The sequence below is a fragment of the Rhinopithecus roxellana genome, chromosome 11 (genome assembly GCF_007565055.1).
Source record: "Rhinopithecus roxellana isolate Shanxi Qingling chromosome 11, ASM756505v1, whole genome shotgun sequence".
Taxonomy (NCBI): Eukaryota; Metazoa; Chordata; class Mammalia; order Primates; family Cercopithecidae; genus Rhinopithecus; species Rhinopithecus roxellana.
The window spans coordinates 107,907,109-107,979,197 of NC_044559.1; the positions used below are offsets into that span (position 1 = coordinate 107,907,109).

At 40.1% G+C, this 72,089-nt stretch overlaps 1 pseudogene; it reads left to right on the top strand.

Moving 5' to 3' along the window:
* Positions 1-17,642: 17,642 nt before the first annotated feature.
* On the top strand, positions 17,643-49,070 carry LOC115900320 (annotated as a pseudogene).
* The last annotated feature ends 23,019 nt before the right edge of the window (positions 49,071-72,089 follow it).

Consider the following 72,089-nt stretch of genomic DNA (forward strand, 5'->3'; position numbering starts at 1 on the left):
CTCCTTGGCTTGCAGATGACTGTCTTCTCGCTGTGTCCTCACATGGCCTTTCCTCTGCACACGCACAAGCCTGGTGTCTCTCCCTCTTCTCTCCCTCTTAAAAGGACACCGGTCGTACTGGATTAGGGCCCAAGCTAAAGGCCTCATTTGAGCATAATGACCTCTTTAAACACCCTCTCTCCAAATACAGTCACATTCTGCCGTTCTGGAGATTAGGACTTCCAGATAAGCATTTTAAAGGGAGAAGAATCCATCCCATAATACTTTCCTACTTATGTTAGGCCATTCTCATATTGCTATAAAGACATACCTGAGGCTGGGTAATCTATAAAGAAAAGAGTTTTAATGGTCTTGTGGTTCTGCAGGCTGTACAGGAAGCAGCATCAGCTTCTGGAGAGGTCTCAGGGAACTTACAATCATGGCGGAAGGTAAAGAAGGAGAGAAGTGTCAAAAATGGCGGGAGCAGGAGAAAGACAAAGGGGCCGGGGGAGATGCTACACACTGTTAAACAACCAGATCTCACGAGAACACCTTCACTATTGCCACGACAGTACCAAGGGGGACGATGTTAAACTACTCAGGAGAAACCACCCCCATGATCCAATCACCTCCCACCAGGCCCCACCTCCAACATTAGGGATTATAATTCGACCTGAGATTTGGTGGGGACACAGATCCAGTCTAGATCACTACTTAAAGAAGATGTTTAAAATAACATCAACAAGTAAGGGAAGGAATGCTCGTGAAAAATGCCCCGGAATGAAGAAAGGAAAGACTGGACACATAAAAAGAAGTCATACGCTTAACCCTTTCATTCCTGGGGCTTTAACTGCATACTTTCATGGAGACACACAAAGAAGGGGGGCACAGAGGCCAATGGCTAAGAGTGACCAGAAGGGGGGATCCTGTGGCTCAACCTCAGCACCTCCAAATCCAATAAATATGTATTCATATTTCTTTCTGACTTTTGTTATAAGTTTTATGCCTTAAGGTACTTGCTTTCCTGAGCCTCTGTAATACCATTCTCTTATGGCACCAGCACTATTTCTTACCACCCACCTCACAAGCTCTTTTTCTGGCAATCTTCAGTCCATTCACAGCACAAGGCTCCATCCTTTACTATCTGTCCTTGTCATTCTAGGTACTTTCCCTGGGTCTCCCAATGTTATATGGCTTCAACTGCAACTTTGATGCAAATGGTTCCTAGCGCTGTCCTTAGCATTGATGTACTCATGACACATCACCCACTTGGATGAAACATGGGACCTTCACACTCAGCACTTCCAAAGTCAGATTCATCACCTGCCTCCCCTAACCCGCTCCCTGTTCTCTATTCTATGTTATCAACATCAGTACCAGCCAGAAAGCCTAGAGCCAAAGTGCGCGTCTCCTTCTCACTGAGTCCCACCCTTAGACATTCACCAACACATATTGATTCTCTTTTTGTTATCATTTATGTTTCATCCTTCCCTCTCCACATCCGTGCTTTTGTTTCTGATTTTGTTGTCCAGACAACTGCACTTTCTTCTTGCCTCCTTTCTGCTCTCCTTCTCTCTATTCATTTTTTTCTTAATATTTAAAAAACAGTGGCCAGGCACAGTGGCTCATCTCTGTAATCCCAGCACTTTGGGAGGCCAAGGCAGGAGAGTCTGGTGAGTCCAGGAGTTTGAGACCAGCCTCATCAACATAGCAGGATACCATGTATATAAAAAAAAAAAAAAAAAGAAAAACATTAAATATACAAGAATTCACAATTTTGTTGGTCACATTTGATTTAATTCTTATTAAATAAAACATAAATTAAACTTTTTGAAGTGAACAACTAATTTGTCTTGCCAAAGTTATTCCATTATCTTTTGAAGCAACTACTATATTGTAAGCTTTAAATTAATGTTACATGTCTGTATTTTTTGTATCCAGAACAAGCAACACATACTATTGTTTTCAATGTATATAAATGGTATTATGTATATATTCAATGTCGTTTTAAATTTTATCATTTTAAGATTTACCCTTGTCCATGTATATGTATATACAAAGTATATATATGATGTGTCTGTGTGTATGTATGTTACATATTTATATGTCTGTCTATCCATCTATCTAGAATACTGGTTCACTCTACTTCTAAACTGTAGCCTGACACATACATATATCACAATTAATTATTGATTTCTCTGCTGAATATTTACATTTTTTCCAATGAACATCATTGTACTCGTTTCCTTGTACACATATGTGAACTTTTTCTTTGGTTGTATACTTGGAAGTATATTTTCTGGGTCATTTTATGACTTAGAAAAATGTGTGTGAGTGTGTGTGTGTGTGTGAGACAGAGAGAGAGAGAGAGAGAGAGAGAGAGAGAGAGATGATACTTGGGGACTGAAGCTGGCGTTAAAAGGTGTAGGGACCACACCAGGTCCTCCTCCCTTCCATGTCTACCCTGGGCCCAGGACCTCCCTGGTGGCATCCCTGATTCTCTCTGTATGGCCTCTCCATTCCCTTCTGTCTTCCTCCTGGCTCTGTTCGCTGTTGCATTTCTGTTTCATCACTACGGTAGCTCTTCAGAGTCATGGCTCACTACTGCCCAGCCTCTATCTCATAGCACTTCTGAGCTTCTGACCCCTCCCTTGACTCAATCTCTCTCTGTTGATTTATTTAAACTCTTTGGAACCACCATACAGTAGTCTTGTTTGTTTTCTGAGCCAGGCTTTAGTGATGGTTGCTCAATCTCTCTCTGCTGATTTATTTAAACTCTTTGGAACCACTACGCAGTCGGCTTGTCTATTTTCAGAACAAGGCTTTAGTGATGGGTGCTATCCTCCTGTGGCTGCTATGAATTGGAGATGGGCTGGGGGCTTGGGTGCTGCAATGCAATCTTCATGCCAGCAGGGCCATGGGTGAGAGGAAGCTTGCCTTAGAGGGAGGGGTGACAATGGCCAGAATTCTGAGTCTGGTCTGTCCACTACACTCCTATTTTCCCCCAGAACTTAGCCAGAGCATCTCTTTAGGACACGTTCCTGACCTCCCCGTCTGATTTAGATGATCACTTTTATTTCACGACCCCACATATAACTCTATGATCATGTAAACTACTGTGATCTGTTCTTTCTGATAGATGTCAGTCAGCTTGATAGCAGGAACCACATCTCACCTGGCTTTGCCCAGGCCCCAACACAGCATCTGAAACACGTTAGATGATTAATAAATGAAAGAGGTCGAGTGGATAAAAAATGTCCCAGATACTAGAATAGTCAGGGAATGCTTTATTGTTGAATTGGATCTTGCACAGGTCCCTATGTTTAATCTGATTACACTGAACCTTTTCAAGCTTATCAGATTGTTTTCCCTTAATTTCAGGCAGGCTGACCTCAATCTCATGGCAAACTGAGCAAATGTTTCTCTGACCCTTTCTGTGAGCTCTTTGCTCTATCTTCACTCTCTCCAATCACTCCCACTTCCCTACCGATCTTTCCACATACACAATTTTAAAACTTTCCCCAGGTTTCTAGATCTATCCAAATTCTACCCAAGGGTTCAGGGCCCTTGAAGCCAAGTGGAAAACAAAAACTCAAAAGAGTGTCAAAGAAGTCTTGAATCTGGGATAGTCAACTAAGAGTGTTGGAACAAAGGAAGAGATGGTGACAGGGTAGAGAGTTTGCAGTTGGGATCATGGAGGGGGTGGTGGCCATAGACACAGGGCAGGGCATGATAGAAGGAGAGGCTGCAGCAGGTGAAGAACTGATTACTGGAGGAGAGGAAGGTAGGGAAGGGAGGCCAGAGGATTGGAGAGGGCATTTGTGGTCACTGACTCACCAAGGAGCCTCATGAGGATAGCACTGAATAGAGTGTGTCAAGGAAGAGGTGCTAACCTTATTGAGACATGAGAGGAGCTCAACTCAGTGATGCATAAAGGGATGTGGCTAGGAGGGGTGGTGGGTGGTAGTCTGAGAAAGTGGGGACTGTAGAGGGGAGAGGAAACATGGTCTTTAGTCACTATGAGGAGCACACCCAAAACCAATGTGGGATGTGGAGAGGAAACAGCTGCCCCTTCGAGGGGCCATAAGAAGCAGTGGCCTCAGAGCAGCAAAACACTAAAGGGACCCATCAGAGGGGTGACTGAGGATACAGGAATTTTACCTGAAACTGGCTGTGATCCCAAAGGGTGTGTTGGCAGCGTTTCGAAAGTCGAGGGTGATGGAAGGTGGGGTCAGGGTGGCAGAGGGGCCTCACATGTTGGGGTGACATGGAGTCTAGGTCTTCCCGTGGCTATGGAGTCACACGGGAGAAAGGGCACAAGGAGATGCCTCTGATGGCCTCAAGATAGTCAGTGCTTGCAAAGCTTCAGGGCTGGGGTCAGGGAACGGGGTTCTTTTCAGAGACGTGCAGAACTTTGAGGTGTCCCGTTCATGCCTAACAGTGGCTGGGTGGAAGCCAAGAGTGTGGGAGTCTGGCCTCCCTGGGTCGATGTCAGCTAGGCTGAGACTGGCGGCCCGTGAGAACCGGGATCTGGCTGGAGGCACCTGCATCATTACGATGGCTGTGCTCACCTTTCCCCCTTTCTCTCTCTTCTCGTAACCCACCCCAGGTGTGACTGGCCCTGCCCTCTGCTCCAACCTGGAAGCTTTCACAGGCCTCCTGGTATTGCCTGGGGATCTGGGGATGGAAAATTCCCAAGGCTTCCAGGTCAGGTCAGCAAGAGGGTTGCTCCCTGTCCTCCAGCACAAGAGAATTCACTGCACACCACTCCACTCTCCTCATGTCCTCGGGCCCTTGTGTCTTCCCCCAGGACTCCCTCATTTAGCACATCCCATCACTAGATTTTACTTTTGGTCAGTGTCAGTACAGTGTCCATTTATTTCACAATTTCACTGAGAATTGCCCACCAACTTTGCCTCTTTTTAGAAAAAAAAAAAAAAAGTCTATATTTATAAAGACATGGAATGAACCCAGGTGCCCGTCAGCCGCAGACTAGATAAAGAAAGTGTGGTTCAAATACACCATGGACTACTACACAGCCATAAAAAAGAACGAAATCATGTCCTTTGCCACAATGTGGATGCAGTGGTGGCCATTATCCTAAGCGAATTAATGCAGGAACAGAAACCCAAATACTGCATGTTCTCACTTTTGAGTGGGAGCTAAACATTGCATACACATGAACATACAGATGGCAACAATAGACACTGGGGACTCCAAAATGGGGTAAGGAAGGAGGGAGGCAAACATTGTAAAACTATTGGCTAGGTGTGGTGGCTCACGCCTGTAATCCCAGAACTTTGGGAGGCTAAGGCGAGTGGATCACCTGAAGTCAGGACTTTGAGGCCAGCCTGGCCAACACGGTGAAACGCTGTCTCTACTAAAAATATGCAAATTAGCTGGGCATGGTGGCAGGCGCCTGTAATCCAAGCTACTTGGGAGGCTTGGCAGGAGACTAGCTTGAACCCAGGAGGTGGAGGTTGCAGTTAGCTGAGATCGTGCCACTGCACTCCAGCCTGGGTGACAAGAGCAAGACTCCATTAAAAAAAAAAAAAAAAAAAAGGTATTGAGTATTATGCTCACTTCCTATGTGACAGGATCACCCACATCCTAAACCTCAGCAACATGCAATATACCCAGATAACAAACCGGCACATGTACTCCCATTATCGAAAATAACAGTTTTTAAGGCTAATTTTGTAACCATTTAAAAATTGAAAACAAAATATAATGGATAAGTTAATGTCGCTATGCTTATTTTACAACCTAATTGTCATAATTAGAATTTAAATTTCCTACAAGTGACTCCAATTCAACTGTTAGCCATGGGAAGTGCCATTTTACAAGGCAGTAAACTCTAGCAGAAAAAAAAAAAAAGCCAGCGTTGAAACAGTTTTTCCTTTTTACATAGGTCCTGGGTCAGATTTTTAACTGCATAAAACCTTAATAATTTCCATCTACATGTGGTCATTCACCCAGTGGTTACAGCTATGCCTTGTTCAGGGACAGGACCATGTCTCTTCCCAAAAGCTGAGCTGTGCTGGTGAGCAAAATGCTGAGGGGATCTGACCTTACTCCACAACCCCCTCAGCCCCCAGAACTCTCTGGAAGTAGGCTGAGATCCAATATGGAGCCACATCGTCCTGCGAGTATTCCCAGGATCTAGTCCAGGATTGCAGTGGAAAGAGTCGAAGGATGTTAAGGCTAAGATCAGACAAGGATGCTCTGGAAGTCAGGTTCTGCATGTTAGCATGGCAAGCCACAAATCTTGCAGCTTTCCTCCCTGAAAACCACAGTGGCCCTTTGCGCTCTCTCCTTAGAAGATAGATCCACACCTGTCAGGCACAATGTGGCTCTGTTGAAGGTTAATGCTGAGAGCCTTAACCCCATCATCCTTCAGAGATAAAGCAGAAGCTGCCTCTGATCATCTGAGCTGGCAGGTGCTTCCTCAAGGAGCCCTGTGGAAAGTCATGATTCCTACACCTGGTCCCATTGCGTCCTGTGGCTCTCGGCAGTAAATGACTTTGTCTAAGATTACATTCAAAAAAGAGCTAAATTCCTGAGTGAGGAAAATTAAAAGCCACCTCAAGTATTGCTCTTGTCAAGAATTTGTATCATGAGCTGAAAGGCCACATTCTGCACCAAGAGATTAAGGGACTCACAGGGACAGGCAGTGCTGGAGGTCCTGCGAGAGGCTAGGGGCCTGAGGGAGTTGGTGCCACTTCACTTACAGGATGTTAGAGCCAATTGTTTGAGAGGAGAACTCACAGCCTGCAAGGACTCCACGCGGTGGGAGGGGCTGGTACAGATGTGTGGAGAACTCAGAGACCATCTGGGCAGTGCAGATGGGCTTAATTCTTCCTTGACCTTCTGCCATTTGTGAGACAACCTGTTGTTCCAAGATTCTTTGTGATGTCTGTACTTGCCCGGTTGGCCATCCTTGCTACTTTGATAGAGGCATCGGTTCTTCTCTCTGCCATCCTCTTAGGATCTTGTTTTTCTCCAAAGTGGTCACAGAAATTTGAACTTCAGTAGCTAACTGTGACTGAACTATTAATATAAGTAAACTTAAAAATGTGACTTTCTCATCACTCTGGGGGATCTTCAAGCTCATCCCTGGAGAAGTCTAAGAAAGGCTACAGAACCATCAGGAGAGAAGGCTAAAAATGTCACATCCATCGGGTTCCAGGTACTACCCATGATGGCATTACCAAAAAGCTTATGCATAACAATCAGAGGTTGTTTTAAAAGGTGAGCCAGTCAGAGAGGGAACTGTCTTTGGTGCCAATGCACACAACCTTGGAGGCAATGGTGCCCCCAATCTACTGCTTCCTTTTGAAGGTCTGTAGGCTGAATTTGACAGTTACTGTCTTTTGTGTCCCCACAAAATCCATGTTGGTTTTCTAGTAACCCCCTGGATGACCTGCACAGTTATCATGGTGTGAGCAGACGTGAGGCGGTCTCCATCATCTATCAAGCTGGACCTGAGCTCCTCAGTTGTTCGTCTGCATTCATTAAAGGCTTGGTTTTCAGCAGCATCTTCACATGGTTTTATTTATTTATTTGCTGCCTTGAAAAACTACACCCAAACCCAATGGCATGAATCATTAGTGATACATCTCTTCTTATGATTTTGTAGGTCCACCACATAGCTCTTCTGTTTCATGTGATGTTAGCTGGAGCACTGGGATGTCTGGAAGTTTCCAAGTGTCCTCACTAGCCTGGATAAATGCTGGTTGGGAGCTCAACTGGGGCTTGACTGATAGGGCCTTTGATTCTCTTCAAGTGGATCTTGCCACGTGACTGATAGGGCTTCCTCTCATCATGGCAGCAAGGAGTGAGAAGCTTAAAGGGCAGGAGGAGTTGACTGTTGCTCAATGTTGTATATGTCTTGACTTCTTTCCATTCCCATTGGGCCTAAACTTTGGAAACTCAAAAGGTAAAAGCTAAAACTAGATTAGCTTACACCTTTTTTTTTTTTTTTTTTTTTTTTTTTTTTTTTTTTTGGTGGTGGTGGTTGGGGAGATGAGGGGGCCCAGAGAAAAAGGAAGTATCCATTTAAAGAAATTAGTTAGTGACATTTCACAAAAGGACATCCCATTATGCTTATTTTAACACTACATAGGTTTTGCTTAATATCTTGTTTCGTTGTTATGCAGATTTTTCACCCTTGGTCTAAGCTTCTTAACTTTCTGTAATTACATCTGCCATTTAACACACACAGCAGGACTGAAGGATGTCTCTGCAATAATTATTTCTGAAATGTGTTGATTTAGGTAAAACTGAATACTTTTTTTAAAATAACAAGAATATTATATTGCATTTTTGTGAAAGCATTTGTTCTACATATCTGGTAGGCAGAATAATGACCTCCCCAAAGATGTCCATATGCTAATCCCCAGAACCTGTGCATATGTTATTTTATGTGGCAAATGGGGCTTGTGGAGGTGATTAAAGTTAAGGACCTTGGGATGGGAAGATGATCCTGGATTACCTATGTAATGGTTACTTATGTAACTCACTGAGGCAGGTACTGTTGTTATCATCCCCTGTTTACAGAAGAAGAACACACAGCATAGAAAGGTACTACATAGATCCTGAAGTAATAAATCACATTGAGTCAAGGCACTTACATAATGGGAAAAAAACCCCACAATTTCCATAGAAGAAAATCATTTCAAGTTATTTATTTATTTATTTATTTTTGAGACAGAGTCTCGCTCTGTCGCCCAGGCTGGAGTGCAGTGGCCGGATCTCAGCTCACTGCAAGCTCCACCTCCTGGGTTCCCACCATTCTCCTGCCTCAGCCTCCCGAGTAGCTGGGACTACAGGCGCCCGCCACCTCGCCCGGCTAGTTTTTTGTATTTTTAGTAGAGACGGGGTTTCACCGTGTTAGCCAGGATGGTCTCGATCTCCTGACCTTGCGATCCGCCCATCTCGGCCTCCCAAAGTGCTGGGATTACAGGCTTGAGCCACCGCGCCCGGCCTCATTTCAAGTTATTTTGGGACCAAGGACAAAAAGGGTTCAGACAGGGGAATTATGGAGAGATGAACATTTAAGCTGGATATTAAAATTTTGTAGGAATTGTAGACTCAGAAATGATGTGTGGAGAACAAAATGGGCTGTGAGGAGCAGGGGGAAGGCATTCCAGGCAGAACGATCCTCAATGTAATCAAAGGAGTCCTCTTAAGTGGGGAACCTTTCCTTGGGTACACTCAGAGAAACAGACCTGTGGAAGTAGATCAGAGAGATGCTCTGATTCCTGGCTTTGGGAAGAGGCTACAACCCAAGGAATAAAGGAGGCTTCTAGAAGCTAGAAAATGCAAGGAAATCCATTTGCTCCTAGAATCTCCAGAAAGGAAGATAGCCCTGAAGACACCTAGATTTTAACCCAAAGAGACCCACATCAGACTTGTGGCCTACAGAACCACAAGGTTATGCATTTGTTTTGTTTTCAGCCACAAACTTTTTGCGATCTTCTATCAGTTTGCTTAATGCTATTGATGATTGTTTCTATGAGGCAGCTTTCTTAAAAAAAAAACTTTCTTTTTTTGTACTTTTGCATTGCTTAGATTCTTCAAAAAAGTGTGCACTCTTTTTTTTTTTTTTTTTCAAAACAATGAGTTTCTGAGGAGAAGAAGAAGAAAGAGAGGCATAAGGAGAGGGAAAAGAAGAAAGCAAGGCAAAGGCAGAGGAGAAGGAAATACAGAAGATACTGGGACACATTTCTGCTCAGATTTTATGTCCCATTGGACACTTGTTGACCAAAACAAAGCCAGCCTCATGCAGAAGAAGCTGAACGTCAGGCAGAGCCAGCTGGTGGCTTCTCTCTGTCCATTCATGTGCTCATGTGTGACTGTCACATGAATCCTGAGGAATCTGCCTCACTCAAAGGGAGGGTTGGCATGGGGGAGTGTTGAGATACATATTTTTGGATTAAAAAAACTACACTGAATTTTGAAAATTGCTTTTGATGTCATGAATTCTCACTCAGTAGCCTCTGATGTGTGTTTCTGAAGCTCATTTCCCGGGGATTGCATGTTCTCTCCTTGATTTATTTCTGATGAGACCAGGATGCCTTGTAGCGTTTGCGTGGCCTTTCCTGAGCACTGGGGCCTTGCCATCAGCTTCTTGGCATTCGTCTGTGCCGTTCTCACCGCAGCCTGGGTGATCCTTTCCAACACGTCTTGTCACAGTTTTCCTTGCTCAGAGCTGCCTGTGGCTTCCCGTCTTGCTCTGAGTAATGCCAAGTCCTTTCTGTCATCTGCAAGGCCCGTCATGAACTGGTCCCTGTACCCTCTCTGACTCACCTCCATTCCTTTCCCTCCTGCTTCTGTCACCACAACCAGGCTGGCCTCCTTGATTTCCATCATCACTTGAAGAAAGTGCTCCCTCAGGACATAATACCTGCTTTACCACTGCCTGCAGGGCTCTGTTCTCAACAGCTCTGGTGTTTGTTCACTGATTCTTTTAAATCTCTGCTCAAACACCTCTTTTCGGAAAGGTCTCCTTGTCACTCTACATAAATGGTCACTCTATCTTCTGTGATTTACTTTTTTTTCTTTAAAGAAATTATCATCACTTGTCATACTTCATATATGGAATATATAATGTCATACTATATTTATATAATGCCTATATATGGACTTATACATGTATATAGACACACATATAGACATGTAAAGTATAATATAATGTATTATATACAAGAAAAATAACTATATATAGTATAAACAACATATATGCTATACATATATACATATTATATATGCTGTATATATACACTCTATAATATATACTGTTATATATGCTATATATAGTATGCATGCAACACATATACTGTATATAGTATACATAGTAGTATATATAATATTACATATAGATAGTATATATAGTATACTACATTATAATATATAGTATTATATTATAATATTCTATATAGTATATATAGTATTCTATACTATATTATATATAACATATGATATTAACATGATATACTATATATCATACTAATGTACTATACTAGTACCTATAATATACTATACATAATATATAAATATACTATATAACATAGTATTATATTTGTTATGTTATAGTATTAATATAGTATATACACTATATGTAATATAGAGTATATATAGCATATACTATATAATATATGTATATATTATCTATATAATATATGTATATGTATATATTGTCTATATAGTATATACTATATAGAATGCCATACTACACATATATAACCTATAGTGTATATGATGTCATATTACATATATAATAAAGAAACATAGACACACATGTATAAGTGGATTTGCATTTGTTTGTTGATGAATTGTTTCTACCCAGTAAGAATTTAAGCTCCATGATGGCAGGGACTTTTTTTTCACTCTGAATCTTTGTTGTACATCCTAAGTGTTCAGTAAATATTTGGTGAATGAAATACGTTGTAATGAATGTATAAATAATAGTAAAACTTAATATTTTTCCAATTAAACAGCATGTATGCATCTGTGTATTCTTATGTGTCCATAAAAAGCAATGTTTTGACATACGAGGACCAGAAGATGCCTGCCTTAGAAAAACCTAAGGATCTTGTTTAAAATGCCTATTTCGGGGCAGAGATACTGAGTCTGAATGCCTGCAGATGGGTTCTAAAATCTGCTTTGATAGCCAAGTCCTCACGTGATGCTCTCACCAAAGCATGAGATCCAGTGGTCCGTGAAGTCCTATGAAAGAATGGATACAAGAGAAATGCAGATTACTATATTCCCTCCAAGACTTTACTTCCTTATATTGGAGAGAGAGCATGTCACCTAGAAAAACGCAGGAAAACATCACCAGAACCAAACGATATCACACAAACAAAACACATCAGTGGTGATGTATTGCGATTATGATCAGCCCTGCTTTACACAAATTTTAAGAGGCTCCAAGTCTCCTGTGTTATAATTGGGCAGCAGGGCTCTTTGTCATTTCCCAGGCTCTGAAAATTAGATAATTTTAAAAACATCCACAGCAGCAGAAACCACAGCGATAAAACTAATGACAATTTTCTTTCCTTCTGAGAAGATTTCCCTTTCTTTGGGTCTTCTGTTTAACCCTAGGTGGGATTTTTTTGGACATTTACTAAGTATCTAGTTCTGTTGCCATTTATGGTGTTAACTCATTTAAACATCACAGCAACTCACTGAGGCAGGTACTGTTGTTATCATCCCCCGTTTACAGAAGAAGAACACACAGCATAGAAAGCTACTACACAGATCCTGAAGTAATAAATCACATTGAGTCAAGGCACTTACATAATGGGGAAAAAAACCCACAATTTCCATAGAAGAAAATCATTTCAAGTTATTTTTGGGACCAAGGACAAAAAGGGTTCAGACAGGGGAATTATGGAGAGATGAACATTTAAGCTGGATATTAAAATTTTATAGGAATTGTAGACTCAGAAATGATGTGTGGAGAACAAAATGGGCTGTGAGGAGCAGGGGGAAGGCATTCCAGGCAGAACGATCCTCAACAGTGTATCCATGCAAAAGTTGGCATCTGGACCCTTGAGTGGGAAGCATTAGTGCCCACCAGGATTTGGGGTTTCAAGGGTGTTAACACTTCGCTGGACTTGAGGCCTTGCCTTGAACTCTTGAGTTTCTCTGTTCACCAATGGGATCCACTGGGCTGGTCCCAATTCCCAAATTAGCCCGGACATTGACCACAAAGCATAGGAACAAGATTTTAGTGAAAGTTTTTAAATGCCATATGTTATACAGCAAATTAACTCAGGAGTGGGGTCTATACTTCCACTCCTGGGCCCTAGAACAGGATTTGAAGCTGTACCTTCTGGGTGATGTCTTCAAATCTCCTGTTACCTGGAGAAAGACAGCAGCAGAGCTCAGAAACCCAGCTCGGCAGGGCTGCAGATCGAAATGCCTCCTCTTCTGACAGTATTTTCATGCACCCTCAAGATTAAGAATCACCCCCACTCTTTTTTTCTAACTGCACTGTTTCTTTTCTCTCTTGGTTTCATTTTCGATCTGAAAAAACAAACATTGGATCTTGTGAGAACCAGCTAAGTTGCTGCTTTGTCCTTGGGTTCAGAAAGCTGGGGAGAAATTAACTAATGACTAATTTAAATAATTTCCCACTTTAGACCCTCACTGAAGAGTATTAGAAACATCTAGATTGAGAAGGATTTGTATCCTTTCATCATAAAGAACAGTTTCTTCACTTTATACTTGTTAGGAAAAAGAATTCTCTGGAATGCAAATAACAGAATCCTACATAGAAAAGGGATTAAAGAGTGAGATAGAGTAGGGTGGGGTGGGCTACAGGGTGGAAATGTTATGTTAGGAGAGAGAAAGGAGGGGGATAAAATATTATCCGTAAAGTTGGGCCCTCCATCTGGGACTGATGGAAGAAGAAATTTGTCTACCTTCATTGTGCAGGATTTTAAGTCCTGGTACCCAAAGGCAAAGCATCTTTGTGGGGTGTGTTCCATATCATTAACCCCGGTCATGCACGGCATTTTTCCTAGGGATAATTTCCTCTCCTAGTCTATCAATGTCAAAAATGAAATATTTAGAGTCTGTAGCTGTTCTACAAGAAAGCTACATGAAACATTGTAGCTTCTTAATTTAAATGACTGATCACCCTCAATTACCTAATTCAGGCCCCACATGGGCCTTTGTTGTAGGATGCCCTGTCACAAGCCTTGTCTCTTATTCATCTCTCCATAATTCCCCTGTCTGAACCCTTTTTGTCCTTGGTCCCAAAATAACTTGAAATGATTTTCTTCTATGGAAATTGTGGGTTTTTTCCCAGCCTTTGTTAAGTAAGTAATTCCTGACTTCCTTTCTTACTACTTTCTTCCTTCTTTATGCAATGTAAGTTATATGTACCTGGGGTAATATTAAGGTTTTACTGGGAGTACAAAATAAGGTATGTGGCATGCAAAAGTCAAGCTCAACCATATATAAACAAAGTCATCCTACGTTATGTTTGATAAAAGGGTGGATATAGACTATGAATGCCCAAGTTCAGAGACCAGGATAAAGCTAAGGAAGGGAATGACCTTTAGGGGGTGCTCAAGATGGGAGGTTGGTTGAGACAGGGCTTGTGACAGGGCATCCTACAACAGTCTGGGGAGGATACATCAAGGGGAACCACATCAAGGTGCATCCCCACAGGGCAGTGCACATCCTGTGGATTCATGCCATTGTGTGCACTTGGTTTTCTAGTATGCTTTCACTTCCAACAGCCAGCACCTACACCTCTTTGAGTCCTGCCCCTGGGCCAGTGCTGACTTCTGTGAAGCTTGCAGAGTCTGCTTTCTGCACACACAGGTGACCTTATCCAATGACTCTGGGTGCTGGAGTATAAGTACTCCAGTTCTCTTCCCCCTAATTGGGACAGTTTGATGTGGGAACTGCTCTACCTCCAGAGCTCTCCTGTGAGGTTGAAGCAAACTCACCTTCCTGGGGACTTTGCCTGGTAACTCAGCCTCGCTTACCTCACTTCCCATTCCTGTTCCACATCCCCACTCACCTACCAGTTTTTCCTGGTAGCACATTCTGAAAAATCACTTTCACATGAATCCTTGTCTCAGAGTCCATGTGCTTCTAGGGAACCCAACCAGAATGCTTGGCAGGCATGTCCCAGTCAAGACAGGTGAGCCAGATTACTACAGCTCAGTGATACTAACCTTTCAGGTCATTTCATCTCCTCCACACCCACACTTTGATTCCATGATCACCAAACAGCTTCCAACTATAAATCCTCTTCTCAGGTAGTTTTTCTACAAAGAGAGAAGGCAGAAAGAACATTTCTAGCTCACTTTGGCAGTTTTATTTCACAGTGTACATTTGGAGTTCTGGATTATAGATTAATCTCTCAAGTGCCATCAATGCAATTCTGGCCCCAAGCGTCAGACCATGCCTGGGAAACTGACAAGTCATATTTTAAAACCTGCAAAAGCTGAGACGTTTTAGAACCACATCAGGTGCCACCTTGAGAGAACTTGTTTGGAAACCACTTGGCTTTCCTTGGTAGTTTCTCTATTGGACTGCTCTGTAGTCACCAGAAGTTGCAGTGTTTGAATCTCCTGGCCAGGCAGAGTTGAAAACATGAGTAGTAAATGTTTCCCTCATCTCCATGAGAGGGGTCCTCTCCCTTATTGCTATCATTTTAATGTTTGTCCCTTCCACAACTCATGTTGAAATTTAATTCTTATTGTAGGAGTATAAAGAGGTAGGACCCTTAAGAGGTGGTTAGGCCATAGGGCTCTACTCTCATGGGTGGAACTGGTGCCTTATAAAAGGGCAAGCTCCACCCCATCTTGCCTTCTTGCCTTCCACCATGTGAGGATGCAGCACAGATGCTTGCACCAGATGCTGGCACCTTGGTCTTGAACTTCCCAGCCTCCAGAACTGTGAGCCAACAAATTTCTCTTTGTAATAAATTACCCAGTCTCAGTATTCTGTTAGAGCAGCATAAAATGAGCTTGGGCACCTATTCTGAGAAGTGGGCAACTTATTCAGTCAGAAATTTTAGAGATAGACCCAAACACTGGGGTCCAGTTTCTTGGCTTGTGTGTTTTTGTTTGTTTGTTTCTTTGCAACCTTTGCCTTCTCAGTTCAAGTGGTCCTGGTGCCTCAGCCTCCTGAGTAGCTGGGATTACAGGCATGCGCCACAACACCTGGCTACTGTTTTGTATTTTCAGTAGAGACAGTGTTTCACCATGTTGGCCAGGCTGGTCTTGAACTTCTGGCCTCAAGTGATCCTCCCGCATCAGCCTCCCAAAGTGCTGGGATTACAGGCATGAGCCGCTGCACCCAGCTCTTTGTTTGCTTTTTGAGACAAGGTCCCGCTCAGTCACCCAGGCTGGAGTGACAGTGGTATGTTCTCTGCTCACTGCAATCTCCACCCACTGGGGTCAAGCAATCCTCCCACCTCAGCCTCCCAGTAGCTGGGAGGTTCCTTGGTTTATCGCGTAATTCATAAAATCCTTTACTTACATTCTGTGAACTTAACAGTTGTGGATTAAGAAGAGAAACAAGTCTATTCTTGCGGATGCATTGAAAGTACGAAGTAAAAACACAAACACAGAAATCTGGAGCATGCTTGACTTTGTCTCTCCACAACAGGCAGAATCCCAATCTAATCTTTTGCTTCTGTGCAAAATTAGTATATAGGAAATGTTTTCTTTTAAGAAGACTTAAATTTTGATTAATAAGTTCCCTCTAAGATCTTTAAAGAGATTGATTATAATGATTAAAAAATGTTTATAAGTCATATTATATCGTATGTTTATATACATATAAACATACATATATGTTTATAAATCATATTACTATATTTTCCCAAATACACTTTGCTTCACAAGAATCTTCATTGAGTGGAAGGTACTGTAAGTTTCATTTGGTTTTTCTATTTCTGTACAGAAGTGCCAAATTCCTGTGCAGCATTTAATTCCCTTACTTTCCTCTTAAACATCCGTTACAAACGGGTGCCCAGGTGAGGTCATTCCCGTGACTGAGAACGTGGGCTCATCAGCTGTCAACTGTCAGTCTAGAGAGACCAGCACTGAAGGAGGAAGCTGTCCTCAGCTATCGTGCTGAGCAAGGTCTCACCCTTTCTGACAAATGTTTGAAGTTTTGCTTTCTCGGCCCCGGTTTTTTGAGCTACACAATTCATGAACAGACAGCCGGCTTCCCCCTGCACTTCTGGGCTGGAACCACTGAGGGATGCTGCTGTACTGAGTTCCACCCTGGAGATACAAAACTGAGAGCTGGGAAAAATCAATGGTGATGAAATCACTCCCCTCTGTGTGTCTTTCCATTTCAGGTGACTGCTTTTCAGTGAAAACTCCAGACACTGACAGCCATCATCTACAACCTGCCTCTTTCAGAGCCAGGTCAGAGGCCAGGGCAGGTGGGAGAAATGCTTTTTATTCTGCGGAGCTGCCTGTGCTGTGGAAAGAGATGCCAGAAATAGACCTGGGAAAAATAGGAGAATGGGGACATAGCAGATGCTTGGAGCCGTTTCTCTTGATAAATATATCTGTCCACTTCCCACTCTTGTCCGTGTCGCGGAAGGCCATTAGCACTGTATTTCTGTCTCTGCGGAGGCTCCAGGCCTGGCCCACCCTACCTCCCCTCCTGGAAGATGATCTCAAGAGGGGCAGGACTCCTGGGATGAAGGTCTGACATCATGAGTTATTTTTATCCCAGTGGATTGCAATATCATAACAGCATATATCTTGTGGCCCCAGTGCTGACAAAGAAGAGACATTATCTCAAAGGTAAACTCCTTGATCTCAAAATGCCTCCCAAGGTATGCTATTTAAAGCCATTGCAAAATAAGTAACAAAAATAGACACATCTTGAGTGTGGCCTGGAGAACAATGTAATATGTTTTCCAGTTTCCAAGTCACCACAAGAAGGCCTTAGGAAAAGACAGTCATATGTCTGGATGAGGTAGGCAGCCACTTGGCTAGATTAGAACTGAGGGCCAAGAAAGGTGTCCTATCACTCCAGATCTATGCAAAGCTATCCTCTCTGCTTTCCTTACTCTAAAAATTTCTCTTACTGTGGATTCCTTTGGGTTCCATTTTGCTCTAAGAGGGGAAGCTAAGTAATGCATGAAGCTGCAGCAACAGCTAAGCATGACCCCTAACTGGAGAGCTGTGGATTTGAATGCAGTAAAAGGAAGAGAGTTAAAGGACAGTGCAAACTATAGGATCCAGCAAGAGGCCACTCAACAACTGGCAGTATTTGGAGAAGGTTCGTGTAAGACCAGAAAATACCTGGAGCACCAAGTGGACACAAAAGACAAACTTCAGGCAGCAGAGCTTCATTAAGCTGAACCTTGTGGAATTCTCAGTTTGGTTGGCCAGAACTGGTCAAAAACCAGCTCTGGAGTCAAGCAATCCTGAAGATAAGTTGGACCTGGCAGTAGTGGTGAGTGGCCGTCCTGCAATCCAGGACTGCCAGCTCTGGAACTCTTAGAATATCGTGCCTGTGTTTATCACCCCTCTCAGGCATCTGGGTGTCATCTCACATCCTTTAAACTCAGTAGGTTTTGGTGTCAATTATTCTTAGCCTTTTTTCTCTTTAACACACCTAACAGATGACACTTCCATGCAAGGCACCTTCATCAGTAATGTGGCCACAGTGTTGGCAGTTACACAACTAAAAGAGGTGAGAATCTAGGCACATTTCCTGAGTTGCTCTAATTCCATCTTTCTTGTCAGATTACTCTGTGGTGTGGAGAGAGAAACCGTTTAAGAACAGCTGGTGTAGAAGATCAGAAATATGAAAGAGTCTTTAGGAACAAGATTTTACTGGGAAAATTTATCAGCCTCTCTATCACAGGTCAGTAAAAACTGACATTAAAATCTAATTGGGTTGGGCTTAATCTGAAGCTCTCTGTGAGACAGAATCATGGGTCTTGTCGTTTGCATGGAGATTCGCTCAAATAGATGATGGTACAAAAGAAACACCCCAGGCCAGGCGCGGTGGTTCGTGCCTGTAATCCCAGCACTTTGGAAGGCCGAAGCAGGCAGATGGTTTGGGCCCAGGAGTTCAAGACCAGCTTGGACAACATAAGGAGACCTCAACTCTACTAAAAATTAAAAAAAAAAAAAAAAAATTAGCTGGGCATGGTAGCGTGTGCCTGTGGTCCCAGCTACTTGGGAATCCCAGCCACGTGGGAACTTGAGCCCAAGAGATTGAGGCTGCAGTGAGCCCTGATCACTGCACTCCAGCCTGGGTGACAGGGTGAGACTCTCTCTCTCAAACAAAAATCAAACAAAAGAAACACTCCAAAAAAAAAGCCAATTCCGGTTTATGACTCTGTACCCTTAGGTTGAATGCCAAGTTCATGGGAATCATCCGAGAAGCCGGGACAAGAGCTGCTGTTGATGGGAGGCTGTGAATTGTGCTTTTAGTGACTCGCTAAACATAGAACACTGACACTCAGGGCACACTGGGTGCTGCAATTTTCAGAAGGGAAAGGAAATAAAAAGTGTTCACCTTCTATGTCTCAATTTTATCTCTTATTAACAGGAACAGCTGGATAGAGTACACAGATATGCTGCTGTGTGAGTCCCTGTGGAAGGGTACCTCCTGGGGATCGCAGGCAGGAAAAGTCCCTCAAACACAGAAGGCTTGGAGGGGACTGATCCGACAGAGTCAAAGGCACTTATGCTGTTTCATGTTAAAACATTAGAGAATTTTTATAAAATCATATAGCAGAATTTAAGAATTTCTTAGAAAATAGATGGGACAGACACCAAACACCAAAATACGATCACATTTAGTATGACTTTTTCATGCTTATTTCTCTCCTCTTTTCACTTACCAGTGAATAGCCACGTAATTATCCTACTAAACCAATCCATAAGCCTTCTTGACATTCAGCCCAGGGTTTTTAGCTCTAGAAAGGCTTCATTTCAATTCTGACAAAGTGGTCATTCCTCTTGGTGTTTTCATCGCTATTCAAATATCCAGTATTGAAAACACAGATTGATATCCTGCCAGCCTCTCATTTGAAGGTGAACAGATTTATGAGCTGTGACTATAAGATAATGAGGAGGCTTTTTATAAACTCTCTCTTAGAGTAATGCCAACAGGGGCACCAACTACATTTCAAATAATAGTCTCATCTTGAGAATAAATGTACAGGCTCCCACAGAGTCTATCTTGAAGGAAAAATTCATTTGTTTGGTTAAGTTGTGGTCTGTATACTCATATGTTAATTTTATTTCTCTAAATTTACAAATTTCTGGACCTTGATAAGCATAGATATCTTTGGGGAAATGAACACTACATATAGGATTTGAAAGACTTTATAAGTTAGAGTTCAACTTCTCTTTGAAGAAAGTTTCTCATGTAATTAAATGCAGTACATGAGGATTTTAGCCCTCTACACTAACTACAGTAGCTAAAACTGGAGTGTTAGAGATAATACTTTTATGAGACTGTTAAATGCAGGTACAACATTCAGAGTTTAGGAGCTGTCTTTGGAGCTGGGCACCCCTAGATTGGAGTGGAGCCATTCATCAGCACTGGCAGGACCAACCAGAGTTTAGGATTGCTTGGCTCCAGAGTTGATGATTTTTACCATTTCCAGCTTCCAAAAATGGCATTTCATATGATTCAACTTAATTTTAAGCTTCACTGCCTTAAGCTTGTTCCTGTAATTATAACCATGAACCAATATTTAATTTTCGTAGGCAGGTGGTTACTGTGGTTAGTGTAGTACTACAGATCAGAAGACATAACCGTGATTTAAAAGTTCAGGAGTACACTGCATGTTTTTGAGTCATTAGTAAATGTCATAAAGTACAAATATCGAAGCTCAGGTCCAAAGTAACCTACATGTTCTGTAAAGGTCTGAGCAATGTGGATACACGATAATTTCCCTACCATAAAAATCTGAAGAGTTATTCGCTCTGACCCCTCCCCCACACAGTGTTGAATTGGAGGCTGATGTTCATTTGACAGTGAGTGTGAAAGTGAAATGATGACTCCCAGATATAATCACAGAGAGTTACACACAATACGGTAAATACCTTTCAAAACCATTTGGTCTGCAGAAATTCTATTTGGCTTACAGCGAGACATCAATCCCATCAATTTTTATCTGTTGTCTATTTATGTCTTCTTTGCCCCACAAATTTTCTTTTGTTGAGTCATCTCCCAAGGCTGAGTGGAAATCAACTACTGCCCAGGGAAATTATACTCAGATATCTCATGAATTTGCTTTGTTATACAAGCATCTTAAGGACAAACAGAAAGGAGAAGTTAGTTGCAACTGGGCTCAGATTGAGTAATTGGTTTTAATTTTATTTTATGCTCCAAGGAAAAAACTTCATTTAAAAAACACGAGATCTTTTAGATTGTGTAGTACACTTTAATTTACTTCTAGTGAGATGATCATTTTTTCTCAAATTAAAAAGACAACATTTTACTTTTGTTATTGATCTCTGTACACACGAATTGACTAGTTAACAAAGAGAATTTTGAATCTTAAAATTTACTCTAATGCTTTCCAAACTTTTATTTATTTATTTGAGACAGGGTCTTGTGCAGTGACATGATCATAGCTGTCTGCAGCCTTGAACTCCTGGGCTCAAGCTATTCTCCCACATAAGCCTCCCAAGTAGCTAAGACCAAAGGCATGCACCACCATTCCTGGCCAGGTTTTTATTTTTATTTTTAACAGAGGTGGGGTCTCTCTATGTTGCCCAGGCTGGTCTTGAACTCCTGGGCTCAAGCAATTCTCCTGTCTCAGCCTCCCAACGTGCTGGATTATAGGCGTGAACCACTGTGCCAGCCACTCTCCAAACTGTCTTAATGCACTACAGAAATTCTTTAACAGATCACAGCATAATGTATACTTGGGATGAAATAATTATCAATGAAACCATTAACATTTCAAACAGTATTCTTGATAAATGCACTTTTGGGGGCCTCTTTTTTGTCAGATTGATTATATGAAGATTGCTTTTATTGAAGATGTGGTTGGCAGAGGGATCGTGCAAAAACCAAGACAGATGGTAATGTCATTTTCTTCTTAACTTTTGTTGAAATTGTTAGCATTGTCATGGATGTATACGCTTTTAGCAAAAATCTTTTCAAGTCAATTGTTTCTTTCGTAATGATCTATAATTAGATAAATATAGTCTATAAATTCATTTCATTCAGCATGAATGCAAATTGCGTGTTAAGTTCACAGAATGTAAGTAAAGGATTTTATGAATTACGCGATAAACCAAGGAACCTCCCAGCTACTGGGAGGCTGAGGTGGGAGGATTGCTTGACCCCAGTGGGTGGAGATTGCAGTGAGCAGAGAACATACCACTGTCACTCCAGCCTGGGTGACTGAGCGGGACCTTGTCTCAAAAAGCAAACAAAGAGCTGGGTGCAGCGGCTCATGCCTGTAATCCCAGCACTTTGGGAGGCTGATGCGGGAGGATCACTTGAGGCCAGAAGTTCAAGACCAGCCTGGCCAACATGGTGAAACACTGTCTCTACTGAAAATACAAAACATTAGCCAGGTGTTGTGGCGCATGCCTGTAATCCCAGCTACTCAGGAGGCTGAGGCACCAGGATCACTTGAACTGAGAAGGCAAAGGTTGCAAAGAAACAAACAAACAAAAACACACAAGCCAAGAAACTGGACCCCAGTGTTTGGGTCTATCTCTAATGGTCGTCACTGGTGCAGGGACGACCGTCAGCTCCTATCTTGTGAGATTCCCTTTCCTACTTTATAGGAAATTCCTGGAGACCCCTATAAGATATCTAAATCATAGACTAATGAAGGCCCCAGCATCAGCTACTATTTTAAGTACTATTAAAATAAATTTTCTATTTTCTGATAAAGAGAGCTAATAGAAGTAGAATACCAACATTTTTTCCTAAACTCAAATGAACGGTCCTATTAGATTACCAGCTCTCAAATGATGATCCATGAGCCACCGGCATCAGAATTATTAGCAATAATTATTTTAAATGTAGATTTCCAGGATCTACTCTGGATGCATTTTTTCAAGTCTTTTAATGAGCAATCCAATGAGTAATTGTCATTTAATGATAATACATATCGATCATATGTTGTTTGACAAACACTTTTCTAAAGCATTATGTATATTAACTATTTTTTTTTCTTTTGTGGAGACAGGGTTGCCCAGGCTGGAGTGCAGTGGCGACATCAGGGCTTACTGTAGCCTCAACCTCCAGGGCTCAAGTAATTCTCCGGCCCCACACTTCTGAGTAGCTGGAACTACAGGCACATACCACCATACCTGGCTAATTTTTGTATTTTTGTTGTTGTTATTGTAGAGATGGGGTTTCACCATGTTGCCCAGGCTGATCTTAAAGTCCTGGGCTCAAGTGATTTGCCTGCCTTGGCCTCCCAAAGTGCTGGGATTACAGGTGTAAGCCACCATGCTCAACCTTGTATTAACTAATTTAATGTTTAGATCAACACTATGAGATATATACTGTTATTATGCCAGTTTCACAAATGGAGAAATCGAGGCAGAGAGGTTAAGTAACTTGTCCAAGGCTACATGCTGAGAACTGGCTGTGAAGTTGATTTTAGTATCAACTTAACCAGGTCATGCAGTGCCCAGATTAAGCCTTATTTCTGGGTGTGTCTGTGGAGGTGCTCCAGATGAGATTAACATCAGCATCAGTGGAGTCAATAAAGCAGATGGCCCTGCCCAATGCAGGCGGCACCATCCAGTCCACTGAGGGCCCGAAGAGCACAAAAGGCAGAGGAAAGAAGAACTTGCCCCCGTTTTTTTCTGCCCCAGTATTTGAGCTGAGACATCTCATTCCACCTTTCCTGCCCTTAGTCTGGGCTTAGCACTAGTGGCCCCCCTGGCGCTTTGAACTGGGACTTAATTACACCACTGACTCTCCTGGATCTACAGTTTGCAGACAGCGGATCATGGACTTCTCGGACTCCATAATCATGCAAGCTGATTCCTCCTCATAAATCTCTTTCTCTATTAAACCTAATTGCAGTTTTTGCCATTGAAAATAAAGGCAAAACTAGCAATTACTTTTGCACCAACCTAATATACACACGTGCATGCACACAGAGATAAATAGATGTGTGGGTAAGGCCTATTGGTTCTGTTATTTTGGAAAACCCTGACTAATACACTAGCAGAACGGGTTCAAAACACCCTTAGATAAATGAGTTATTTAGATTATTCTTACGTGCACATTAGGTTTAAAACCACTGATTTACACTGTATTCTGAACACCTTAAAACTGATATACAGGCCAGGTGCAGTGGCTCACACCTGTAATCCTAGAACTTTGGGAGGCCAAGGCAGGTGGATCGCTTGAGTTCAAGAGTTTGAGACCAGCCTGGGCAACATGGAGAGACCCCATCACCACAAAAATATAAAAATTCACCCGGCAAGGTAGTGTGCACCTGTAATCCCAGCTACTCAGGAGGCTAAGGTGGGAGAATAGCTTGAACCCAGGAAGTGGAGGTTGTAGTGAGACGAGGTCGTGACACTGCTCCAGCCTGGGTGACAGAGCAAGATTCTCTCTCAAAAATAAATAAATAAAATAAAAATAAACAAAAATTGAAAATAAAATAAAATAAAATTGAATATATATAAAGAACATTCTCGATTTCTTGTTTCTGGGTCAAATTATATGTAAGACCACAATAATGTATAATTATTAACCTGAATACAGATTAGTCCCTATGTTCCATGAAAGAGAAAACCAAATATGCCAAAAGTATATGCAGTGTTTGATATATTCATTTAGTTAATATATATATATATAGTCAATAGGTATGACCATAATTGCAGTTTTGGTTTTTTTTCCCATACAAGTTCTTTTAACATAAAAGAGGTCACACTGCTGTCTGAATGCACGTGTCATTTCTTAGCAAGAGTAATTGAGAACAAATGCTTCTCGAGCAATGTCCCTGGATCACAGAACAGAAGGAAGGAAGCAGCCCTGTTTTGGGATGTTCTGTGCAGGTGGGGTTTATTTTTAGTCTCTTCCGCTATATGTGTCAGGTGAGAGTGTACACGGCAGTAGAATTGCTTAGCAGTGCATAAAGGCAAAGTGCCCCATTAAAACCGGGGCAGCAATTAAAGCACAAAATTGTTGTCCCAAGGCTCCCAACTCAGCCAGGCTCTCTGTTTGGGTCTCACCTGAAGGTATGTCAGGGCTGGGTGCATGGGTGAGATACATTCACTGATGTAGCTGCTGCCATGTAACCAAATATCTCGGTCAGTAGCTCTAAAGTGCCACAGCATCACCACAAAAGCATGTTAAGAATACAAACCCTTAGGACTCATTTTCAGAAATTCTGATCAATGGAATCAGCATGTTAGCAAGGATTCCAGGGGATCTCAACGCAGGTGGACTGATCACTAAACATTGGGAAACACTGGTAGAGAAAAGGGTCATTTATCACTAGAATGGATAAAATTTGAACAGAAGATATAATTTTTATTTTACTTTTTTTACTTTTATATTTGAGACAGAGTCTCACTCTGTCACCCAGGCTGGAGTGCAGGGGCATGATCTCAGCTCACTGCAACCTCCGCCTTCCGGGTTCAAGCGATTCTCCTGTCTCAGCCTTCCAAGTGGCTGGGATTACAGGTGCATACCACCACGCCCAGCTAATTTTTGTATTTTTAGTAGAGTTGGGGTTTCACCATGTTGGCTAGGCTGGTCTCGAACTCCTGACCTCAAGTGACCCTCCTGCTTTGGCCTTCCAAAGTGCTGGGATTACAGGTGCACGCCACTACGCCCGGCTAATTTTTGTATTTTTAGTAGAGACGTGGTTTCACCATGTTGGCCAGGCTGGTCTTGAACTCCTGACCTCAAGTGATCCGCCCACCTCAGCCTCCCAAAGTGCTGCTGTTACAGACGTGAGCCACTGTGCCTGGCCAGATACAGTTTTTAATCATGGAAAATATTAGTTACCTAGAAGAGCACAGAGATGGAGTACAAAAATTGGAGGAAATAAATAACTGGGCATGGTGGCAGTATAGTCCTAGGTACTTGGGAGGCTGAGGTGGGAGGATCCCTTGAGATCAGGAATTTGAGGCTACAGTGAGCTCTGACTGTACCACTGCACTTCAGCCTGGGCAACAGAGCAAGACTCTGTCTCTGCAAAAAAAAAAAAAAAAAAAAAAAAAAAAAAAAAAAAAAAAATTGAAGGAAAGAGAATAAAACAAAGACTGAGGAAAACAGTAACTTCAGGGAGAGGAATAAGGTTCTTATTTTCTGCCTCTTTTCTTCAGTTGGAATCACAGGAGTGAATGAGGACAGACATTCGATATTACCCTTGGTGGTGTGATGCCTTTTGATGGCTAAAGAAAGTGGCCAGGCTGTTTCAGTGTCCTTGAGGGTACCACTTTAGGGCCATGTCTTGATCACCATGCAGGGTCAGATGGAGGTTGCAGCTTGGAAACAGTGGGAACAACCAGGGATCTTGGGAGGCTGACTTTATAGTATTAAGAGGGTGGGGTGCCCTTGGTTCTTGCATGAGGATATGATCTGCCTGTGAATAATTCCATTAACTGGCAGAAAAGGGGAACCTGCTACTCAGGGATAAGAAAGAACATATCCCTGGTCCTGGTCCTCTCTATAAGGAGTGTTGTTTGGATGGAGGACCTTATTTATGGGTTCAGAGTAGGAAGAGGAACTTACAGTTAGGCCATCACTTTCAGATGTCAGGGGAACACATCAAATTTGTTTCAGACCTTTCACCAGAGACCAGCTGCCCATTTGTTTATGTTCTAAGAGCAAGGCTTGGGAGAGAGATAGGATGCTGGTCCTTTCTGTTGAAAGTCCTGGTTAGGTGCCTCCATTTTTACGAAAAGTCCTGTTATCAGATGTCATCACCTTTAAAGGCTATACTTTCACATATTTCTCACCCACACCTACGTTCCCAAGGAAAGTAATCTTGGCCTGTCAGCAGCTCAGATTTTCATCAAAAGTCTCCAAAGAAAGATCTGACTTTTATGTAAAATTGAAAAATATGTTTCAGCCAGAAATACTAGAATTTACCCCTGGATAAAACTGGAGCGAAGAGACTTGCAGAGTGAAACGACATTGTTTTAACATCCTACACATTTGTAGTTTGGCAACAGGTCTCAGCTGACTTTCAGGGACACTGGAATAAAAAGCTCTACACACTTTGTTGCTGCACTTATGGAAATAACTAGTTAAGAATACCATCTACCATGTCACTCAGTGCTCTCTCTATTTTAAGTTTCATATAAGAAATTTATTTCAAGCTTAAGTGTAAGGAAAAGATGTTCCTTTTGTTGATAAACTGGCATAACTTTTCTACAGATGTGCTAAGACATCTGGAGATCTGTTCCAATCTTTCTTTCTTTTTATTTATATATTGATTATTGATTATTTATTTATTTATTTTTTTGGAGACAGGGTCTTGCTCTGTCACCCAGACTGGAGTACAGTGTTGTGAGCATAGCTCACTGCAGCCTTGAACTCTTGAGCTCAAGCTATCCTCCTACCTCAACCTCCCTAGTAGCTGGGACTACAGGCATGAGCCACCACACTCGGCTAATTTTTAATTTTTTTTGTAGAGACAGAGTCTTGCTTTGTTACCCAGGATGTCTTGAACCTCTGGGCTAAAGCTGTCCTCCCACTTCAGCCTCCCAAGGTGTTGAAATTATTGGCATGAGCTTGTCCTTGTCTTAATCATCAACCTGACCCTATCTTTCTCTTTGTTGATAGTTTCTCTAACTCTGACTTGTTTATTTTATATATATATAGCTATGAATATTGTGTAATATTGCCTCAAATTTTTTGTGAAATTAGGTAGGTAGATAGGTAGATAGATGGAGACAGAACTTTTTTTTTAATTAAGGAAAATGGATTACTTCCCCTTAGCATTTGTTTCTTTTATTTTTTCCTGCAAGCTGTACATATTTAGACATGTGTAGTGCTACACTGTTCTTCATTGCAGTATTTCTCTGCCTGTTGACTTTATTTACATGCATTTATTTTACTGTTCAGCATTAAACAACTGATCCATTATTTAAATCTTGGGTTTAGTGATGACCATGAGCAAGAGCTCCCATTCTTAGGTAAAAAAATGAGAAAGCACTGTGCACATTTTTTTTTTTTTCACCAGGGGAATTTGCAGCAGTGCTCAACCATGATTGAACTCAAATTTCAACCCTGGTGATATGAGCAATAGCAGAGCTGTTCCCTGTCTGTGCGTAATGTTTCATGACCTTGGCGTACATCTTCCTGAGACTCAACTTTGAACTGAAGTTTCTCTGGGGAGGATGCCCTCCAAATGGTCGCTTTCATAGTGCACTAACTGCCCCCTTTCCTTAGAGTTTGTCTGTTGGTAATGTCACAAAGGATACGTACTAAGTTTGGGGGGTGTCAAGAGAGAGACATATTAATTTTAAGATTTTTTAAATCCTTTCCACTAACTCCTGCATGACAGCTCTCAAACAGAACATATTCGCTTGGGTATTCATCCCAACACACGCCCCATCTGTTGTCATGTCTCTAGGGCTGGATTAGATATATTGCATGATTAAATAAACAAATGAATCACTTTAGAGTTGGAGCCCCATGTTAAACCCTCTTTATTTTATTTTATTCTTTTTTGGATTTTGACTGGATGACAACTTCAGTTTGTTGCCTTTTTTTATGCTGTTTTCCTTTTTGCTGCTACTATGAGATTTAAACTAATTGAGGTTTATACCAACACAGTTTACAACACTTTAATAAATCAAATGTTTACAAGCCAAATGAAGTTTTAAACCTTGGCAGCTTAGAAATAGGTATTTAAAAACAGCAAGTAGATCCATAACGGAGATGAAGGAGGCAAAATACCCCAAAGATCAGATAATGTTCACTACATATAGTTTTTATGAGGATTAAATAAGATAAATAGTACAAAGCACATAGAATCCTTTCTGGTACATAACATGAAGGTGAAATAAATTATAGCATAGTAGGCTGTCTTAGCTGAGCACAAACTGATATTCAGTTTGTTATTTGTGAAACAAGCGGATTTCGAGTGTAGGTACCATTTTTGAGTTCTACTGGAAATTTCTATGGTGAAATGTCTACTAAATTAATTGCACATTAAAGTAAAGCTAAAGGCTACAACTTGGAAATCAGTGACAATGCCAGATAGTCAATGGACAGCAAGGATGTCTGAAGTGGACCATAGTGTAGAAGAATGCTTCAAAACACAAGCCTGCAAGGGAAATCAGCAGCTCTGGGCTTGGAGAAAATTTTTTAAAGCATAGACCTTTCTCCAAGGAGGAAGAAGTCTAATAAGAGAAGAAAGATGATGGACAAACAAAAACTTGGATGCAATAAAGAATAAATGTAAGTGGCTCCACACTAGAAGGTGGGGAGGTAATTAATGGGTAAGTTTGGTTAGGGGAATTTCAAAATCATGGACCTTTCATGGAATTCTTTCTTGCTTTCAACTGTTTCGACCCATGAGTATAAGAAAAAGAGAATAGCCTCTGAGTATGTTGATTTAGACCTTGTATATCTTAACATGCTAACTGGCACAGCTGAGCTCCAAATGTATTTGTCTTAGTCAAAAAATGTAGCTTTCACTGTGGTGTCTTCTGGGCAACTGTGTTCTGTTTTGATCTTTCCTTGACCCACATTTATAGTCATTGAATTTTAGAGTCATTGAATTCAACCTGAAGGTGAGCTTGTCTGATATCCTCATTTGGTTAACAGCAAAACTTTTGGATAAAGTAGATTTGGATGAAAACCACTGTTTCATTGCTCAGAAACCTCAGACAAGTTAATTAAGTTCTTTTAGCCTTGACTGTACAGCTAAATAAAAAATAAACTAAATAAAAACATTACTAGCGCAGTCATTCTCATAAATGGACATTATTACTATTCTCTTTAGGACTCTATTCTCTTTAGGACTCAGGCAGACTAAGTGATTTTTTCAAGTCCACATAGCTAGTTGTGGAATTCAGAGTCATATCAAGATTCTCAGACAGGAGCTATTACCACTACATAATATTAGTCTTTGGATCCCCAGAAAGATTCTTTCATTTCTCAAAAAAGAAAAAAGGAGAAAGGAATCTCTCTTCTGACTTTCATGCCATCTGAATTTTTTTTCTAAGCTCAGTTAATGATTATTATTCTTGGACGTGTACTTCGAGAAAATCTACTTCAGAAGAAAAGCTACACTTTTGTGGCAGAACAGAATGAAAGGTGTACTTGTACCTTGTAGGTGTACATTGTGAACTACTCAATATTCCAAAGAAAGGAGAACAGTGAGAGAGCAAGATGAGTGTGTATGTGTGTGTGTGTGTATATTTCCCCAATTTTTTGGGCTCCAACTCTGTGCTCAGACACTGTACTAGGTATTTACAAATGTTATCTCATTTAATCTTTGCCATACTCTGAAAGATAGATACTGTATGGTTACAAAAACCTGAGGCTCAGAGAAGTTAAGTAATTCACCAAAGCCACAAAGCTTGAAAATGACAAAACCAAGATTTAAATCTGGTCTATGCCCCAAACTTACATAATAATGAATGACTTACATTGCATGCCTCTATTGCCTACCTGAAATGAGTACTAAATGGAAATTGTACTTGAGAAAGTCTCATTAATAGACCTATTGAACATGCAACTTTACATAAAGGAATAATGAAAACCACCAAGCAAGAATCAGATTTACTGACTCTTTATTTGTACACATAATAACTTATTTAAACAAAGACAAATAACAATAACTTTTTTTTTGAGACAGTCTTGCTCAGTTGCCCAGCCTGCAGTGCAGTGACACGATCTCAGCTCACTGCAAGCTCCACCTCCTGGGTTCATGCCATTCTCCTGCCTCAGCCTCCCAAGTAGCTGGGACTACAGGCACCTGCCACCACGCCCAGATAATTTTTTTTGTATTGTTAGTAGAGACCGGGTTTCACATGTTAGCCAGGATGGTCTTGATCTCCTGACCTCGTGATCCACCCATCTTGGCCTCCCAAAGTGCTGGGATTACAGGCGTGAGCCACCATGCCCAGCCAATAACTTATTTATTTTTATTTAAATAACATGTCTATTTGGACAAAAAGTTTATTAAATGGATCCTTCCCCTTTAAGTATCCCCTCTTACTTGTCTGATTAGCAGAGCTGACTGCTGTGCTAGATCTGAACACAAAGTTGAGTTCTGAGAAGGGAGAGTTAAATTAGGAGAATGCTAGCTATCCTCCAAAATTCATCTCCCCTTCTTATATGTTAACGCAGCAATATCATGGCTATCCAGCTCGATTATATGTTCTAGTCTACCTTGTAGTAGGGATGGCCACGTGACTACATTTTCACTAACAAAGGGTGAGCTTGGGACTTAATCCATGTGGATGTTCTCTTCTCCAATTTATTTTACCCCTTACAACTGGCTGTTCTGGAAGAGAAAGAAAAAGTGGCAGAACAACAAATATATGAAAAAAGGCTCAACTTCAGTGATTAGAGAAATGCAAATCAAAATCACAATGAGATACCATCTCATACCAGTCAGAATGGCAATTATTAAAAAGTCAAGAAACAACAGCTGCTGACAAGGTTGCAGGGAAATAGGAATGTTTTTATACTGCTGGTGGGAGCATAAATTAGTTCAATCATTGTGGAAGACAGTGTGGCCATCCCCCAAAGATTTAGGACCAGAAATACCATTTGATCTGGCAATCTAATTACTGGGTATATACACAAAAGAAATCATTCTATTATAAAGATAGATGCACAGGTATGTTCATTGCAGCACTATTCACAATAGCAAAGACATGGAATCAACCCAAATGCCCATCAATGACAGTCTGGATAAAGAAAATGTGGTACATATATACCATGGAATTCTATGCAGTCATAAAAAAGGAATGAAATCATGTGCTTTGTAGGGACATGGATGGAGCTGGAAGCCATTATCCTCAGCAAACTAACACAAGAACAGAAAACCAAACACTGCATGTTCTCACTTCTATATGGGAAGTGAACAATGAGAACACATGGACACAGGGAGGGGAACAACACACAGTGGGGCCTGTCAGGGATGAGGGGGGAAAGAGAGCATTAGGAAAAATAGCAAATGCACGCTGGGCTTAATACCTAGGTGATAGGTTGATAGGAGCAGCAAACCACCATGGTACACTTGTACCTATGTAACAAACCTGCACATCCTGCATTTGTACCTCGGAACTTAAAATAATAAAAATAGAGAAAAAGAAACTACATAAGTACTACTAAGAAAAGTGGCAGCAATCCAACTTTGACCATGTAGGGGTTGTATCTAAGGGGTTATGACATGATGGCTTGAGAGGAGGCTTGGAAAGAGCTGCTCTGCTTACCATGCACTGCTAACCTTCAAACTGATAGCTGAGAGAAAAATTTCCATATACTTCAAGGTGCTGTGTTTTATGGTCTCTTTCTTTCTTTCTTTCTCTTTCTTTCTTTCTTTCTTTCTTTCTTTCTTTCTTTCTTTCTTTCTTTCTTTCTTTCTTTCTTTCTTTCTTTCTCTCTCTCTCTCTCTCTCTCTCTCTCTCTCTCTCTCTCTTTCTTTCTTTCTTTCTTTCTTTTTTTTGGCAACTGTTTAACTTTATCATAACTAAAACAGGGATAAAACAGTTGGGTAAGACTCCCTGGAGAAAGAGACTTGAGTTGGACCTTGAAATATTTATTGAAGATTAATCCAATGGAAAGCAAAAAGGCAAAGACAGAGAAGAAAAACTCTTCTTTATATGTCGACTAGGAATTAGACATTCCCCTGTCCATTATAAAGTAGAACAATAAAATCTGTCCTTGGCGGGAGACTCACTTTATGACAAAATAAAATTGCTTAACAAAGTAAAAAAAGATACTCTAAATGCAAATATACAATAGAAGTATGTATTTTTAACTCTTATTAAAGTGTCTAGGCCTGGTTCCCTGTACATTATGGGGAATTTTTAGTGGAAGTAATGGAGTTCTATTTGGGATTATAGAAAATTGTGGGATAAAACCTACTTTAGTTCTATTGTGCAGTTGAAAAAAAGCACAAGCAATTACTATTTGACTATACTTGCCACATCCTTAATTATGTTATGCTTTACATTTTATCTTTTTGAAACCAAATGTTGCACTTGAGCCATGATGGAGTAACTGGTACCAGATTTAATATCCTACCATAAACAACTAAAAGCTGTTTTCGGACATTGGACCAAAAGCAGTATAAGATGGATATCTTTGAAAGAAGAGAAACAAGAAAATGAACCTGACCGTTACCCTGGCTTTCTGCCTGGAGGCTTTTTCTGGGCAGTCATCCAGGCAGGAGAAACTTAAGGAGAACGCGGTCTTTTCGAGTTGAGAAAATAGGAATCAGAGTCTGCAGGGGTTGAGGTGACTGGAATGTGCAGTGTGAAGAACCAGACAGGAAAAGGGTATGCAGAGAAAGGGTTCCATATATAGGTAGGGAGGTCACCTTAGTATTGTGGAGTACTCAATGGCACATGCAAAGGGTAACATTCCATGAGACTGAGAAAAGAATGGGATGGGATGTGTATGCTAAATAATTCCCACAGCTCACACAAGGTGGGAGGAGATGTTCATCTTTCAACCAGTCAGAGTGAAGTGAACAACTGGAACATTCAGTAGAGTCCCTTGAGAAGAAATGGTTTAGTAGTAGAGTGAAATGATACCTAGGGTAAAGGCAACATTATATCTGCCCCAATATAGTTTTGAAACAAGCCTCAAAATAATTCAGCATATCTTCAAGTAATTTTAGTGCATTTGAGAAAAAGTCCAACACTCTTTGAAGAGAACAAAATCTAGCACTCAACATCATACCAGTCACTAAGCTTAGCTTCCAATAAAAGTTTACTAGGCACATGAAGGAGCAATAAAATGTATTCATAATTTGCAGAAAATATGTCACTGATCCAGAAAAGACGATGATATTAACAGACGAGGACTTTAAAGTATTTATTGTAGATACATTAAAAGACTTAAAGGAAAATACAAACATCATGAGGTAATATATGGGAAATATAGTTTTAAGGAAACTAGTAAAATTTATGGAGCTGAAAAACACAGTATTTCAAATGAAATTTTTACTGAATGCAATAAAGAGCAGATTGAGCACTAAAAAAAAGCAGGCGAGGCGCTGTGGCTAACGTCTGTAATCCCAGCACTTTGAGAGGCCAAGGCAGGTGGATCACAAGGTGATGGAGACCATCCCGGCCAATATGGTGAAACCCCATCTCTACTAAAAAAAAAAAAAAAAAAAAAATTAACCGGATGTGGTGGCGTGCACCTGTAGTCTCAGCTACTCAGGAGACTGAGGCAGGGGAATCACTTGAACCCAGGAGACGGAGGTTGTAGTGAGCTGATATCGCACCATTGCATTCCAGCCTGGCAATAGAGTGAGACTCCATCTCAAAATAATAACAACAACAACAACAACAACAACAACAAAATAATAAAAAAGCAGTGAAGTTGAATACATAGCTTTAGAAACTATTCAAATGGAAATAAGAGAGGATAAAAAGAAGCAAAACAACTATCTTAGTTACTCATGGGATAGTATCAAGCAGTGAAACATGTGCAACTTCAGTCCCATAAAATCGAGCTGTACAGAAAACATCTTTTTAAGTTACAGCCAAAAAAGTATAAATTTGATTACAACTACAAAGCCACAGATCTAAGAAGCTCAACAAATTCCCAGCAGAATAAACACCCATAGAAAACTAAACCATGGCACGCCACAAATCGTTTAAAAACACTGAGTAAGAGAAACCTGAAGAGCAGCCAATTGCTGGGGTACAGGCATAGTGTACAGGGGAACAAAGATAAAACAAAAGACCATGGCTATTTACAATCAAGCTAGAAGACAGTGGAACATTTCTTTAAGTGTTAAAACAAATAAAAACCATCAACCAAGAATTTCATATGTGCAAAAATATCTTTCAAAAATGAAGATAAAATAAAGGATTTTTCAGATACATAAGATGCTCAGATAATTTATTAGCAGAATATTCGCCCTCTAAGAGTTTCTTCAGGCAGAGGAAAATGATACCAGATGAAAATATTGAAAAGTGAAGAGTGTAAGAAATAATAAATATGTAGTACATTTTTATTTCTTTTTATATTTTAAAAAATATCAAATATTTAAGGCAAAAATATTAACACTGTATTTATTATTAGGTGTATAACATATGTAGAAATAATATGTATAACAACACAATGGCCAGGGAGAATTGAATTATCGTTGAAAGTAGACTCTAATAAGTTAAAGATGCATATGAGAAACCCTAAGACAGCCATTTAAAAAATATCAAAAGAGTAAACCTAATAAACTAATACACGGATAAAATGGAATACTAAAGAAATATAATTAATCCAAAAGAAGGCAGCACATGAGAAAAGAAGGAAGGAAATACAGATGCTACAAATAGAAAACAAATGGTAAGATGATACATTCACTATATTGAGATCCTCACTAAATATACATGGTCTAAATATTCCTGTTAAAAGCACAGATTGTCAGTCTGGATAAAAAGGCAAGACCCAACTATAAACTATCTACAAGAAACATAATTTAACTTAAAAAGACACAGACAGGCTAAAAGTAAAAGGATGGAAAATATTTACCATGCACATATGAGTGATAAGAAAGTGGGGTGGCTATATTAATATTAGTCAAAGTAGACTTTGGGTCAAGAAATACTGCCAGACATAAAAGAGACATTTTATACGGATAAAGGAGTTCATGCTTGAATAAAATATCATATTTCTAAATGTGTATGCACCTTGCCTAAAAATAGAGCTTCAAAATATATGGAAAGAATTAAACAGAACTCAAAGGATAAATAAATATACATAGATAATTATGCATTTCAACAAATCTCTTTATGCTGTTCATTGAGCAGGTAGTCAAAGAAAATCAATAAATACTTAAAAGTCTAGAGCAAAATTGTCAGTCAACTTAGCCTAACAAAAGTAGAATGTGTATTTCTCAAAGTTAATATAGAATATTGACTAGGATAAACTGTTGAGCTGTAAAATAAATCTTAGCATACAAAAAAGGATTGAAGTCTTATAGAAAATATTTTTTGATCACAATGCAATTAACTAGAAATGGGAAGCAGAGACATATCTTTCAGATTTCCTAAATTTTGAAATTAAACAACACACATTTAAATAGTTCATGGGTCAAACAAGAAATAACAAGGGAAAATCGGAAAATAAATTTTAAATTGAAAAATAATAGAAACTTAATGCATCAAAATTTGTAGGATGCAGGTAAAGCAGAATGTAGAAGGAAATTTGTAACTTTTAAATACTATGTTAGAAAAAAAGAGTGGTCTCATGATTTAACCTCATACTTCAGGAATATAGAATAAAAGAGCAAACTAAACCCAAAGTATATAAGAACAGAAAAATCAGTGAAACAAAACACGAACAGAGAAAATAAATGAAAGAAAAAGAAAAATTGTTAATATTAATTATTATTAAATATTAAAATTATTATTAATATTTTTATTAATAAATACATTTCTAGACAGAAAATTAAAAATGAAATTATATGAATCAGCAATATAATAAATGACAGAGAAGACATCACTACAGATCTTCTTTATGTTACACAAATTATTAATGATTTTATGCCAATAAGGTTGACATCTTGAATTAAATAAAAATTCCTTTAAAAATTATCAAAATTTACATAAAAAGAAATAGAAAAACTTAATAGCCCTTACACATTGAATAAATTAAATTTGAATTGAAAATGTTCCCACAAAGAAAATGTCAGACCTGGATGGGATCGTTAGTAAATTCTATCAAATATTTAAGAAAGTAATAGTACCAATATTTTATAAGACATTTTGTAAAGTAGAAGAAAAGAATTGTCCCAGCTTGATTCATAAGGTCGATATTTCCAAAAATAGGTAAACACTGTGCAAGAAAACTAAATTACAGACCAATATCCCTCATTAACATGCATGTAAAATTTCTTAACAAAATATTTAGCAAATTGAATCCAGTAGTATATAGAAAAATAACATGTTATAACCAAGTGGGTTTTATTCCAGGAATGAGAGGTCAATTTAGTGTTTGGAAACCAATGTAGTTACCATATTAACAAAATAAAGGAAAAAAAATTTACACAAGATTATCTTAATATATGCAGAAAATTATCTGACAAAATTTAACACTAATTCTCTAAGAAGTTTCAGAAAATTAAGAAGAGAAGGTAACTTTCATAATATGATAAAGGATAATGATAAAATCCCATAGTCATTATCATACTTAATGGTGAAAAACCAAGATGAGGAAGAAAACAAAGATATCATTGTCACCACTTCAACACTTTACAAAAATCATAGTCAATGCAATAGGATCAAACTAAATAAATGTGAGAGGAAGCAGAGCAAGATGGCTAAATAGAAACCTTCGCTGATTGTCCTCCCTGGAGAAACAGCAAATTTAACAACAATCTACACAGAAAAACACCCTCATAAGAACCAAAAATCAGGCAAGCAAACAGTAGCTGATTTTAACTTCATATTACTGAAAGAGGCACTAAAGAGGGTAGGAGAGACAGTCTTGTATTGCCAACACCAACCCTCCCTCATCTCCTGGCAGCAGCCACATGGCATAGAGACAAAACTGTATGCTTTGGGGAGGAGAGTGTAGTGACTATGGGAATTGGCATTGGAACTTAGTGCTGCCAACACCAGGCAGAACTCAGCCAATGAACATGGAGGGAACATTTAGACCAGTCCTAGCCAGAGGGGAATTGCCCATTCCAGCAGTTGTAATTTGAGATACCACAAGCCTTGCCACTCTGGGTTTAAGCACTCTGGGGTTCTACATAAACTTGAAAGGCGGACTAGGCCACAAGGACTGCAACTCCTAGGCAAGACTTAAGGCTGAGCTGGGTTTGTAGCCAGTGGACGCTGGGGGCAGGTGATTTAGCAAGACACCAGCCAGGGTGGCCAGGGAGCGCTTACACCACCCATCCCCCAACTCCAGGCAGCACAGCTCACAGCTCCAAAAGAGATCCCGTCCTTCCACTTGAAGAGAGGACAAGGAAGAGTAAAGAAGACTTTGTCTTGCATCTTAGATAACAGCTCAGCCACAGTAGGATAGGTCACTGGGCAGTCATAAAGCCTCCCACCCAGGTCCTACCTCCTGGACAATATTTCTAGACACACACTCAGCCAGAAGGTAAACTGCTGCCTTGAAGGGAAGGACCTGGCTCTGGAAGGATTCATCATCTGCCAACTAAAGAGCTCTTGGGCCCTGAAAAATCAGCAGTAGTAACCAGGTAGTACATGCCATGGGCCTTGAGTGAGACTCTGAGATGTGCTGGTTTCAGGTGTGACTCAGCATATTCACAGTTGTGGTGGCTATGAGGAGAGACTCCTTCTGCTTGAGAAAAAGCAGAGGGAAGAATAAAGGGGACTTTGCCTTGCAGTTTAGGTACCAGCTTGGACACAGTGAAAAAGAACACCAACTAGACTCTTGGGGTTCCCAACTCCAGGCCTTGGCTCTTGGACGGCATTTCCGGACCTACTCTGGGCCAGAGGGGAGCCCACTTCCCTGAAAAGTGAGTCTCAGGCCTGGCAGCATTCACCACAAGCTGACTGAAGAGCCCTCAGACCTTAAGTGAACATTCGTGGTAGAACATTAAGTGAACATTTCTGGCAGAAATCCCCATGAACTTGTGGTGGTAGACATGGGGAGAGATGAGTCTGTCTGGAGAAAGGGGAGGGAAGAGTGGGAAGGACTTTATCCTGTGATTTTGGTGCCAGCCTAGTCACAGTAAAATAGAGCGCCAGGTAGATTTCTGAAGTTTCAGTGGCTCCTGGCTGGCATCTCTGGACTTGCCTGAGGCCTGGTGGTGGGGGGTTGGGTTGGAACTTGGCACCCTGAAGGGAAGGACACAAGACTGCCTGGCTTCACCACCAAGTCAGCAGGCTTTGGGAAAGACCCAGTGCTGTGCTAGTTTCAGGTCTGACCCAGCACAGTCCCAGTGGTGGTAGCCACAGTGGTGCTTGTGTTACCCCACCCCCAGCTCACCAGAGAGCAGCTCACCAGAGAGAGAGAGGGAGAATGAGAGAGAGAGACAGAGAAAGAGAGAGAGAGAGTTGGTTTGGGAGAAAGTAAGGGAAAAATACAAGAGACTTTGCCTGGCAATCCAGAGAAATTTTCTGGATCTTATCCAAAATTACCAAGATCATACCTCTAGGAGTCTGTAAGAATCACAGCATTACTGAGTTTGGAGTGCTCCCTAATGCACATACAGCTTCAGTGACCAAAAACTTGGATCACAACACCCAAGTCCCTTCAAATACCTGGAAAGCCTTCCCAAGAAGGACAGGCACAAACAAGCCCAGACTCTGAAGACTACAATAAATATATAACTCCTCAATGCCCAGACATAGAGGAATATCCACAAACATTAAGAGTATCCAGGGAAACGTGACCCCACCAAATGAACTAAATAAGGCACCAGGGACCAATGCCAGAGAGACAGAGATATGTGACCTTTCAGACAGAGAATTCAAAATAGCTGTTTTGAAGAAACTCAAAGAAATTCAAGATAACAGAGAAGGAATTCAGCATTCTATTAAATAAAGTTAACACAGACATTGAAATAATTAAAAAGAATGAAGCAGAAATTCTGGAATTGAAAATGCAATTCACATACTGAAGAATGCATCAATCTTAACAGCAGAATTGATCAGGCAGAAGAAATAATTAGTAAACTTGAAGACAGGCTATTTGAAAATACGCAGTCAGAGGAGACAAAAAATATGAAAGAATGAAGCATGCCTACAAGATCTAGAAAATAGCCTAAAAGGGGCAAACCTAAGAATTATTGGCCTTAAAAAGGAAATTAATACATATCAGCAGAGAAAAACAGCTATATTTAAAGGAATACAGGAAGGAAGAAAAGAAGGAAAAAAAGGCCACAAAACAACAGAAAACAAATAATAAAATGGCAGCAGTAAATCCTTACTTGTCAATAATAAAACTGAATGCAAATAGACAAATCTCTCCAATCAAAAGACATAAAGTGGCTAAATAGATTTAAAATATAAGACAATGTTCTGTTGCTTACAGGAAAAATATATTTTATGCCATTGGAAACCAAAAAAGAGCAGGAATAGCTATACATGTATCAGATAAAATAGACAAAATAGATTTAAAGACTAATATGATAAGAAGAGACAAAGAAGGTCATTATATAATGATAAAAATGTCAATTCAGCAAGGGAATATAACAATTTTAAATATATATTCACCCAACACTGTAGCACTCAGATATATAAAGCAATTATTATTAGAGGTAAAGAAAGAGATAGACCCCAGTACAATAATAGCTAGTAAAGTCAGCACCCCACTTTCAGCATTGGACAGATCATCCAGGCAGAAAATCAAAATGAAACATCAAGTCTAATGAAACATTAGACTTAATCTGCACTATAAACCAAATGGACCTAGAACATTATTTACAGAACACTTAATCCAACAACTGCAGAATAAACACTTTTCTCTTCAGCGTATGGATCATACTCAAGGATAGACCATATATTAGATCACAAAACAAGTCTTAAAACATTCCAAAAAAATTGAAGTAATATCAAGCATCTTCTCTGATCACAATAGAATAAAACTATAAATTAATGAGAGGAATGAATAATTGGAATCTATACAAGCACATGGGAATTAAACAATATGTTCCTGAATAATTATTGGGTCAATGAAGAGATTAAGAAATAAACGGAAAAATTTCTTGAAACAAAGGATAATGGAAAAACAAATACTAAAACCTATGGTATGCAGTGAAAACAGTACTAAGAGGGAAGTTTGTAGCTGTGAGTGCTTATGCCAAAACATAAGAAAAAATTCAAATAAACAACCTAATGATGCATCTTAAAGAACTTGAAAAGCAAGAGCAAACCAAACTCAAAATTAGTAGAACAGAAATAATAAAGATTACAACAGAAACAAATCAAATTGATATGAAAAATATAATAAAGATCAATGAAACAAAAAGTGCATTTTTTGAAAAGATAAACAAAATTGAAAAAGCTTTAGCCAAACTAAGAAAAAAGGAGGGAAGACCCAAATAAATAAAATCAGAGATGAAAAAGAAGACATTGCAACCAGAGATGTTAAATCAATAGCACAGAAATTCAAGGGATCTTTCTTTCCTTGTTTGCAGAGGATATGATCTTACATTTGGAAAAACCTAAAGACTCCACCAAAAAATTATTAGAACTGATAAACAAATTCAGTATTGTAGGATAGAAAGTCAACATACAAAAAACAGTAGCATTTCTATATACCAACAGAAAATAATCTGAAAAAAAAAAAATCAAGAAAGTAGTCCCATTTACAGTAGCTACAAATAAAATACCCTGGAATTAACTAACAAAAGAAGTGAAAGATCTCTACAATGAAAACTATAAAACATTGATGCAAAAAATTGAAGAGGACACACACACACACAATGGAAAGATATTCCATGTTCATGGATTGTAAGAATCAGCATTGTTAAAATATCCATACTACCCACAGCAATCTACAGATTTATTGCAATCCCTATCAAAGTATCAATGACATGCTTAACAGAAATGGAAAAAATCAATCTTAAAATCTATATAAAACCACAAAAGACCCAGAATAGCCAAAGCCAATTGTTCTGTCCTGAGCAAAAAGAACAAAACTGGAGGAATTACATTACCTGATTCAAATGATTCTGTGGAGCTATAGTATCCAAAACAGCATGGCACTCACAAAAAAAAAAAAAAAAAAAAAAAAAAAAAAAAAAAAAAAAAAAAAAAAACAGATATAGAGGCCAATGGAACAGAATGGAGGACTCAGAAACAAATCCAGACTTCTACAGTGAACTTATTGACAATAAAAGTGCCAAAAATATACATGAGGGGAAAAACAGTCTCTTCAATAAATGGAGCTGGAAACATTGAATATCCACATGCAGAAGAATGAAACTAGATCTCTATCTCTCACCATATACAAACATGAAATCAAAATGGATTAAAGACTTAAATCTAAGACCTAAAACTATGAAACAACCACAAGACAACATTGTGAAAGTTCTACACAACATTGGAGTGGGCAAAGAGTTCTTGAGTAATACCCCACAAGCACAGACAACCAAAGCAAAAATGGACAAATAGGATCATATCAATTTAAAAAGCTTCTTCACAGCAGGGAAACAATAGACAAAATGAAGAGATAACACACAGGATGGGAGAAAATATTTGCAAACTACCCACCTGACAAGTGACTAATAAGAAGAACATATAAGGAGCTCAAACGACTCTATAGGAATAAAAACCTAATAATCCAATTTAAAAATGGGCAAAAGGGCTGTTATCTTTGTTTCAAAGTTAAACTATAAACTAAGTTCCTTCCAAAGTTAGTTCAGCCTATGACCAGGAATGAACAAGGGCAGTTGGAGTTTAGAAGCTAGATGGAATCAGGTTAGATTCCTTTCAGTGTCATAATTTTCTCACTATTATAATTTCTGCAAAGGTAGTTTCAATTTTTCTTATTATTGAGTTGTGAGAGTTCTTTATATATTATATATATATATATATAGAGAGAGAGAGAGAGAGAGAGAGAGAGTCAGGGTCTTGCTCTCTCACCCAGGCTAGAGTACAGTGGTGCAATCATGGCTCATTGCAGCCTCAAACTCTGGAGCTGAAGGGATCCTCCCACCTGAGCCTCCTGAAGTGTTAGAGTTACAGGCATGAGACATGGTGCTTGGATAATATATTCTTTGGTGTCTTTCATATAACTGAATTTTAAAATTTGATGAAATTCAGTTTCTCCATTTTTTGTAGTTTGTCCTTTGTGTGGCCTGAAAAGTTTGCCTACTCCATAATTGTGAAGATCATTGCCTACATTTTCTTTTAGGGTTTCAGCTTTTACACTTAGACCTATACTCCATTCTGAGTAAATTTTTGCATGTGACATGAGGAACTCATTGAGGTTCTTTTTATTTAATCCATGTCTATTCAGTGATTTGGGCACTGTTTATTGGAAAGACCATCCTAACTGAATTACCTTGCTGCCTTTATAAACAATGAGTTGACCACATATGTGGTCTACAGGTCCATCTGTATGCAAATACTGCATTATCTTGATTACTGTTTGCATTAGTCAGTGCTAATTAGTCAGTTGGCTGCTGTGAAGAAATACTTGAGACTGGCAATTTATAAAGAAAAGGGGTTTAATTGGCTCATGACTCTTCAGGCTGTATAGGAAGCATAGCGGCTTCTGCTATTGCAGAGGCCTCAAGAAACCTTTACTTGGGCAGCAGGCAAGGAGAACCCATTGGGCAGTTACAAAATGGCCCTGTTTTTTAAAATGGGCATAAGATTTTAGCAAACATTTCACAAAAGAACTTCATGAATGGCCAATAAACACATGGAAAAACACTTAACATTACTAGTCATTAGGAAAATGTAATTAAAACATGAGATACCACTTTATACCGATTTCAGATACAACTGTCAGATTTTTAATGGGCTAAAACAGAAACAACCCGAATGCCCATGGATACACATATTGGAGTACGTTTATATAATAGAATACTACTCAGCCATGAAAAGCACGGACTAATGATGAACATACAGCAACACAGATTGAATCTCAAAAAGCGTTCAGCTGACTTTTTAAAAAACCGTCATATAACTTCATTTGTATGGAATTCTAGAAAAGGCAATACTAATCTACAGTGACAGAAAGGAGACCAGTGGCTGTCCATGACCAGGGCTGGGGAGAGTGGTTACTCCAGAGGAAAACAGAATTCTCTGGGGTGATGTCAATTCTCCATGTCTTAATGTGGTTATGGTTACATAGGAGGATACATTTGTCCAATTTATTAAAATGTAAAATAAAGTTAATTTTTTAAAGGGAGACTGTTTCTCCTCTCTGTTTCGTTTTGTTTTCCCCTTCACTTTTCAGAATTAAGCTGCACTTAGCAGACTTTCCTGGTTACTTTGAATCAGGAACTTCTCAAAAAGTCTGTTGTTGAAGGGAGAATCATAATTAGGCAATTAGAACAGCTTGATTTGACAACTAAATGTAGAAATTCCTAATAAAAAAAAAATACTTGAAATGTTGCCACATATGGAATGGGCTGGAGAAGATATCACTGAGGCGTCATTGCTGTAGTGCATCCTTTCTAGAGAAGGGAAGGGAGGCAAAGGACCATGAGCTCATCATTACCAAGGATTCTGAAACTTCAGTTCGTTTTTATTAATAAATTGCCTTCATGTGGCCGATGAATCGCTGGTCTGATTGGAAACTCTTTCCTGTACCGAAGAAACTGCACCAATTAACAATATTCATCTGCCAATTCAGCTCTGCAGGTTCAGGCTCATTTAACTTGACAAAAATAGCTTCTTTTTTCTTGAGTAGGGGAAGTTTTTCTCTACCTCCAGCCCTAGTGATGGGCAGAGATGGTGATGGAATCTTATTACAGCCTCCCTGTCCCTAATGCTCTTTATCCAGCCGTGGCGCCACAGGCTGCCCGTTTTTTTTTGGATACCCATTTCACGACCTTCTTTGGTTTCTTTACCACAAAAGTCACTCTATGTCTTTTAGCCCAAAGCCCTACTGCAGTGTTCTCTGTCTTTTTCCCTTTACTCTTAATATCTTCTTTATTCGTTCCTTCCCTTTTCCCCTTCTTCCCTTTTCCCCTTCTTCCCTTACCCCCTTTCATTTTTCCGTCTTTTTTTCTTTAATTCTTCACCAGCCCCTAGCATATTCTAAACTATTTGCCCCGTTCATGATGTAATCATGAACTGACCCCTACCATAGTAATCAGGTGATTTTTTTTTTCTCTGTAGTTTTCTTACACTGAAGTGGTACCACCCTGCCCCGTCACCATCAACTCAACTCCATTTTAAATGTTCTACTCTTATCCTTAGAGAGACTGGCCAGTTCTTCCCACCATTTCAGACCATCATAAATTTGTAAATATAGATTCATTTGCTGAGCCTAAGTTTTCTGCATAAAAGTAAATCCCTTTTGTGATACCCACAAAAGCCACAGAATCATCAACCACAGTTCAAAAGAGCAAATGATATTCACTGCATCACGATGAACTTGATTCTAAAAAGCAAATTATTTGCTATATAATAGAAACAGGCAGGTTAAAACAATAATTGAGTGTGAAAGAGGTCAGAGAAAGTTCTGAGAGTGATATAAAGTTTCATTACCTTGACTGAAGATGGTTTCATGGAAGTATATTATGTCAAAACTCATCAGTAATACACTTTAAATATGGATGGTTTATTTACATTAATTATGCCTCAATAAAGCTGTAAAGCAAAGGAAATAAATAGTAAAAAACAAAGACAAACAAAAAACCGATGACTTAGGAGTAATTAGCCAAGCTGTTCTTAAATGTAAGCTAGTGTATATGTAATTTTAGTCTTGCTATTTACCAGCTGTATCCTTATTCTATGAAAATCTCATTTTACCTTTAAAAATGAGGATGCAAGGACATACCTCTGAATGTTCAGTGATCCTGGGATGCTCTCATGCAAGCTCATTTCACTGTGAGCTGATGAATCAGCATAAAAGCTGAATGGTATCTCATGATCACACTCTGTTCTGCCAATAAGACAGTTTATTTTAACTCGCTGTTCCCATATTTTGAAAGAGACTGACTTCTGCAGAAATAAACAAATCAGAGATAATATCAACCCTGAACTCCCAGTAACTTTATTTTTATTCTACGTGGTCACACAGGCTACTGGAGTTAATGTCCTATAGGCACTTGGGGATGCCGGGCACCTGGCAGGTATGCACGTTGATCAATTCATTTGACCACATTTGTTTGCAAGGAAAATTTTCCTTAATGGGTCTTCAAATAGAAAAGTCTATGAGTAATCAAATGTGAGTGACAGAAGGGTAACCTTATTCCACTAATGTCACCTTTAAAAATTTTTCCCCTGAGCAACCATAAAGAATAAAAATAGTGATAATTATCAGTTCTCCATTTTTGCTATGGAAGCTGGGGAGCTATGAAACAAATATACAGCTCAGTTTCTCAGGACATTAAAAAATGCATTATGCATGTTATTCTTACCCTAGTGACAACTTATTTTTTTTAACCATTGTTTTTCTTCTGACCTGATCCATCCTTCCTTCCTTCCTTCCTTCCTTCCTTCCTTCCTTCCTTCCTTCCTTCCTTCCTTCCTTCCTTCCTTCCTCCCCCCCCTTCCTTTCTTCCTTCCTTCCTTCCCTCTCTCTCTCTCTTTTCTTTCTTCCTTTCTTTCATCTTTTATATCACAGAAAGTTTCCTCCAATCATTTTTCTAACAAGGTAGAGTGCAAACAAAGGAATAAAAAACTTCCTTTAGATATGAGAAATGTGGATCTTTTTAAGTGTTATTTTCAAGAGACTTAAGGCAACATTAGGATAATAACATAACATGAAAACTGTGGAGATAAATTGTGATCTCACGTGAGCCCGAGGGTGACCTTTATTAATCATGCTTACCTCTTAGAGGGCTGGGCAGACATAAGCTAGTATTTCAGAGAGAGTCTGAGGTGAAAGCTTTTCTCTTCCCAACAATGGCATATTTGTAGTAGAATATTCTCATAAGAGTCTTGGTGAACAAAAATACACAGGGATAGAATGTGGAATGGAAGGAAGTCCATTTCAGAAGGAAATAATCCCAACATAACTTTCAGGATATAACAATAGGTTATTAACTGGTGGATTTGGCAGGGAAAATTCTGCTACATCATTTTTTAAAAATTTTTCTTCTTCCTTTCTTTTAAATTTTTATTGTTATTTTTAGAGACAGTCTAGCTCTGTTGTCCAGGCTGCAGTGTAGTAGCACAATCATAGCTCATTTCAGCCTCCGACTCCTGGGCTCTAGAGATCCTCCTGCTTCAGCCTCCTGAGAGCTGGGTCTGCAGGTGTGCACCACCACGCCCAGCTAATTTTTTATTTTTCGTAGAGACAGGGATCAGCCTCTATTGCCCATGCTGTTCTTAAACACCTGGCTTCAAGTAATCCTCCCACCTCAGCCTCCCAAAGTGCTGGGATTATGGACATGAGCTACTGTGCCCAGCATGAAATCATTTATGATGTGTTGACCATTTTTCAACTGGATATGAAGGCAGTATAGACACACAACTGTGAATTTATCAAGACGTGTGCTCTGTTTATTTAGTTTCTTTATATGGGAATTTTCAAACAAATGTAAAGTGGAGGCATGTACACTGCAGTAGGTAATGGCTGTATCAGTCAACACTTAGCCTTGGTTGTCATCACCTATCTTCATGGACCAAAAACAGAGATAGAGTCTAGAAGAATGCACAAAGCAGCTTTTCACCAAGGGTTAAGTTTCCATTCTACTTGCTAACCCACACAGAATGCATAGAAGGTGGAGATTAGAGAGTGACTTCTGCACTCCATTCAGCAGATTCCAAGTTTCTCAATGTCCATGAAGAGTCTTCGCTCTAGAGCCTCAAGGTTACTAAACTGCCACTTTTCAAGGTTCCTATTCTTGCTGCTTTCTTCTCCACGCCTCAGTCTTTAACTCCTTTTGTCTTGCCAGTTTTTCCCAGATTCTGCCCATTTGGTCTCTGGAAGGGGTTGTCAGTCACTTGGCTCCATGGGTTTTATTGCTAGGTGGAGCCATAGTGAAGTTTCTATAACATAATCAGACTTATTATTTCAAGGCCAAGACTGATCTACTTTTATCAGTTAGAACTCCTTAGATTGCAAGTGACAGAAAGCCCAAGCCAAGGGACTTGGGTTAAGTTTGTCCTCAAGCACTTGCTTGTCCTTTTGGCTTCTAGTATGTCCTTGCCCTCATCTACTCAGGCTTTCCTACCAATTGCTGGCTGGCTATTCTATAGTGACTTAAGGTTCAACATCAGACACAGATACAACAGCCTTTCACAGACTTCTCCACCAGCAACATAGTTTCATAAAAATCTAATCCCTATAACAAACCTTTTAATCTATATTACTTCTCATGGTTCTACTTCGCTGACTAATAATATGCCTTTACATAAGACATTCCAAGGTCTTGGAACAGTCTATGCGCATTGTATTCATCTGTTCTTGCATTGCTATAAATAAATACCTAAGAGTGAGTAATTTATAAAGAAAAGATGTTTAATTGGCTCACAGTGCTGCAGGTTATACAAGAAGTATGGCAGCATCTGCTTCTTGGGAGGCCTCATGAAACTTACAATAATGGCAGAAGGCGAAGGGGAAGTAGGCACATCTTACATGCCCAGAGCAGGAGCAAGAAGAGGTGGAGGGGCAGGCTAGGCAGGTGCCACAGACTTTTAAACAACCAGATCTGGTGAGAACTCTATCATGAGAACAGCACCCAAGGGATGGTGCTAAACCATTCACGAAGGATCCACCCCCATGATCCAATCACCTTCCAGCAGGCCTCACCTCCAGCATTGGGGATTGTAATCCCCAATATTGGAGATTTGGTGGGGACATAGATACAAACCATATCACATATATACTCTGTCTGCCACTCTCCTGATGAAAAATTGCAATCTAGTTTAGACAGTCAGTCTTAGTAATAGCGAGCATTCTCTTTTTATGTTTTATTGAAGTCATTAGTACAAATAATTATAAAGCTTGAGTCACTATTTAATATCATGTCATAAGCATAATTCATGCCCTTGCACAGTCTTTATAACCATTATTTTTAAAAGGCTTGACAATATTTGAGTGGATGCTCTATAATTTCATTATTCACTTTCCTATTGTTGGCACTGTAGGTATTTTCCAATATTTTACTGTTATGAATAACGATTCGAGGTACTCCTTCATGCATATACTTTTTCCATATTTTTGGAATATTTGGTTAGTCTATAATTTCATAAATTGAGAGTAAAGATATGTAAAAGGTATGAACCTTTGTACTGCTTTCGATTCATATTGTTTAATTGCTTTCAGAAGGCCTAGGACAATTACAATCCCGTTAGTAATTGGTAATATCCTTGCTAACTTTGATTGTCCAGCTTGGACTGAGTTGTACATTCACCTGACTGTGATGAAGCAGCTGGTCCTGCAGCTCGAGCAGGGGGGTCTCTGAGTCTATGGAGTTTTTCTTGTTGATTCTCAGTTCATGGTGGAGTCATTCAAGTATATTTCTGGCATCTTGGCAGTCCTAAGTGCCATGCTCTCTCTAGAAATTCTACAAGTTAACATCGTGATCAAAATGTAGCTGCAGAGTAAAAAAGCTAAAAAGGAAACTGAGAGTTTCTCAATCCAGACATGGATTCCTTATTCGATTATTCTACAAATGACTTAAGAAGCAAAAAATTCAAAAAAGTAACTAAAGCTGTATGTGGACTGATGACTGCAGCATAGTTCTCTTCTTACCTCATGATCAGTCAGATGAAGAAAGTATGAACATTGTATTATAGCATATTGATTTTGCCATTCAATGTGGAGAAGATTCAAAATTTAAATAACCAAAGCAACATGAGAATAAGTCTTGTATGTTTGATGAATATTTTCAAGAACACCAGGATGAATGAAGAGTTTACTAGGGAGTAACTGTCCATACGTGAAGAGCCTGTGGCCAAACCAGCAGAATATTCTTCTCTTCGAAGGATGCAGTAGTAGAAAGCTACATATTTTAATGAAATAAAAAGTACATTTTTTTTTATCAGTAGGATGCCTGAATCAAGTTTTGAATTATTCTGAAACTGTTGCTGCTTAATGTGGAAACTTGTAGTATTATTTTGAGAGCATCAATTTAAATTTAAAAGTCAAAATTGAAATGAATGCACATAGATTTGTATATAAATTAGCTGTGCAACAGTTAATAAGGCTAGTACAACCTTATTTTTACTGTTTGTATTGTTTCTGAGGAGCAGAAATTGTTGTAACAAAATATACATGTCTATCCAGAGGGAAATATCTGGAAGGATATAGGTAAGACCACTGCCCATCTGTATCTTACCATTTCCCTACATTAAAAATGTATTATTTATATAATTAAAAAATTTAAAAGGGAATATTTTAAAGTCTTTCCTGATTTAACAGAAAAAAGTACCTATTCAATTTGAAAGGCATTCTATATTGCCTGTTTTATGCTAGTATCTATATTCTGCTTTACAGTATCTAGAAAGTATCAATATCTTTACTGATCCAGAGTATACCTGAAATACGTGAAAGACACTTTCCCTAGACATTAATTTCTGAGTTGTGAATGCAATCTGCCAAAAATCTAAGGATTTGACCACATATTTTCTAATTAAACTAGGATACTTATTTGGATCATTTTTGTAATTGGAAAGGTTAAGAGAATCAGCAGTGGAGATAATGTTGAAGCTATAAAAACACTGCAATTAATACCTTATCTTTAAAAATTTTAGGCCATAGCACTTTGGTCTTCAGAATAGCATCTTAAGGGAAAGCATATTGAATTCAATCTGTTGTGTGAAATATTTTCAGTTAGAGAAGGTACAGTATGTATATATAAATGAATGTACAGACTGCTGATGATTTATTTTGGATCTATAGCAGCCTTGGAAATAGAACTGAGTTTTATATAGATCTTTCAGAGTCAGGGTAGCCCTAAGCTCTTTATAGAGCAGTAATTTTGGCTGTGTCTAAATAAGACCCATCCTTACAGCTGAAAGATAAAAAAAATTCAGATAATGAACCATTTAATTTTTTCTGTATAATGTCACATAAATGGTTTGATTTGGGGCTTCCAAAACTGCATGGCTATTTTGGCTTTATGGATGCATCTTTTGCAAGTCTCAATGCCCTGTAAAAGTGGGAAGGCTGTCAGAAATATCTTTAAGTAGGTCGGGTGTGGTGGCTCACGCTTGTAATCCCAGCACTTTGAGAGGCCAAGGTGGGAGGATCACTGGAGTCCAGGAGTTTGAGACCAGCCCGGGCAACATTGCGAGACCTCACCTCTAAAAATAAAAACAAAATTTACCATGTGTGGTGGTGCACACCAAAAGTCCCAACTACTCAGGAGACTGAGGTGGGAGCATCACTGGAGCCAAGGACTTCAAAGCTGCAGTGACCTATCCAGCCTTGGTGACAGAGCAAGTTCTTATCTCAAAAACCAAAAAAACAGAAAAGAATGTCCTAGGTAGCCTACCGGGTAGGGGATGGGAATGCTTTTCCTGGCAACTAGTCATGGAATTAGCATGGCACTAGTGAGTTCAAGATGCTGCTCAGGAATACAAGGAAAGCTCTGTCTCAAAAGGAGCAACTCTCGCCTGGCTGTGGTGGACTAGCTACAGTGAGAAGTAATTGGAGTAGTCAGTATTGCTGGTGATTTCCTGGCTTGCCCTCAGACAGGACCCATCAGAGCCCCTCAGTTGCCTGGCAGGTAAATACATGTATGTGACACTTCCTACTTTATGTTCAGGAGTAAGTTTAGCACACGTGTCTACAAAGAGTAGCCTTTTATATCCTGAACTATGCATTTTGCTATATTAATAGCAATGCCTCACATTGGTATAGATTTTCTGAGTTTATCAAACACATTTATATTTCCTTGGATTATCCATACAATAACATCTCAGCCATTAGCTGCAAGTCTTCTCAGTTCCACTTATATGTACCTCAATCTTCATCTTCTCCCTTCTATTCTTCTAGTTGAAATCTTTATTCTTGCTTGGACAACTTCAATCGCCACTGAGCTGGTTGTCCTACTTATTATACTGCCTGATGCTATGACAACCTCTTCTCCATAAAACAGCTTGAGAAAGCTTTAAAAATTATATCTCATGACGTATTTCTGCTTCCTTAAATCCTTTGTTGCTTTCTAAAGAGCTTGGGGGAAAATCTGACCTCCTTACTGTGGCATGAAGGCCCTGCCTGATCTGGTTCCTTCTGACTTGTCCAGCCCATCCTTCTCTTTGTCTCACCCATGGCCACATAGGCCTTTTCTAAGTTCCTTGAGCATAATCCAAAACTGTCTTCCGTGAGGATCCTTGCACCTGCTGATGTGTCTGCCTGAAAACCTCTTTGTATGGCTGAATCCTTCTCATCCTTCAGGCTTTAGCTCAAATATCTCAGTCTTCAAGAATCCTTCCTCTACAAATGGGACTTCATGAAGAATATGGGACTCAGATAAGAATGCACAACTACGAAAGCGTGGAGCTAGACAGAACCTAGTTCTTCCAACTCCTCATCCATGGTGCCTGCCATGATGTATGCCAACCTGTGATTTAGATGCATTTCTTCTGTCATGAACTAGGGAGATGATAAATTATAGGGACAATGTCTTTTATGTTTGTTTGCTTGCATTATTTTGCAGACTGGAAAGTGGGGAGAGTATTGCAGATGTTAAATAATTTCTGAGTGATTGAGACTGATTCTGGCAGGAAAGATTCTGACTATTTGAGAACCCACACAGATGTGTGCTTACCATCTTCCACAGAGACATGCACACATGGGTCCCTTTTTAAAATCTATAGAGAGACAGCTCTCCTTGCTCTGTATCTATCTGAAAGGACCCTGGAGATTTGCATTTAAAAAATACCAGAAAACATCTCATTATGAGTTCTTTAAAATAAAATGGAAGTATATTTTAGGCCCAGTTTCTGCCCCTGTAAGTCATATTTTCTCTAAACTATCAGAATAAACAGGTCATTTTTCCTCTGGACTACTTTGTTTAATCCAACCACTGTCATGCAAATACAATTTTGGCGTCTATTTGTGACTCATTCTCACCTTTTTAACCTAGAGGCTCGCCCCAATGTCAGCTTGTCTCCTATGAGTTATTCATCCAGGTTTTGAGCATATTGAACACATATGGCATGTGTCACCTTGGACAGGCAAAACCAAGGAAGGATAAGAAACAAAGAAACAAACATTACTTTTCTTAACCATTAATAAGTGATATGCATTTGCATTTCAGATTTTCATGGTCTTATATTTTTGAATAATTGAATCACACAATAGAAAAAAATGTGAAAGGTTGTTTCGCCCCATAGTCTTACAGATACATTAAGTCTCCTTGGCTGTGTCTCTGCCAAGCCTCATTCAGCCTCTCTTTTAAGATGTCCAGCAATGGGAACTGAGTCTCTCCTGGGACTGCACCATCTTTGCAGAGCACTAACTGTTACAAATTTAAGTCAAGCCTACATTTGGGGGTATTAGTTTGATCAGCGAATAGCATATGTTTTCATTTAGGCCGTCAATTGAACACGAAAAAGCCAAGAACAGTGCACTGTGGTCAACTTCTAGAGAACTGTAGAGCCATTAAACAAGACACGCTGCATCCTAAAAATCTGGCCACAATGCTCAATGAGGAGACCATGGAAGCCTTTGGCAATGTCTTACAGAGGTCAAGATATGCTCTGTATTCCATGAACATCCCTGGGTTACCTTCTTTAGTCTAGATAGCTTTGGTGACCTCATGTTGCCCTCTAGTATCCTGATAGTAGGCAACGTTATTATAGGCAAGTAAGCTCAACTCCAGGTAAAGATTTGACAAAGATTTATATATCAATAGATTAAAACTCCTTCTCCCATTGCGTAATTTAAAAAATCTCCTTAAAGCTCACTCACCTCTCACTTCCATGATAATACATACCATGGTAAACAGTGGAAGAGCCTGATAATTTGATTTTATTGCCAATTGAGAGCTGTTCATCTCTGCGCTTACCACATGATAATGATATCTTCCTTTTTCCCTTGGAATCTTGGTATTTGTGGATGCACAGTACCTCTCCAATAGCACTAGAAAAACCACCAGTTGAATCTAAAGCTCTCAATGTCTTCCCACTAAGGATACTATGTCTATGTGTCTTCTCAAAATCTAGTATTCACAATCAAAACAAATGCTACAGTTATGTAAATTCTATATCTTCAGTTTGGAAAAAGCTAAAGGATCCCAACTGTACACATGTTATAAAAGAAGGAATGTGGATTCTCACTGCATGGCTTCAGACCTAGGTAGGGAAGTAGAGGATTATAGAGTTCTGAAAAGAACACAGGCCAGGGAAACAAAGAGAAGAAAAATATGGACCAAGAAAGATTGGTGATGACCTTAAGCTGGGTAAATATAGCTTACCTCAATCCTGTTGGACTATCCCTCATTTTAACATACTATAATGATGTGTACATTTGTTTGTAACTGCATCAAAAAGGAAATGAGATTAGCCTGGCATGACCTACTCGTTCTAACTGAACTCATGCTGGCTGCTAATGATTGCTTTCTTTTTAAATGCTCCCAAGCCATCTGTTTAATAATCTATTCTAGAATTTTGCCTGAGAAGAATCTCAACGCCAGTGAAGTGAAAAGATCCCCAGGCAAAGACCAGGAGACCCGGGTTCTAGCTGTGCTCTGTCATTAACCAGCTGCTAGGCAAACACCTTAGTCTAGCTCATCCTGTTTCACCTCAAAAATGAGTGGGTCAGAAGAGATGATCTTCATCGCTTCTTACAGGTGTGAATCTACGATTCCTTCATTTCATTCATCTGTAGTTTTTGGAGTCTACTGTTTCCCCTGATTAGAAAATCAGGACCTTAAACATTTATAGTCTTTGAATGTTTCTGCTCTGTGTCTTCTAGATCCTCCTCTGCCACTAACTTGTTAATTAACTCTGGAGCAGGTGGTTTAAATTCCATGGGTCTCGGTTACTTCACTTTAAAAATGAAGGAGTTTAAATCAGATGATATCTAAATTTCTGAATATGAGTCTCTAATGTCTAGTTATATGGAATATTGTTTCTGTGATCACATTCTGTACATTATTGGAATAACCAAGTGTTATGTGTTTGATTCTTGAGCATGGAAACAGACTTATTAGTCCAAGTTGGGCAGAAAGCTTAGACATTATTAATTTATTGAATAATATTTAGAGTGGCCAGTTACTTTCCTCCTTGACTTAAATTTAAATGATCTTCTTACATTTTTTCTTCTTTTTATTTTATTTTTTGTAGAGATGAGGTCTCACTATGTTGTCCAGGCTGGTCTCTAATTCCCAGCCTCCCATAATCCTGGGATTACAGGCATGAGCCACTGAACCCCACCTGAATTTTATTTCTGATTCACGCTGAATTTGTAAAGTCTTCTCCCTCTTTTCCCATTGAACAGTGAAGTCTGCTGGTTGACTCATTTGCATTGAGGAAGGGCATTATGCTCATCTCACAGAATGCCACCAAAGTTCCAAGGTTGCAAAAAGAGGAATCTCTCAAACTGCTTCTGTTTCTTATTTCACAGGTGATGAATGCTTTGGGTTGTGGAGCTATTTTATTCTGGCCTGATGGTGTTGTGTGACTCAGAATGGATGATTCCCACAGGAAGGTCTGATTTTTATCCTTTGACTAAAATCTAAAAATAGAGCCTTCAACTCATCCTGGACTCTCAGCTGTCATATGCCGAAAAAATCTGGACACTTGGCATGAATGCTTGTAGCTTTAAAAGAATCACCACGTTCTGTACTTTAAAATAAAGAACAAACACATATAAGTGTATGAACCTGGAATGTTGTTGCATTTGCTATTGTCTTTATGCTGGGGGAATTATGCAGCTGAAGGCAGTTTGCCTTTCAAATTCATTTGAGTACAATTTCAAACGTACAAACTCAAACACCTTGAGTTTCAAGGTGACCGTAATCAGGTTGGCCAGGGAAAGAGATATTCTGTCTAACGACGTAGTCTTGTTAAGTCTGCCTTCCTAATAATAATAAAGGCTGATGGAACTTTACGGTTTACCTAGTCTCATTTTGTGTGGACGAATCATCCGTTATCATTCTCACTTCAGGAATAACCCAGTTGGGGTTTAGTGAGTGCTTTGCTTAAAGTATGGAGTAGATGAGCTAGAACTGGAATCCAGGATTTATATTATACTTCATTTCTTTCCACTGCCAGTACGTTCCCGGACCAAACTGAGGGTGGGGCTGCTTATTCTCATGACCCAACAACAAGATGCAGATGAGCTGGGAAAGAAGGGAGTTTATTCCATAACCATGTGCAAGGAGAACGCCTGGAAAATATCACCAGACCAAGTCAAAATTACGAAGTTTTCCAGAGCTTATATACCTTCTAAGCTATATGTCTATGTGTAAGTGTGCATTCATCTAATGACATAAGTGATTAATTTCTTCTAATCTATAACTAATATCTGAGTTCTGAAGACCTTCCTCTGGAGCCTCAGTACATTTACTTAATCTAAAGGGGTCCAGGTGCTGGGGTGATTACCCTTATCTTGTCTCCTGCTAAATCACAGAGATCTGGGGAGTTTCTTCAGACCCCCATAAGCTTGTTTGTGGAGGTCTGAGGAGTTTCTTTAGACCCCCAATAAAACTTGTTTAATTCTAAACGAGTCCTGTTAAGAATTCCCTCATTATCTTTTCATACTTCAAGGCCCTGGAAAGGCCTAGGCAAAACTCCTGGTGGGTTTTTATTACATTCTAGCCTTTGTATGAGGGCACTGGCTCTATCTGTTTTTAATATTTAACTTAACCAGTCAGTCAGTGCTGAAACAGCTATTATGGAGGCCTGGGTTAGTGAGACCTGGCCTGCCACAAGTACACAATGCACCAGTCCCCTCAACACAAACACGGACAAACCCCACAAAATATTAGGCAAAGTCAGTGCTACCTTCTCCATGAGCCCTGCCCAGGTGTTCAAGTGCACATAGACCCATGGATGGTCCCTGTCTCTGAGTAGCTCTTGTAGCTAATGTTTGTGCCACATAATTGAGGCCCTCTTCCTTAGCTCTTTGTAGCGTTCTCATATGTCCTAGCCAGACTATTTATTTTATAAAAACCTTTCTCTTCTTGGTGCTGTGGCTCACACCTATAATCCCAGCACTCTGGGAAGCCAAGGTGGGTGGGTCATAAAGTCAAGAGACCGAGACCATCCTGGCCAACATGGTGAAACCCTGTCTCTACTAAAAATACAAAAATTAGCTGGGCATGATGGTGTACACCTGTAGTCCAAGCTGCTCAGGTGCCTGAGACAGGAGAATAGCTTGAACCTGGGAGGCAGAAGTTGCAGTGAGCCAGGATCGTGCCACTGCACTCCAGCCTGGTGACAGAGACTCCGTCTCAAAAAAAAAAAAAAAAAAAAAAAAAAGACATCCTTTCTCCACACTGTGCATAGAGCTGGGTCCATAGTAGATTCACTAGTTTAGTTCAGGAAAATAAGCTTTCAGGATAGAGAGGAGGAATAGCCCCATTCCTGGAGTTAAATGGGACACCTCTAGCACTTAGCCTACTTCAGAGGCCTCTTCTGGTCATGTGGATAAATCACCGTGTGCAACTTCAATTAGTCACACATAGACTCAACATACTTCAGCAGTAGAAAGAGAAAAAAAGTTACGATACCTAAATTAAGTCCTTTGAGACCGTGGTTGATAAAATTCTTAAATATTATACTGGAAAATATTTCCCAGCATCTCTCAACTAATTCATTACATGATTGCATGATTAGGAAGTAAAATCAAATTGCAGTAGCAACCAGTTTGATGATTTTGACTGAATCAGTTGGTGAATTCAGTCATGCAATCCATAATAATGGTTAATTAAATTTTAAAATATTCAAATTGGATTTATATGCTCCTGTGGCCAGTGTTTAAGTCTCCCTTTGTTCAGTTCCAGCTTCCGCTCTGGGAAGTTTCTAGCAACAGGCACAGAGCTGTAACAGAGCATGCTGCAGACATCTCATTAGGTCTTAGATGAACCTGCTGAGCCAAATAGGAACACAGGTTATTACACTTCTTTTAAGAACTAGAGCCAGGTGTGGTGGCTCACGCCTATAATCCCAACACTTTGGGAGGCCGAAGCAGGTGGATCACTTGAGGTTAGGAGTTGGAGACCAGCCTGACCAACATGGCGAAACCCTTTCTCTACTAAAAATACAAACATTAGCTGGGAGTGGTGTTGGGCGCCTGTAATCTCAGCTACTCCGGAGACTGAGGCAGGAGAATCACCTGGACCCAGGAGGCGGAGCTTGTAGTGAGTGGAGATCATGCCACTGCACCCCAGCCTGGGCGATAGCATGAGACTATCTCAAAAAAAAAAAAAGTGGACTGGGTAGGGGGAGCATAGAGAATTTGCAGTTTTGTGCATAGAAGCAGATTAATTGTGAGAGCCATTATGCCCACAATGTGCCACTGGTTAGTCCTAATATTCCCTTGTCGGAGGTCCTGAGCATGACGTTGAAAATCATCTTGGTGGACGCCGGCCATTTCTCCAAACCTGTACCTTCATTTTACCTACTTTGAATCTATGCCAGTTATCAGTGCCTCATCTCCAAATCCACTCTTCTTTGTCTTGCTTTGTGGTTCTGGAGATAGACCCTGGAATATGTCTCCTCGGCCAGTGCAATTAGTCCTTGACAGACATAAGAGTGTGGGAGAGATGTTAAAAGAGGACAGGACTTGTCTTTCCCTTGCTGGTACTTTATTTTTCTTGTTCTTTCGGCATAGCCACGGCTGCCAGCAGGTGGCTTCCTTGTTTAGGAATTTCACTGATCAGAAGTAAGAGACAGCTGAATCCTAGTGGGGCCATTCATACAAGTCCCTATTTAGGGAACAAAGCAGGCAGCTTTCCTGCCAGTGGGGCTAGGGATACTGCAAATCAAGGGGGTAAGCCCCAATAGCACCCACCATGGGCAGTTTCCTGCCAGCCCGTCCTGGCCTGTGGCATCTCAGCAAACTTCTCCATCCGGTGGGCCATGGATCCATTGTCTCCAACAAGGTAAGTCTCAGCCATGGAGTGGAGCCTTTTCCAAGTTTGTTACTTCCTTGGGCACTCTTTCAGTGACTTAATGGAGTGGTTGTACTCTACAGCTGCTATCTCTGTTTTTGTTTTTCTTTTTTTTTGTCTTTAGATGGAGTCTCATTCACTCTATTGCCAAGGCTGGAGTACAGTGGTGTGATCTCAGCTCACTGCAACCTCCACCTCCCCAGTTCAAGCGATTCTCCTGCTTCAGTCTCCTGAGTAGCTGGGATTACAGGCATGCACCACCATGCCCAGCTAATGTTTGTATTTTTAGTAGAGACGGGGTTTCACTATGTTGGCCAGGCTGGTCTCGAACCCCTGACCTCAGGTGATCCGCCCACCTCGGTCTCCCAAAGCACTGGGATTACAGGCGTGAGCCACCGTGCCCGGCATATTTCTGTATATTAAGAGTTATCTTTACCTCTCTTAGAAGGTAATCCCTCGTTAGTAGTTAATAACTTTGATGTTAAATTGTCGCAGTAAAAATTACTCGTGTGGTGTCTGTTCTGTGGCAGGACCCCGGCTCTTGTAGATGCTGCTTCATAAGTAGATCATCCTTGCCCTTTGGTACGGGCTGGGTTCGACTATTGATTCTGTCTTCTGTTTGGACCTTGTTTTAATTTGTCTTTGGACTTTGCTCCTTGGCACTGATAGAGTTACGCTATGCCTTAAAATTCCCCCAGGTGCCATGAATTGGTTTAAGCAGGTTTCATAGCTAACTGTAAGATTATCGTCTTGGTAGCAGCATCAACCTTCCCCATCTCTATCCCTCACCCCTACTTGTCCAGGAAGAGTGATGAGTCAAGTTCAAAAAGTGCAAATAAGATGGTCTGTCTACAAAGCTGCACGAACTGCAGAAGTATAAAGTACTTGTTGACTCATCACTGCTGTTTGAGGGATACAATTGAAATGGTTCTTGGGAGCATCCTGTTGCTGCTTTGGTGAATAGAGGCTGTGTAGCTAAAAGACCCTCAGAACATGTGTGTGAGATTACAGAATGGTAATTACCATTGTTATCAGCATTTATTGAAGGCTTACTGTGAAGCGAGTGAAACTCAGAGATCAAGCAATATGCTCAAATGCATCCAATCAGTAAGAGGTGGAGACACCATTTTTTCTTAGGTTTGTTTCCAGAGCACCCCTGCCTTTTTTTTTTTTTTTTAAGACAGGTCTTCTATTACCCAGCCTGGAGTGTGCCACAGCCTCCCAAAGTGTTGGGATTACAGGCATGCCCACCATGCCTGGCATAGAGCCCTAGATTTTAAGATCTTCACTTGAATCTCTTCCCTGCCTGACAGACAACAGTGCTACTCCCCTAGGAACAGATCTTAGCTGAAGGAGAGGTTTGCTTTAGGAGCCACCATTAGAACTGAGTTGAGTCCCACCTGTTCTTTTTAAATAAGTGAGAATCCATAGCATAATAAACCTTAGACCACAAGCTATGAGCGTCTGCCTCATCATTATCAACTAGCCATTGAATCTGGTTGAGAGCTGTTTCAAAGCCTTGGCCAGAATCTGGCCAAAAACCTTTGGTCTGAACATTTTCCTTGCTCCTTTGAGCATTTGCTTTGATTGATTTCTTAAAGGTCATTGAATTTCAGGTGCTGGGTATCTTTAGAGCCACATAGCAAAATTTAGTTTTATACTTAGCTTTCACGAGTTACACATTAAGACAACATAGAAAAGGATCAAGGTAATAGAAAATATATAAAAACTATGGGTGTTAGGAATAAATAATTCAAATAAGGGTCTCTCCAGGGAAGAATAAGTGCAAATTGTCGTATGCAACAGATATGCTTCTATACTTTCAGGTTTTATATTTAAGTCTTTAATCCATCTTAAGTTGACTTTTTGTATATGGTATGAGGAAGGGGTCCAGTTTCAAGCTTCTGCATATGGTTAGCCAGTTATCCCATTAATTGAATGGGGAGTCTTTTCCACATTGCTTGCTTTTGTTGATTTTGTTGAATATCAGATGATTGCAGGTGTGCAGCTTTATTTCTGGGCTTAGAGAATCAAGTTATTAATCGCATTTTTCAAGAATATATATATTTTAAAATACGTATTAGGAGAGTGGCCCATTTTCAAGAATCATGGCCTGAATTCTTCTGCAAAGTGAATAATACCTGAATTGTATTAAGGAAATCTAGACTTTCATGTATCAAGTTTGCCTAAAGTGTGATCCGCTATAGCATTACATTTGTCCTATCTGGATCCTAAGGCCAAGCTCCTCCCTCCAACCTCTCTATCAGACACCCCTATGACTTGATAATCCAGATGATCTAGAATTTTTTTGACTTATGATTTGGCTGGCATTCAAATAAAATGTCAAACTGCTATTTCAGATGGGAGAAAGTTGCATTTTTTTTTTTTTTCCAAGCTGTCTTTCGTATACAGGTTAATTCCTGCAGGGACTGGAAACTAAGAGTTGGGGTTAAAAGCAAAGGAGAGAAATGAAATATACCAAGAAATCACAGGATAAGCATTTAATTATGACCCACTTATTTTTAACAGCATGACTCCTCTGGACAACATTAACAGCTTTCAAGTTTAATTTTACCTGTCACCATTCTCTCAGTAACTTCAAATTATCCCAGTAACTATTTTGCTTTTTCCTTGCTTTTTTGTTTGTTTGTTTCTGGAATAAATAGTGAAAGGCCCTGTGGGCAAGTCCATGTACTGACCTGTGCAAAGTGAAGCTTGTAATAGCAAATAAACTCTGGAAAAATGAGATTCATTTCTTTTACCTGTTCATGACTTCAAGTTAGCTTGCATTTCTACTTCAAAAATATTTGATATATATCAGGTGTGAACATTGTTACTCCTTTTGTTCTTGTATCAGGTGAATAAGGTGGGATTTGAAATCAGCATGGCAGGGTCCGGTGGAATAAGGGAGCTGCAGTTTTTTGAGGGTGAGTCGTGTGCTACACTCCTTATCTCCATTAGCCCATTGGATCTCACATTGGCTCCATAATGTAAGGGAGATTTATGAGCAAAGAAATCTGCATGTGTTTTTTCTTGTACTAACTGGTTTGTTACTCACTTAGCTATAGAATTTGAATCTAAATAGAGTTAAGGTTATGGTTAGGATTCAGTTTAAGGCCAGGGACCAGGGTCAGAACAAACTATTTTCTAATGAGAAAATGGAATTGCAGAGAGATTAAGGAATGTTTCCTGTGTCACCCAGCATATTTGTCTTCTATGCCTGCTGTAACAGATTATCACACACTGAATGGCTTCAAACAATACAAACATATTACCCTGCAGTTCCCTAGTCCAACATGGGTCTCACTAGCCTGGAACCAAAGTGTTGGCAGGGCTGTGCTCCTCTCTGGGGCTCTAGCATGGAATTGTTTTCTTGCCTTCTCCGGCTTCTAGAGGAACCCTGCATTCCTTAGCTCCTGGTCCTCTTCAAAGCCAGCAACGGCAGGTGGAGTCCTTACTTTGAGTCACTTCAACCCCCTCTTTAGCCTTCCTCTACACTTTTAAGTGCATTTGGGATTATATTGGCTCTACCTGGATAATCTAGGATACTCTCTCACTATATTACAGTCAGCTGATTGGAAACTAATTTTCCTTTGCCCTGGAATCTAACTTATTCACAGACTTGGAGGATGAGTACATGGACATCTTTGGGGAAGGGGCTCATTACTCTGTCTACTCCACCCAACTGCTTTCTGAAGGGGTAAGGAACATAGGGGTTTAAGCACTCACTTTTTCAGATAAAGAAATGAAAGCTCAGAGAGCTAAGAAAACTGACGGGGCGGGTGATTTGCAGACTGAGATTTCTGCAAATCTCAGAGGGGAGCACCGATGCTTAGAGAGGTCAGGACACTGTCTTTACACCATTCAGTTGTGGGTTCGGGGGTTTGGAGGTTGGGATTGGGTGTGTTATTGCTACTCTCTGGAAGAGTGAGAAGAGGAACAGAGATGGAAGTTGGCTAAAGGCTGAGGACAATTGACTTCACATCTGTGGGCTTGTGGTTCCTCCTCTGGGAAATAGAGAGATACATTTCCCAGTCTCAAGGGTTATTGCGAATTTAAGTGTTTAATGCATGTGAGGTGCTTAGTACAGTGCCTGACACACTAGTCAGTACCTATAAATGTTTGTCAGTTTTATTATGATGAGGTTAATGAAGAGGTAATATGAGATGCAACATGTCAATTTTGCAGTTCTGTGATTTTTATCTTGGGTCTAGACTCTCATGTCAAACCTTGTATGCTCCCCATTGTACTCAGCAGATTTCTAGAAGCTATTAAGCAGATGGGGAAGAGTTCAGGCACAGTCGCTTATGCCTATAACTCCAGCACATAGGGAGGCCGAGAGGGGTGGATTGCTTGAGCCAAGGAGTTGGAGACCAGTCTGGGCAACATGGCAAAACCCCATCTCTATACATAATACAAAAATTACCCAGACATGCTGGTACATGCCTGTAGTCCCAACTACTTGGGAGGCTGAGGAGGGAGAATCCCTTGAGCTGGGGAGGTCAAGGCTGCAGTGAGCCGTGACTGTACGACTGCACTCCAGCCTGGGTGACAGAGAGATACCCTGTCTCAAGAAGGTGGGGAGGAAAAAGGATCCCTAGGGGGGTTAAATCTGACCTTGACTAAACCACTGACATCTCTGTTATGTATAAAACTCTTGGCCCAAAGGTTTATGATGCATTTTTTGTACTTTATTAATAAAAATGGCTATAATCTCAGGGGAACTAGGACAAAATGGCTAAATACCCAACCTAATTCATAAGAGAAAAGAGAAATTCTTTTAAGAAGTATTATTTTATGTACAAATCATGGTTGACCTACAAGGAATTGAAACATTCTTGGGAATCGTGTGTGTGTGTGTGTGTGTGTGTATGTACATGCTAAGATACTGAAATATGGCAAGTCATACAAGAATTCGCTTCTGTGGACACAATTCACTTATGCCAAGATACAAGGAGAAATTACTAACATTTAGAGAAAAGCCAGGCAAAGGAGCAGCAGTGAGGAGACAGCAATGTCTCTCCAGAAAAATAATATATGTAAGGAAAAATTAGCAAAGGACTGAATGTGTCAGAAAGAGTCATCTCCAGATAAAGGTTACAGGGATTGTGTCAGAGAAAGGGAAGGAGGACAGAGGCCGTGAGACAACACAGCACTGGGAAGAGCTGGAAATCAAGGGAGCAGACGGGGTCTCCGGAGGATTCTCAAGCACTTTGACTCAAGAATTATTTCCTATTCAGTGATACACAAACAGGCATTGCTAATTCCTAGCTCTAAATAGTGAATCAAAAACTCAGAGTTCTTTATAATTTTTATTTCTGTAACATACTTTCAATATTTAGATCATGGAGTTTTGTTTTTTCCAAAGAATATTATTTCTTTTTTGTCCTTTGAAAATTACCATCCTCCCAGCAAGTCTGATACAGCTATCTGCATAAAATGGGGGGTCTGGATAAGGACTGTGCAGCTGGGATCTAAAGAGAAAAAGCTAACGCTGAATTTCTGTCATCCCAAATAAGATTGTGCAACAACAAAATAAAGTAAGTTGCGGCCGGGCGCAGTGGCTCACACCTGTAATCCCAGCACTTTGGGTGGCTGAGGTGGGCAGATTACTTGAGGCCAGAAGTTTGAGACCAGCTTGGCCAATATGGCAAAACCTAGTCTCTACTAAAAATACAAAAATTAGCCAGGTGCGGTCATGTGCACCTGTAATACCAGCTCCTTGGGAGGCTGAGGCATGAGACTTACCTGAACCCGGGAGGCAGACATTGTAGTGAGCCAAGATTGTACCACTACACTAGAGCCTGGGTGATAGAATGAGAGTCTATCTTAAAAAAAAAAACTTTGTATCTTTTATATAAAAGATAAAAGTTGCATGCATGGCTTTATACAAAGGCAGAGGAGTTTCTAAATTGCTTTAGGCCTTGCGGACTTGGATCAGAGTTTTTTTGGAGGTGGAGAAGATATTCTTCTCATGTAGAAGAGGGGAAACTGCCCTTTCTAGCCTGGTGGAATTGTGGGAAAGACAAAGGAAAGAGATGGAGAACAAGGAGGTCAGTTACAGGGGCTTTCATCCCGCTATCCATTCCAGCTTCTGTGCTTGACCATCTGGTGTGGAGGAGTGGCTTTAGAAAACCCAGAGAGGCATGAGAGAGACCAAGCATATTTAGGTTCATGGCGTAATTCTCCTGGCACGGGGAGCAGAGGAGGCTGCCAGCCATTGGGAGAAACTCTACATAGAGACAGTTCCAACAAGCCCAGGGTGATGGCATGAAGGTGCGAGCAAACCACAGATGGTTGATCCCTATGGCCTATATTTGCTATGCAAGAGAACCAGATGACTCTACATGCCCTGGCTATGAGATGTGGAGGTGCTAAGAGCAACCCTGGACTGCAGAGCTCTGGGGTCAGGACCAAAAGGCTACAGAGCTAGGAATTTCCAAATAGGGGGCAAGTTCCTGGGAGTGCAAGCTCCAGGGATGGCAGCAACACAGATTCCAAGGGAGGAGATGGAGATTGCTCAGCAGCAGGCACCAGACCAGCGAGCAAACCAATCCCATCATTTGGAGCAGTGAACCCAAAGTCCCAGGGTACACCAAGTAGACCCAAGGATTCTTTCTTTCCACCACTATGAGAACCCAAAGCTCCTCCTACACCCTGAGGCAGAAGTGCAGGAGGGAAAGACAAGGGTAGAATATGACATTTATGTAAATCTCATCATACCAAAGGTGATCCCAAAGAGAGTGAAAGGAGTGAATGTTTATAAACGGAAGGAAACTGCTTAAATTAGAAGAAACAAAAAAAGGCCCAATACAGTGGCTCACCCCTGTAATCCTCACACTTTGGATGGCCAAGGCAGAATGATTGCTTGAGGCCTCACCATGTTTCCCAGAATGGTCTCAAATTCCTGGGCTCATCTCCACAAAAAAAGTTTTAAAATGAGGCAAGAAGATTGCTTAAACCCAGGAGGCTGAGGCTGCAATGAGCTAGGATTGCACCACTGTACTCTTGCCTGGGTGACAGAGGGAGACCCTGCCTCAAAACAAAAACTAATAACTGGCATATCAAAGTTTTCCCTCTCCCAGAGGGATAGAAGTCTGGAAAGAAGATCAGGATGATGTCAGATAATCGGAAACTAGATTTTTTTCTGTGCATCTAAGTATAGGGTAACTCTGCTTCAGTTTGTAAAGGTAATTCTTAATTATAACTTGGCCTTCAAGCCCATTAAACAAACCAAACGTTCTAAATGAAAAATGTAAAGTTATTAGGGATTGGAACTGGTTTTTAAAAATCTTATAAAGGACATTTTCTAGACAACTGCTTTAATTATTCCTTTGGAACTGTTAACAGTGGAGGGTGTCCAGGTTCTTGGCATCTTGAACAAAGAATTGGACAAAATGCACCAAGCAAGGAAGGAATGAAGGGATTTATTGAAAATGGAAGTACACTCTCCACAGTGTGGAAGTGGGCTGAGCATAGGGGCGGAAAGGCCCCATTCCAAAATTTTGGGGAGTTTAAACACCCGCTAGAGGATCCTATTGGTTACTTGGGGTACGCCCTATATAAATGAGGAGGATGAAGTAAAGTTAAAGTCATGGACAGGACATTTCCTGTCATAGCTGAAGTGCGAATTAGACTTGGGTTCCCTGCCTCCAGACCCTATTTTCCTGGCTTAGAACCACTGGCTGTGGAATTTGACTTAGGAAAATACTAAAGCACCTTGCATCCATCTTTTTATGAACTACATCTCTGCTGGATTTGTTTCATGCTTGCTGGGTTGCAAGCTCCTCAAGGGAAGTGAATACCTTTTCTTTGAGTGAGCACGACACTTTTTATAGTGATCATAATGTAAATTTTGTGGTTAGAATCCCATTTTCTTCACCAGGGAGACAACGAGTGTACGTCTTAAAGCACAGCAAAGTGTGCTGGGTATCTGATTATATGTACACTTATTGTGCCAGTGCATCATGACTTTCACGAATTTGTTGAGGTTTCTGATTTCCTTTTTGTCTCTATACTTTAGGACCCCAGAGTACCCCGTGTATTGAGGCCACTTGGTGCTGCAGTCAGTGGAATGTACTTTGCTGACCCTATTTCTACTAATCACAGCTATGATTTGTGCAAGCCATAGTTCCAGTTGTTCCTATTAACTGTTTTTTCTTCCTCACTGCCTCTTATTTTTCCTTTCATTGCTTCTTTAATGATACTTCTCAGTTTGTTGCTACTGGAACTAGACTTTATCAACAACATCTGGTCACCTTGGGCCTTTTCTTTTTCACTGGGCCTTCTGTGTTTTTAGTGTTTCCCAGCTGTTTCGACTGCTGGCCATTGTCAAGTCCTAATCCATTTCCAGATCTGGGGCTGTTTCTGAACTCAGACTGTTAGCGCTGCCACATGAGAAAAATGCAGATATTATAATGCTAAAAATAAGATGAAATAAAAACATCTGTCAGATGAAGCTTAAAGGAGAACTTAAAAAAATCAGTGTGAGTTGCTAAATGGTACTAGACACTGAATAAATGGTACTAGACACTGAATAATCTACTTCTATTTAATATCCTAAAAACACGTTAAAAATGCAGTAAGCATCTTTGACCTAGGGGATAAAGCATATAGAAGCATAGAAACCTAGGCTCCAGAATTACTTACTGTCACTTTCCAGTGTACTATCTTCTGTACTGTTTCAAGAGAGGGTGGCCACTAGGGTACATTGGTTAAAGGGAGTCAGAAAATTTAATTCTGTCCCTCAAAGTGTAACAATCTGGGTTTCGTAGTAACGTAAATTTCATCATGAGTGGCAGATTTCTTCAGTTTGTAATTCTGCTCTTTCTGAAGTGACCTTATAAGATAAGAATGTTTTCTGTACCCACAACCCATAATTAGGTTTACACAGAAAGATCTATGGTATCACTGATCCTCAGAGCCTGAAATAGGTGCTACATTCCAAGAGTAGGTGCAAAATTTAAATTGAAGATGGGCCATATTATGCAGCCATAAAACAAAATGAGATCATGTCCTTTGCAGCAACATGGATGGAGGTGGAGGCCATTATCCTAAGTGAACTAACCACAGGAACAGAAAATCAAATACTGCATGTACTCACTTATAAGTGGGAGCTAAATATTGAGAACACATGGACACAAAGAAGGGAACAAGGGACACCAGGCTATTTAAGGGGGGGGGGGGGTAAGGATTGAAATACTGCCTATAGAGTACTGTGCTTATTACCTGGGTGGCAAAGTAATCTATACACCAAACCTCCATGACACTTAATTTACCTATATAAGAAAATAAAATGGGCCGGACGTGGTGGCTCATGCCTATAATCCCAACATTTTAGGAGGCTGAGACAGATGGATTGTTCTGAGCCCAGGAATTTGAAACCAGCCTGAACAACATGGCAAAACCTAATCTCTACAAAAAAAAATACAACTATTAGCCAGACATGGTGGAGGGTGCCTGTAGTTCCAGCTACTTGGGAGGCTGAGGTAGAAGGATCTCTTGAGTCCAGGAGGTTGTGGCTGCAGTGAGCTGTGATCACACCACTGCATTCCAGGCTGGGTGGCAGAGCAAGACCCTGTCTCAAAATAAATATATACATACTATGAAAAAAAAAAAAAAAAACGTTCAGTCATTTATCACCCTCAAGCAGTAGACAGAATGAAATTATGATACAGACCCTGAAAGAAAGATTCCTCATGAAAAGGATGGTTTTCAATTCTATCAAAAGCCATTGATCTCCTCAATAATTATCCCATTTATGGTACAGTCTCCCCCTCACACACCTACATGGTTGACAGACCCAAAGTAAGGGCTAAAATGATGGAGTTTAGGCTATACTTTGGCCAATCAATTGACTAGAATTTCAGTACCAGTCAGCTTTTCCCGGGTTGTGCTGTGGTAACAAACAACTCTATACTCTTACTGGCTCACAAAGTCAAGTCTTGTATTTTGCTCCTGTTACATGTTGGCTGTGGAACTGCTGTGCTTTTGCTGGGCTCTGCTTGGCTGTGCTCCACGTGCCTTTTTTATTCTGAAATCTAGGCCAAAGGAGAAGTCTCAATTTAGAACATGCTGTTCTTGTGGCAGAGAGAGAACAGCTAAGTCAGAACCACATGAAGATTCTGAATGCTCTGCTTGAATGTGGCCAAGCCTGAAACCCATGGGGATGGGAATATTCTCCTCCCCAGGAGGGCCCACAATTCCTGTGCCCCTGGGTAAGAACAGATGCATCTCCCTCTCATAGGGAAAGCTGCATATGAACACGAACAAGAATACAGTCCACAACGGTCCAGCCTCTTGCTTTCTGCCTTCATTAAGCAAAATATACTCACCTCTCCTCCAAAGAAGATGTTGTAAGAGTTTTATTCAGGTATTGAATTAAGCCCAAAGCCCATCTCATGACAGTCATCTTATCAGGTCCAGATAAAGCTTTTCTTGATCTGGGGTTCTCTGAACTCAAAGTCAAATTACTGTTCCTTCTGTTCCCTATGTCCTCAAGAAACGAGTGGGGTAGAAAAAGGATGGTCACAGTTAGTATGACTATCCTGAAGAGGAAAGAATGTCAGGTGGGTTGGGGGAATCATAAAATCTCATTGGGCAGATTTTTTAAATGGATTTAGGGGTACAAGCATGTTACATGGATATATTACATAGTAGTAGTGTTCTGGACTTTCAGTGTGCCCCATCACTCAAATAGTATACATTGTACCCAATAGGTCATATCTCATTCCTCACCCACCCCACCTCACCTTCCCACCATTTGGAGTCTCCAGTGTCTATGATTCCATCTTTATGTCCAGGTGTACCCACTGCTTAGCTCTCACTTATAAGTGAGAACACGTAGCTGTTTACTTTTTGTTTCTGAATCATTTCACTTAGGATAATGACCTCCAGTTCTATCCATGTTGCTGACTCCATTCTTTTATTTTTTATGGCTGAGTGGTAGTCTGTGGTGTACATATATGAACCACATTTTCACTCCAGTCATTCCTTGATGGACACTTAGGTTGATTCTGTGACTTTGCTATTATGAATAGTGCTGCAACAAACATATGAGTGCAGATCCCTTTTTGATAAAATGATTTTCTTTGGGTAGATGCACAGTTGGGGGATTGCTAGATCAAAGGGAAGTTTATTTCTAGTTCTTTGAGAAATCTCCATACAGTTTTCCAGAGAGGTTGTACTAATTTACATTCCTCCTAAGAGCATAAGCATTCCCATTGGGCAGATATTAAGAGCACCTTCCTATCCTGGGAGGAGATGTCTCTCGAATAGAAACTAGTTCATTTCCCAGAATTAGCTCCCCAGTAAAATGTATTTTCTTGTCTTTGTCTCTATTGCCTGGGCAGTACTTCCATTTCCATAATTTTCTTGGCCACATCTGAATATGACTTTGGAGAATATATGACTCCTTGGAGGTGGGGCAGGCTTCCTACTGCCTATCAAAAGCTAGGTGCCAAAAGGCAATTTTACATCTCAAGGCAACTTACTTTCTTCTTGTTAGAACAATCATATATTCTAATTTGCCCAGAAGCTCTAGTTTATGGCTACTGTCTCAGTATAATGAATAATGCTCCTTTATCTCTAAAAATGCTTCGGTTTGGTTGATGAATTATACAATTCTGCTTTTATCCTGCAATTTTTTTGAAAAATTAGCTCTTTATTCATTTTATGTCTATCATCACCATGTGCCAATAAGCATACATGCAATTCTTTTTGAGATAGGCTCTTTTCTTTTTTGTATTCAATATGAGATTTCCTTATTTGCTCAAAAAGTATATATGAGTAAATCTAGAGCAGTGATATATCCAGAAACACATTCATAGAATCACCTACCATGCTAGTTTAAATGTAATCCTAATCACTGACTCAAACTTGCTGAATAATTATCTTAGGACTAGAGTTTAGCAAATTTTTTTAAAGTTATACTTTAAGTTCTAGGGTACATGTGCACAATGTGCAGGTTTGTTACATATGTATAGATGTGCCATGTTGGTGCGCTGCACCCATTAACTCGTCATTTACATTAGGTATATCTCCTAATGCTATCCCCCCTTCTCTGTCCCCACAACAGGCCCCGGTGTGTGATGTTCCCCTTCCTGTGTCCAAGTGATCTCATTGTTCAATTTCCACCTATGAGTGAGAACATGTGGTGCTTGGTTTTCTGTTCTTGTGATAGTTTGCTGAGAATGATGGTTTCCAGCTGCATCCATGTCCGTACAAAGGACATGAACTCATCCTTTTTTATGGCTGCATAGTAGTCCATGGTGTATATGTGCCACATTTTCTTAATCCAGTCTGTCATTGATGGACATTTGGGTTGGTTCCAAGTCTTTGCTATTGTGAATAGTGCTGCAGTAAACATACGTGTGCATGTGTCATTATAGCAGCATGATTTATAATCCTTTAGGTATATACCCAGTAATGGGATGGCTGGGAAAAATAGTATTTCTAGTTCTAGATCCTCGAGGAATCGCCACACTGTTTTCCACAATGGTTGAACTAGTTTATAGTCCCACCAACAGTGTAAAAGTGTTCCTATTTCTCCACATCCTCTCCAGCACCTGTTGTTTCCTGACTTTTTAACGATCACCATTCTAACTGGTGTGAGATGGTATCTCATTGTGGTTTTGATTTGCATTTCTCTGATGGCTAGTGATGATGAGCATTTTTTCATGTGTCTGTTGGCTGCATAAGTGTCTTCTTTTGAGAAGTGTCTGTTCATATCCTTTGCCGATTTTTTGATGGGGTTATTTGTTTTTTTCTTGTAAATTTGTTTGAGTTCTTCGTGGGTTCTGGATATGAGCCCTTTGTCAGATGAGTAGATTGCAAAAATTTTCTCCCATTCTGTAGATTGCCTGTTCACTCTGATGGTAGTTTCTTTTGCTGTGCAGAAGCTCTTTACTTTATTGAGATCCCATTTGTCAATTTTGGCTTTTGGTGCCATTGCTTTTGTTGTTTTAGACATGAAGTCCTTACCCATGCGTATGTCCTGAATGGTATTGCCTGTGCTTTCTTCTAGGGTGTTTATGGTTTTAGGTCTAACATTTAAGTCTCTAATCCATCTTGAATTAATTTTCATATAAGGTGTAAGGAAGGGATCCAGTTTCAGCTTTCTACTTATGGCTAGCCAGTTTTCCCAGCACTATTTATTAAATAGGGAATTCTTTCCCCATTTCTTGTTTTTGTCAGGTTTGTCAAAGATCAGATGGTTGTACATGCGTGGTATTATTTCTGAGGGCTCTGTTCAGTTCCATTGGCCTATATCTCTATTTTGGTACCAGTACCATGCTGTTTTGGTTACTGTAGCCTTGTAATATAGTTTGAAGTCAGGTAGCATGATGCCTCCAGCTTTGTTCTTTTTGCTTAGGATTATCTTGGCAATGTGAGCTCTTTTTTGGTTCCATATGAACTTTAAAGTAGTTTTTTCCAATTCTGTGAAGAAAGTCATTGGTAGTTTCATGGGGATGGCATTGAATCTATAAATTACCTTGGGCAGTGTGGTCATTTTCACGATATTGATTCTTCCTATCCATGAGCATGGAATGTTCTTCCATTTGTTTGTGTCCTTTTTTATTTCATTGAGCAGTGGTTTGTAGTTCTGCTCGAAGAGGTCCTTCACATGTCTTGTAAATTGGATTCCTAGGTATTGTATTCTCTTTGAAGCAATTGTGAATGAGAGTTCACTCATGATTTGGCTCCCTGTTTGTTTGTTATTGGTGTATAAGAATGCTTGTGATTTTTGCACATTGATTTTTGTATCCTGAGACTTTGCTGAAGTTGCTTATCAGCTTAAGGAGATTTTGAGCTGAGATGATGGGGTTTCTAAATATACAATCATGTCATTTGCAAACAGGGA